At 44.2% G+C, this 72,089-nt stretch overlaps 1 protein-coding gene and 1 long non-coding RNA gene across 8 annotated transcripts; one reads left to right on the top strand and one right to left on the bottom strand.

The window, feature by feature from the left end:
- Nucleotides 1–23,833: 23,833 nt before the first annotated feature.
- On the bottom strand, nt 23,834–26,975 carry LOC123102917 (uncharacterized). Of its 2 annotated transcripts, none has more exons than XR_006449473.1 (5): nt 26,598–26,975; nt 26,222–26,305; nt 25,948–26,140; nt 25,817–25,874; nt 23,834–25,348 (listed from the first exon to the last, which is right to left on the bottom strand). It is a non-coding gene; the product is annotated as an uncharacterized lncRNA (long non-coding RNA). The 2 variants fall into 2 exon arrangements; XR_006449474.1 differs by having other exon boundaries at nt 25,844–25,874.
- Nucleotides 26,976–32,083: 5,108 nt separating this feature from the next.
- Nucleotides 32,084–52,476, top strand: LOC123102916 (uncharacterized protein ycf45). Of its 6 annotated transcripts, XR_006449472.1 has the most exons (10): nt 32,084–32,392; nt 41,207–41,269; nt 41,394–41,471; nt 42,556–42,776; nt 50,053–50,125; nt 50,229–50,513; nt 50,592–50,666; nt 50,869–51,012; nt 51,871–51,921; nt 52,243–52,476. XR_006449472.1 is itself a non-coding variant. In XM_044524382.1 (9 exons), the coding sequence occupies exons 1-9, from the start codon at nt 32,216–32,218 to the stop codon at nt 52,312–52,314; spliced, it is 1,155 nt and encodes a 384-aa protein (XP_044380317.1). In that variant the 5' UTR covers nt 32,086–32,215; the 3' UTR covers nt 52,315–52,476. The 6 variants fall into 6 exon arrangements, 5 of the variants coding, with proteins under 5 accessions (XP_044380317.1, XP_044380314.1, XP_044380316.1 ...); XM_044524382.1 differs by lacking the exon at nt 50,592–50,666 and having other exon boundaries at nt 32,086–32,392; nt 41,404–41,481; nt 42,565–42,776; XM_044524379.1 differs by lacking the exon at nt 50,592–50,666 and having other exon boundaries at nt 32,087–32,392; nt 41,404–41,481.
- Nucleotides 52,477–72,089: the final 19,613 nt, after the last annotated feature.

Raw genomic sequence — 72,089 nt, 5'->3', positions numbered from 1 at the left:
TCGACCTCATCCCTGGAGCACCTCTTCCTAACAAGGCCCCCTACCGCATCAACCCCGAGGAAACCAAGGAGATCCAATGGCAAGTACAACTCATCGACAACGTCCATGTACGTGAAAGTTTGAGCCCTTGTGCCGTCCCGGTAATCCTTGTTACCAAGAAAGATGGTACATATCGTATGTGTTCCTATTTTCGTCCTATCAATGCTATCACCGTGCGTTATCATTGCCCCATTCCATGCCTAGATGATATGCTAGATGAGCTTAGCGGAGCCACCCTTTTCTCTAAGATTGATCTTAAGAGTGGCTATTACCAAATCCACATACAAGAAGGTGATTAATGGAAAACTACATTTAAAACCAAATTTGGCTTATATGAATGGCTTGTTATGCCAATGGGCTTATCCAAATCACCCGGTACTTTCATATGAGTCATGCATTTTGTTCTTAGGCCATACATTGGTGTATTTGTTGTGGTCTACTTTGACGATATTCTTGTATTTAGCAAATCTCTTAAAGATCATGTCACCCATCTTAGAACGGTTTTGCAAACTCTTAGAAAAGAGTGTCTTTATGCTAATATGGACAAATGCCTTTTTGGTGTTGATAAGCTTGCTTTCTTGGGTTTCGTCATATCTTCTAAGGGTGTTCATGTAGATGAATCTAAGATAGATGCTATTAAAACTTGGCCACAACCATCCAATTTGCAACAAGTGTGAAGTTTCCTTGGTTTAGCAGTTTCTATCATCGATTCATTAAGGATTTTAGCACCATTGCATATCCCTTGCATGCCTTGAGTAATAAGAATGCACCTTTTGTTTGGGGACCATCCCAAGATACTGCATTTAACGAACTTAAAAAATTTCTTACTCATGCTCCCGTGCTTGCATTACCCAATTTTGGCAAAACTTCGAAGTTCATTGTGATGCTAGCGGTAATGGCATAAGAGGTGTGTTAATGCAAGAGAAGTGCCCCATAGCTTACTTTAGTGAGAAACTTCCCACGGTGCAACTCAATTATACCATCTATGATAAAGAGCTATATGCTTTAGTGCGAGTTTTGCGTGAGTGGGAACATTATCTTGGCCCACATGAATTTGTTATCCATACCAACAATAAAACACTTAAGTACCTTAACACTACTAAGGAAATGCTTATACACAGGAGCTCACCAGTAGCGCTTTTTATAAAACACGCTACTACTATAATTACCAGACCGTTGCAGGCAGGCTAGGTATACTAGTAGCGCTCATTGTAAAAAGCGCTACTGCTATTGTACATAGCAATAGCGCTTTCCTATAACCATCGCTACTGCTAAATTCAGTCCCCTCCTAAGACCAATGTTTAGTCCCACCTCGCTCCGCGAACAGAATGTTTACCACCTTAAATATGGTGCTCCTCAAACTATCACAACCACTTGGTCTTCATTGTACTCTATGTGTAGGATTTGTAGCAATATGAATCTTCGCAGGTTCCTAAACTGGCAAAGATTCATACTGACAATTTAGATTCTACGCAAAAAAGATCAATGATGACCAATGTTTTTTTAATTTGATGCTTTTTACATGCTAATGATCATAGCCTTAGTAGTAGTGTTGGTTCCACAAAAATGCTACTACTAATGATCATAGCAGTAGCGCTTTTTACATTAAAGCCCTACTACTATGGATCTTAGCAGTAGTGGTGGTTGTGGACCAGTGCTACTACTACGGGTACCTTATCCACACCCCGGCCCACGCACGTCCTCACTCTCCCCCTCACACTCTCACTCGCCCACCCCGTCGCGTGTCGTCGCCCCCAAGGTATCTGCCTCCCTCCCTCCTCCTCTTGCCGCCCTCCTCTCTCCCTCCTCCCACGGCCCTCCTCTCTCCTCCCTCCGCGCACCGGCGTCCCTCGCTCCTCCCTCACCTGCTCCCTGCTCCCTCCTCCCTCCTCCCACTGTCCTCCTCTCTCCTCCCTTCCCCAACCACTCGAACCCCTCACTACTCCCTCCTCCTCCTCCTCCCACTGCCCTCCTCTCTTTGTATAAAAATTTAGGTATAAAATTTTTTAGTAATAGAAATTTTTAGGTACAGAATATATTATGCTATATGAGACTATTTTAGTAAATGTAGGTTTTCTGAATAGAATTGAATAAAATAAGTAAATGTAGGTCTTTTGAATAGAATAGGAATTTTTCTAAGTTATGTGAAATTAGGGCATTTTTCTATGATTCAAGAAGTAGACAGTAGTTAAAAAAACTAGTGCATTTTTCTAGGATTTATGAGGATATATAGATAGATGGATGGATGGACAGATGTTAGGGCTAGAACTAGGGTATCTTTAGTAAATGTATATATGTCTTTTCAATTTTTAGGGTTAGAACAAGGTATTTTGAGTAAATGGTAGGGCTAGAAGTAGGATGTTTTAGACATAGGGTTTGACTAAGTCCTAAGATGAGGATAATAATATTTTTGTATATATTTTGTTTTTGTAGAAATCAAGGAGCCCCTGCATCATCCCTGCCGTCGTCCCCGTCACCGACCACCTCCGATCTCGAGGTGAGAAAGAGCACTATCCCCATGTCGATGATGATGTAGATGTTTTGATAGTTGTAGTAGAGTAGTAGCTACATGAGTGGCCCATGTTTGCAGGGAACACCTCACAGTGCGGCCTATGTTTTGCCAGAGTGTTGATTAATTTCCATTTCGGCAAATTTCAGGCGCTCGATATATGTCCTTTTTAGCAAAGGTCATGCCGGATTTTTCTGTGAATTTTGGCATGACTTGTGCTAGAATATGTAGGAAATATCGAGTCGCACGATTTTGTAGAAAGATAATTAAACGACATTTCAGGTTGACTTTAAGTCTGTCGAGGCTCCTGCTACTTCTTGAGCTTGCGTTGGTTTTTCCATTGAAGAGGAAAGGGTGATGCAGCAAAGTAGAGATAAGTATTTCTCTCAGTTTGAGAACCAAGGTATCAATCCAGTAGGAGACAACGCACAAATCACCGAATACCTGCACAAACAATCAAACAACTTGCACCCAACGCGATAAAGGGGTTGTGAATCCCTTCACAGTTACTTGCAAAAGTGAGATCTGGTAGAGATAGATAAATGGTAAAGTAAATATTTTTGGTATTTTTGGTTTATAGATCGGAAAGTAAAAGATTGCAAAATACTAGATCGGAAACTAATATTGTAGATCGGAAACTTATATGATGGAAACTAAACCCGGGGGGCAAGGCTTCTCTCAAGATAGCAAATAATACGGTGGGTGAACAAATTACTGCCGAGCAATTGATAGAAATGCGTAAAGTTATGGCGATATCTAAGGCAATGATCATGAATATAGGCATCATGTCAGTGTCAAGTAGACCAAAACAATTCTTCATCTACTACTATTACTCCAAACATCGACCACTATCCAAGATGCATCTAGAGTATTAAGTTCATAAAGAATAGAGTAATGCATTAAGAAAGATGACATGATGTAGAGGAATTAACTCAAGCAATATGATGAAAACCCCATCTTTTTATCCTCGATGGCAACAATACAATATGTGCCTTGCTGCCCCTACTGTCACTGGGAAAGGACACCGCAATATTGAACCCAAAGATAAGCACTTCACCCATTACAAGAAAAAGCAATCTAGTTGGCCAAACCAAACCGATAGTTTGAAGAGAATTACAAATATATCAAATCATGCATAAAAGAATTCAGATAAGATTCAAATAATATTCATAGATAAGCTGATCATAAATCCACAATTCATTGGATCTCGGCAAACACACCTCAAAAATGTATTACATCAAATAGATCTCCAAGAACATCGAGGAGAACATTGTATTGAGAATCAAAGAGAGAGAATAAGCCATCTAGCTACTAGCTATGGACCCGTAGGTCTGTAGTAAACTACTCATGTTTCATCGGAAGGGCAATAGAGTTGATGTAGAAGCCTTTCGTGATCGAATCCCCCTCCGACAGGATGCCGGGAAAGGTCCCTAGATGGGATCTCACGGGTACAGAAGGTTGGGGTGGTGGAAAAGTGTTTTCGTGGCTCCCTATGGTGGTTTGGGGATATTTGGAAATATATATAGGAGAAAGAATTAGGTCAGGAGAGTCATGGGGAGCCACAAGGGTGGGGGCGCGCCCTACCCCCTGGGCGCGCCCTCCGTCCTTGTGGCTTCCTCGTGGCTTCTCCGACTTCATCTCCAAGTCTCCTGGTTGTCTTCTGGTCCAAGAAAAATCATCACGAAGGTTTCATTCCATTTCGACTCTCTTTGGTATTCCTATTCCGTGAAACTCAAAAACATGAAGAAAAAAACTGGCACTGGGCTCTAGGTTAATAGGTTAGTCCAAAAAATAATATAAAATAGCATATTAATGCATATAAAACATCCAAAACAGATAATATAATAGCATGGAACAATAAAAAATTATAGATACGTTGGAGACGTATCAAGCATCCCCAAGCTTAATTCCTACTCGTCCTCGAGTAGGTAAATGATAAAAACAGAATTTTTGATGTGGAATGTTACCCAACATATTTATCCGTGTAATTTCATTATTTTGGCATGATTGTTTAGATCCATAATATTCAAAAGAAAAGATTAATATTGACATAAAAACAATAATACTTCAAGCATACTAACAAGGCAATTATGTCTTCTCAAAATAACATGGCCAAATAAAGCTTATCCCTACAAAATCATATAGTCTGGCTATGCTCCATCTTCATCACACAAAATATTTAAATCATGCATAGCCCCGATGACAAGCCAAGCAATTGTTTCATACTTTTGATGTTCTCAAACTTTTTTAACGTTCACGCAATACATGAGCGTGAGCCATGGACATGGCACTATAGGTGGAATAGAATATGGTGGCTGTGGAGAAGACAAAACGAGGGAGCTAGTCTCACATCAACTAGGCGTATCAACGGGATATGGATATGACCATCAATAGATATCAATGTGAGTGAGTAGGGATTGCCATGCAACGGATGCACTAGAGCTATAAGTGTATGAAAGCTCAAAAAGAAACTAAGTGGGTGTGCATCCAACTCGCTTGCTCACAAAGACCTAGGGCAATTTGAGGAAGCCCATCATTGGACTATACAAGCCAAGTTCTATAATGAAAAATTCCAACTAGTATATGAAAGTGACAACATAGGAGACTCTCTATCATGAAGATCATGGTGCTACTCTGAAGCACAAGTGTGGTAAAAAGATAGTAAGATTGTCCCTTCTCTCTTTTCTCTCATTTTTTCATTTGGGCCTTCTCTCATTTTTTGGCCTCTTTTTTTCGTTCGGAGTCTCATCCCGACTTGTGGGGGAATCATAGTCTCCATCATCCTTTCCTCACATGGGACAATGCTCTAATAATGAAGATCATCACACTTTTATTTACTTACAACTCAAGAATTACAACTCGATTCTTAGAACAAAATATGACTCTATATGAAGGCCTCCGGCGGTGTACCGGGATGTGAAATGAATCGAGAGCGACATGTATGAAAGAATTATGAACGGTGGCTTTGCCACAAATACGATGTCAACTACATAATCATGCAAAGCAGTATGACAATGATGGAACGTGTCATAATAAATGGAATGGTGGAAAGTTGCATGGAAATATATATCGGAATGGCTATGGAAATGCCATAATAGGTAGGTATGGTGGCTGTTTTGAGAAAGGTATATGGTGGGTGTATGGTACCAGCGAAAGTTGTGCGGCACTAGAGAGGCTAGCAATGGTGGAAGGGTGAGAGTGCATATAATCCATGGACTCAACATTAGTCATAAAGAACTCACATAATTATTGCAAAAATCTATTAGTTATCGAAAGGAAGTACTACGCGCATGCTCCTAGGGGGATAGATTGGTAGGAAGACCATCGCTCGTCCCCGACCACCACTCATAAGGAAGACAATAAATAAATAAATCATGCTCCGACTTCATCACATAACGGTTCACCATACGTGCATGCTACGGGAATCACAAACTTTAACATGAGTATTTCTCAAATTCAAAATTACTTACTAGCATGACTCTAATATCACCATCTTTATATCTCAAAACAATCATAAGGAATCAAACTTCTCATAGTATTCAATGCACTTTATATGAAAGTTTTTATTATATCCCTCTTGGATGCCTATCATATTAGGACTAAATTTATAACCAAAGAAAGTTACCGTGCTGTTTAAAGACTCTCAAAATAATATAAGTTTTTTGAATTTTCCAAAATAATATAAGTGAAGCATGAGAGTTCGACAATTTCTATAAAATAAAATCATTGTCGTGCTCTAAAAAGATATAAGTGAAGCACTAGAGCAAAATTGCCTAGCTCAAAAGATATAAGTGAAGCACATAGAATATTCTAATAAATCACGATTCATGCGTGTCCCTATCAAAAGGTGTGTACATCAAGGATGATTGTATCAAACTAAAAAGTAAAGACTCAAATCATACAAGACGCTCCAAGCAAAACACATATCATGTGGTGAATAAAAATATAGCCTCAAGTAAAGTTACCGATAGACGTAAACGAAAGAGGGGATGCCTTCCGGGGCATCCCCAAGCTTAGGCTCTTGGTTGTCCTTGAATATTACCTTGGGGTGCCTTGGGCATACCCAAGCCCAAGCTTAGGCTCTTGCCACTCCTTATTCCATAGTCCATCAAATCCTTACCCAAAACTTGAAAACTTCACAGCACAAAACTCAGCACAAAATCTCATAAGCTCCGTTAGTATAAGAAAATAAATCACCACTTTTGGTACTGTTATGAAATCATTCTTTATTTATATTGGTGTAATATCTACTGTATTCCAACATTTCCATGGTTTATACCCCGCCCCCCCCCCCAATACTACCCATAGAATCATCAAAATAAGCAAACAACACATAGAAAATAGAATCTGTTAAAAACAGAATAGTCTGTAATAATCTGGATAGTTCGAATACTTCTGTAACTCAAAAAATTCTGAAAAATTAGGACAACCTAAGAAATTTGTTTATTAATCTTCTACAAAAAGATCAATATTTTATCACGCTTTTGTTAGAAATGAGAATTGTTTTCCTGAGAGCAGAAGTTTCTGTTTTTCAGCAAAATCAAATCAACTATCACCGTAAGCCATCCCAAAGGTCTTACTTGGCACAAACACTAATTAAAACACAAAAACCACATCTAAACAGAGGATAGATGAACTATCTATTACAAAACAGAACCTAAAAAGCAAAAACAAAAATAAAATTGGGTTGCCTCCCAACAAGCGCTATTGTTTCACGCCCCTAGCTAGGAATAAAAACACTAATAGATCTAGGTATTGTCATCTTTGGTATGCAATCCATAAGTTTCTCTCATAATAGATTCATATGGCAATTTAATTTTCTTTCTTGGAAAATGTTCCATGCCCTTCCTTCCCTTCCTTAAGGGAAATTGAAATCTAATGTTTCCTTCTTTCATATCAATAATTGCACCAATCGTTCCAAGGAAAGGTCTACCAAGAATAATAGGACATGTAGGATTGCAATCTATATCAAGAACAATGAAATCTATGGGCACATAATTCCTATTTGCAACAATAAGAACATCATTAATTCTTCCCATAGGTTTCTTAATAGTGGAATCCAAAGATGCAAATTTAAAGAACAACCATCAAATTCACGAAAACCTAGCACATCACATAAAGTTTTTGGAATCGTGGAAACACTAGCACCCAAATCACACAAAGCATGGCACTCATAATACTTAATCTTAATCTTAATAGTAGGTTCCCACTCATCATAAAGTTTTCTAGGATAGAAACTTCCAATTCAAGTTTTTCTTCAAAAGATTGCATCATAGCATCAACGGTATGTTTAGTAAAAGCTTTGTTTAGATTATAAGCATGAGGAGAATTCAACATGGATTGCAACAAGGAAATACAATCTATTAAAGAACAATTATCATAATTAAATTCCTTGGAAACCAAAAGAGTTGGTTCATTACTACTTAAACTTTTGCCCTCTCCAATCCCACTTTTATCAATTTTTGCATCAAGATCTAAAAACTTTGAATCACTGGGACGCCTTTTAACTAAAGTTGACTCATCTCTAGTCCCATCTTTATCAAGATTTATATTGGAAAAGAAAGATTCAATAGGAGTCACATCAATCACTTTAAGATCTTCATCTTTATTTAAAGATTCTGGTTTAGCGGCCATCTTATTTGCTAAGGTATCTTGTTTATCAGAAATTTGGTGTACTAAATTTTCAAGATGAGCAAACTAAGATTTCAACCCATAAAATTTCTTAGACATATCATCAAGCTATTTATTCATGTATTCCATAAAAAATTTCTGCTCCTTGAGCTCGTTTCTAAAGAAATTATTATGCTCAAATTGCAAAGACATGAAGCTCCTAACATTATTTTCAATTTCTTCCAGCCTCCTAAAGTGAGGATCAACGTTTTTTGGTTGAGCCATCGTGACAAAACAAGCAATCCAACACATGATCAGAGAAAAAGCAAACGAAGAAGACAAACGGAAGAGGGGCGAAGAAAAGGCAAATCTTTTCGAAAATCGTTTTTGAAGTGGGGGAGAGGAAAATGAGAGGCGAATGGCGAATAATGTAATGAAAGAGATGGGAGTTTATGATGGGTACTTGGTATGTCTTGACTTGGCATAGATCTCCCCGGCAACGGCACCAGAAATTCATTGTGCTACTTCTTGAGCTTGCATTGGTTTTTCCCTTGAAGAGGAAAGGGTGATGCAGCAAAGTAGAGATAAGTATTTCCCTCAGTTTGAGAACCAAGGTATCAATCCAGTAGGAGACAACGCACAAATCACTGAATACCTGCACAAACAATCAAACAACTTGCAGCCAACGTGATAAAGGGGTTGTCAATCCCTTCACGGTTACTTGCAAAAGTGAGATCTGATTAAGATAGATAAACAGTAAAGTTTGGTATTTTTGGTTTATAGATCGGAAAGTAAAAGATTGCAAAATAGTATATCAAAAACTAATATTGTAGGTCGGAAACTTATATGATGGAAAATAGACCCGGGGGCCATAGGTTTCACTAGAGGCTTCTCTCAAGATAGCAAATAATACGGTGGGTGAACAAATTACTGCCGAGCAATTGATAGAAAAGCGCAAAGTTATGACGATATCTAAGGCAATGATCATGAATATAGGCATCACGTCCGTGTCAAGTAGACCGAAACAATTCTGCATCTACTACTATTACTCCACACATCGACCGCTATAAAGCATGCATCTAGAGTATTGAGTTCATAAAGATCGGAGTAACGCATTAAGAAAGATGGCATGATGTAGAGGAATTAACTCAAACAATATGATGAAAACCCCCATGTTTTTATCCTCGATGTCAACAATACAATACGTGCCTTGCTACCCCTACTATCACTGGGAAAGGACACCGCGAGATTGAACCCAAATCTAAGCACTTCCCCCATTGCAAGAAAAACCAATCTAGTTGGCCAAACCAAACCGATAGTTCGAAGAGAATTACAAAGATATCAAATCATGCATAAAAGAATTCAGAGAAGATTCAAATAATATTCATAGATAAGCTGATCAAAAATCCACAATTCATCGGATCTCGGCAAACACACTGCAAAAAAGTATTACATCGAATAGATCTCCAAGAACATCTAGGAGAACATGGTATTGAGAATCAAAGAGAGAGAAGAAGCCATCTAGCTACTAGCTATAGACCCGTAGGTCTGTGGTAAACTAGTCACGCTTCATTGGAAGGGCAATAGAGTTGATGTAGAAGCCCTCTGTGATCGAATCCCCCTCTGGCGGGGTGCCAGAAAAGGTCCCTAGATGGGATCTCATGGGTACAGAAGGTTGCGGTGGTGGAAATGTGTTTTCGTGGCTCCCTCTGGTGGTTTGGGTATATTTGTGAATATATAGGCGAAAGAATTAGGTCAGGAGAGTCACGAGGGGCACAAGGGTGGGGGCGCGCCCTACCCCCCTGGGCACGCCCTCTGTCCTTGTGGCCACCTCGTGGCTTGTCCGACTTCATCTCCAAGTCTCCTGGTTGTCTTCTGGTCCAAGAAAAATCATCGCGAAGGTTTCATTCCGTTTGGACTCTGTTTGGTATTCCTTTTCTGCGAAACTCAAAAAGAAGGAAAAAACAAAAACTGGTATTGTTAGACCCAGAAATAATATAAAATAGCATATTAATGCATATAAAACATCCAAAACAGATAATATAATAGCATGGAACAATCAAAGATTATAGATACATTGGAGACGTATCAGCTCCATACATGACAGTCAACAAATGAGTGAGGGAGAAAGTCTGCACCATATATGAGAGAAGAAGAATCCCGACTGTTGTCGTGGGGGTCGTTTCGCCTTCTTCTTCTTGTGCCAGACCTTTGTTATGCACTTGGGGAAGGAGGAGTAACGACCATCACCGACCGTAAAAAATCAGTGAGGGAGTGTGTCCAACATATATGAGAAAGGACGAAGAATCCCGACTGTCATTGGGGGGGTTGTTTCTCCTTATTCTCCTTGTGCTAGACCTTTGTTATGCAGTACGGGAAGGAGGAGTAACGACCATCACCGACGGTCACAAATGTTAGAGAGGAATCAGTGAGGGAGAGTGTCCACCATATATGAGAGGATGAAGAATCCCAACTGTTGTCATGGGGGTCGCTTCTCCTTCCTTCCTGTGTGCTAGACATTTTGGTGTAATGCACTTGGGAACGAAAGGAGGAGCGACCATCACCAACGGTCAAATGTATACACCGCGTGAGCTGAGAGTTTTCAGGAAAAGACTCAACAGACCGATAGTCAACTCGTGATGAATAATAATGATCTAATTTAGTTTTCATAGTACATATATTTAATTGTATAAGTTTAGTCTTTGAGTTATGAACCTAGGAAATGTCGTCATCGGACAATGAAAGTCTCCTGGCGGAGTGCGACTGGTGCGACGACGACCGGGGTTTGTGCGATAGGCCTCAACTGGTAGAAGGTTGGCGCTTCAACATTAAGCTCCAGAAGACCTTCGACGTTGAAATGGTACGCAACGATGACAAGTGTTTTTTTCCTAATTAAGCACGACTTCTACTTCTTCAAAGTGTAATTTTCATCTTTTACAATTCGACTAGCTTATCCCATGCCATGCAAGACGTTGTGTCTTGGAGAGGCTGGATTTTGAAGATCATGAAAGTATGGAAACAAAGATAGTTCACCTAAGGACCCATCATGGTATGGATTTTGCTATAAATTTATACAATTCTGAGAGCGTATCCCATTTTGGTTTCCCAAATTGGGAATCACTTTGCAAGATGTATGATTTTCATGAGGGTATGCTTGTCACCTTGGATCTTGGTGATCCTGACATCAAGGAAGATAATATGGACATTTGGGTCCTTGTTGATACGCTTCCAATTCTACCGCTATGTGAGTTTCTCAAACATAGTCATTAAGTAATTTATATTTTTTATTTCAAAATAGTTGACAGCTTGTTTCCATTATAGCTTATTTTCATTCTTCAAAGAATGTACGGAAGACGGTAGACAGAACCTACTACACCGATGGTGCAGAATTAACTTATCAGGAGAAAGATCATCTTATCTCATTTATTATTGATGTTGACAATTACAAAATCAATTATCATATTCCTGCACATTATGGTCAATACGTGCCACTAGTGCATGTGTTGAACTATGGTAACATCTATGGAAATGGCATGGTAAGATTTTTTACTATTATGACATCTGTGCATCTTTTGCATAAATTCTTCTAAAGCTAAACTACATTGCTAACTACGCGTTATTACTATGTTTTTCAACAGAAAATCCCGAAGGATTGTGTGCCTCATCTCATGTTTCCGAAAGGTCACCTTGATGTTATTAGCTTATGGCCAGGTCTGCCTAGGCTTCACTACTGTTCATACCGGATTTCTAAAAACGCTGAAGACATGACATTCAAAGATTGGAAAAATGTATGGACAATCATAGGGAGCTACTTGGAAGCAACATTGTGCGAAGCACAAGAATTGGAGACAAGATAATCTCCATTCTCCAAAATGGAGAGTCGGGGCCTATCTTGTTTTATGCTATTTTACTTTAGAGAGGGTAGTTAGGTCCTAGCTAATACTCATGCTCATGTGCCAAGAACAATTAAGTAGGGTTGGCTAAATGACTATGATGATGATGAGTATGACTTATTATTATGATAATGAGTAGAAGTTGTATGATGATGATGAGTATGACTTGTTATTATGATACCAATGATGAGTTATTTATTATTATTATGATGCATGATGCTAAGTTGTTATATGAGCATGATGAGTTATTATATATATCAGTGGGTGAAACGAACATGGATTAGATTCAAGTGGAGGCAACATGTGGTGCACATCGAAAGTACTACTAATCCAAACTGGATCAAGTTTGGATTAGTAGTATACTTTCGACATGCACCACATGTTGCCTCCAATTGAACATAATCCACATTCATTTCACCCACTGTTGTATATACTAACTAATCATGGTCATAAAATCATGTGATGAAAGTACTGTATATAAAACCTATACCAATACAGCGACAATAAGCTGCATTTTCAAAAATACAGGAAAACTTAGCAGTACCGCTTTTCAAAAGAAACGCTACTGCTACTTACTATTATTAGTAGCGCTTTTCCCTACCAAGTGCGACTGCTAACTAGGTATAGCAGTAGCATTGGAAAAGCAGCGCTACTGCTACCAATTAGCTGTAGTGCCTTACTCATAGTGCTTGTACAAGCGCTACCAGTAGCTATAAAACTAGCGCTACTACTAGAGTTTTCCCTAGTAGTGTAAGGGTCAAACTAAGTTGAACAAGCATCATGCTAAGTGGAGTGAATTCATTGAGTCATTTACTTGTGTCATCAATTACATCAAAGGCAAATAAAATGTTGTGGCAGATGCACTTTCACGCAAATGCATGCTTGTTACTAAACTTGAATTGAATGTCATTGGCTTTGAGCACATAAAAGACTTGTATGCGCATGATCCTACTTTTTCTATTCCATTTGCCAAATGTTTGACACATACATCTTGGGAACGCTATTATATCAAAGATGATTATCTTATGAGGGCTAACAGACTTTGTACCCCCGAGTCTTCTCTTCGTTTGTTACTTTTGCAAGAATCCCATGGAGGACTTATGGGACACTTTGGACATGACAAGACTTTCGCTACGCTCTCAAAGAACTACTATTGGCCCAAGATGTCCCGCGACATCTCACGCTTCACCAATCGATGCTCTACATGTTGCAAAGCTAAGTCTAAAGTTCAATCCCATGGTCTATATATGCCACTTCCTATTCCGTATCACTCATGGGAAGATATTAGTATGGACTTTGTGCTTGGTTTGCCTAGAACTAGAAATGGAAAAGATTCTGTGTTTGTTATTGTGGACCTATTCTCTAAAATGGCTCATTTCATCCCATGTAACAAGATAGACGATGCTTCACATGTTGCAAATATTTTTGTAGGGAAATCTTGCGCCTAGATGGAGTGCCAAAGACTATTGTCTCGGACTGTGACATCAAGTTCTTAAGCTACTTTTGGAAGACCCTATGCACCAAGCTCAGAATCAAGCTCTTGTTCTCTTTGGCATACCACCCACAAACCAACGACCAAATGGAGGTCACGAACCGGACACTCTCCACTCTGCTACGCGTGTTGATCAAGAAGAACATCAAGGAATAGAAGAGTGCCTACCCATCGCTGAGTACGCCTACAATCGCGCAAGACACTCTACTACTGGCAAGTCCCCCTTCGAGGCCGTCTATGGTTTCAACCTGTTGTCCCCATTGGACATTCTACCTCTTCCACTACAAGAGCGCATCAACATGGATGTGACTGCATGAGTGAACTATCTCAAGAAGGTGCATGAAGATACAAGGAACACCATCGAGCGCCAAGTACAACGCCTCACGACCAAGCTCAATATCAACAAGCAACCCATGATATTCAACATTAGAGATCTTGTGTGGCTACACCTTCACAAGGACCGCTTCCCCAACAAATGCAAGTCCAAGCTTCTACCACGAGCCGATGGCCCCTTCAAGGTGCTCGAACGCTAAAACAACAACGCCTACAAGATCGACATCCCATGTGACAAGCACAATGTGAGCGATATCTTCAATGTCAAGGACCTTTCTCCCTACCATGCTGATGAAGATTTCGACCCGAGGTCGGATCTTTCCCAAGGGGGTGGGAAGATGATGCAGAGCATCCCAAGGTCATCCCCATGGACCTATCATCGTCTCACCAAGTGCCTAGTGGACCCATGACACGAGCACGTGCAAGAGCTCTTGAAACCGAGGTGACATCACTCCTCTCGCAACTCCCTTTTGAATCACATGAGACATGGCTACTACCTTAAACAGAGACGCTTTGCATACTCAGGTACCAAGGAGTTAGCCGTGGAGAAGCTAAGGAACAAGGAGGATCAGAAGAGGAGAACATGTGCAAAGATGGAGAAGGATTCGGCCAAGTCCCAGGCTGGCCGGATGATCCAGACAAGGTCCGGACGATCCGGACAGAGCCCGGACGATCCAAACCCCGGTTCGGACGATCTGGCAAATCCACTCGAGAGCACTCGAAGCTGCACCCGAAGCCGGATAATCCAGACGGAGTCCCGGATCATCCGGACCGAGCCGGACGTCCGGACCCTCCTTCGGACATCAGGGCGGTCGCCTGCCTCCTCGCCACGTCCGGACCATCCGGACCATCTCTCGGATCATCCGAGTCCCTAAAGCTCGGATCATCTGGCTCCCCATCCGGATCATCCGAACCCCCTCCTGTGCGTGCGTATTGGGCCAAGGCCCATGCACCCCTTTGTCCCCTTAGCCTATATAAACTCATCCTCCTCCACTTTACTAGGGTTAGCAAAGGATTAGCTCATTTGAGAGATAGAGATTTTCTCATCCACTTGGTTACTTCTCCATTGGAGTCCACGACCTCTTTGGAGAAGATCCCCCAAGCAGATTCAAGACCCCTCATGGGACCCCTCAAGACCTCCTCACGGAGAAGACTTGCTACTTGTATCATCCTTTGTTGAGCGTGGATCGTGTATCTCTTTGTGTTTCAAGAATCTAGACATGTGTAATCGAATCTTGTTGGTTTGAGTGAATCCTCTCGTGTTTCCCCTTGTATTTTCCCCTCGTGTTCGTTGTGCTCGTTGCGGGATACACTCCAATCGTGAAAGATCAAGCATCCAGGGTTCTACCCTACATCATTTACTTTGGATGCAACCTGTCACAATGGACAGTGGAAAAGTGGGGGAACATACATCTGAAATATCCAAACTGTTGACAAATTTAAGGATGTATTCCAAGAACCTAGAGCCCTACCTCCAAAGAGATCTTGTGATCATGCAATCAATCTAGAACATGAGGCACTTGTCATAGACCAAAGATGCTACAGAATGCCTCCTCATCATAAGAATGCAATGGAACAAATCATAAAGGATATCATTCACAAAGGAATAATTAGATTAAGTAGCTGCCCTTATTCTTCCCCAGCAATACTGGTCAAGAAAAAGGATCTCACTTGGAGACTATGTGTGGACTACAGGAAACTGAATGCTTACACTATAAAAACAAATATCCCATCCCTATGATTGAGGACCTCCTTGATGAATTACATGGAGCAACAATCTTCACTAAGATTGATCTAAGGAGTGGATATCATCAAATCAGAATGAAAGTAGAAGATATAGAGAAAACTGCATTCAGCACACACATGGGTATCTATGAATTCCTTGTTGTGCCTTTTGGAGTGACCAATGGTCCACCTTCCTTCCATCAGCTGATGCATTCAGTATTGGGGCCACTCCTCAGGATTTGTGTTCTGGTTTTCTTTGATGACATACTGGTATTCGGCAAATCCTACAAGGAACATCTGAAACATCTGGCAATGGTCTTTAAAGCACTCAGAGAACATCAACTATATGATAAAACTAGTTGACCCGTTGCGCCAAATGGTGCAGAGACCCGCTAAAAACATGTTGTCGATGAAAATAGTTTCATTTTGAAAGTACATATTCGATATTGGTAGTAGAAAGTCCATGTGTTAAACCATGCTATATTGAAAATATGTTTACTTGTTTAGCATGCTATGAAATCCAAGTTTGAAAAAAAATTGTATGACATGTATAGACCAGCTAAGGAAGTTTTTATTGGTTGAAAATATGGTTGTCACGATGAGAAATCTGATTTAAAAAAACATATTTGTATACGATGTATAGCCAGTTAAGGATGTATTTTTTAGCGGTGTTTGTACCAAACTTTTATTTTTCATGTGCATGAAAAAAAACTCTTTGTGTTGTGCACATGGAGGCATAGGTATTTGAAATGCCCATATGCTACCTAGCTCAGTCCACGAACAATACTATGTGTGGCCAGGGACTGAATCCATCGAGCTTGTTTATCCACCTTTCCTCCTCGGTTCCTCAAGTGGGCGAGAGAAGCGCTCCCAGAGAGGCGTACTCAACTGGTGAAACTTCTCCTTTCCTTCGATTTCGGATTTCTCTGCGTGCATGGGTTTAGTTCTCATTTATCCGGATCTTGCATTTCTCCTCTTTATGTGGCTATTTTTTACTGCTCTCGTATCTTTTTTTAGGCATCGTAGATCTTGTGTTGTAATTCTCTCCTAAAACATTTATGGATGTATACGTATGCAAATAAATCCTTGTAGTTATTTCTGTTGCGTCATCGCAGAGAACCATTGAATCCATGTTCACATTAAAAAAAAATCCTTATTTTAGTTGTCGACAAGCACGTATGGTAACAAATTTGTTAGAGTAGAACGAGAGAAGTAATGAAAACTGTGTATCCTTTATTAGATGAGATCTGCTATTTATACAAAGGGAAGAGACACCACTAGGAAGGCGTCTGTTCAGGGAGGTGCCTATTCGGCAGGGAACCGACGCGGCAGATGCAACTGCCTGCGGTTAGTGAAAGCAGGGATTATCCCATAATTAACAATCATTAATTAATCCTAACACTCCCCCTAATCAATGCTTGATTATGAGCAGACTTCATCTTGATAAAGATTCTCCTTGAAAACCCTGTGGAAAAAATGTAAGGAGATACGAGTTTGATATGTTGCTAAAACTCCTTCAAACCCGGTGGGAAAAATAAGGAGAAAATGGTACAACATATATTGGTCATTGTCTCTTTTAACTCAATACGAGAAAACTCATAGAGTTTAGAGGACAATAAATATGTCGTATATACTTTCCCAAAAACCCGGTGGGGAAAACAGAAAGTATGACATATGATCTCATGTTGATATTACCTCATTAAAAACCTTTATGAGAACCTGTATAGTAAACTCATGAAGGGAAAAAGAGTATAATATGATGCATTGAATAGGAACAACTTAGGAAGATACCCCCTTGATTCTTGCAAATTCCAAAGCCGTCACCTACCAATTCCATGAACATGTTTCTGGAATGTAAAAGTTGGTAGAGACTTGGTGAACAAATTAGTTGCATGATTTGACTTGCAAGATATGCAATATAAAGATATTGCTTATTAGTAACATGTTTGCATCCGGGCAACACAAGCAACATTATCATTGAGATAATGGTTGGTGGATGTTGCCATGAGGTATGTTTCGAAGACTCTTCATGAGGGGGCTACCACACCTAGTAGGAACACTAAGCTTGTCTATGATCTGACATAGTGGGGATCTGATCGATGTATCCAATGATATCGGTGTTCACATTTCTGTGAAACTGAAAAACCAGGACAAGATGTTTGATGCCTTTGGAGATATCAAAGATATTCTTGAGTACCAACCAATTGTGTTTGGTGGATCCAATGGCATTATGGAACATTGAGTCCCAATATCTCATTTCCATCATCTCTTGGTCTAAATAGACCTTTCTCTATGTCTAGAGAATGAACTACCATGAGAGTTATGGATGGATAAGATTTGTCCACAATGAATTTCTCCAATATATTATGGATATAGACAACATAGTATACCATAATGTATGAATGAAGATGCTCAAGTTGTAGTAATAACGAGCGTTATTTTGGTTTACCCAAATCCTTCATTTTAAAGTCCGGCACTTAGATGATTACATATGTCGTCATTGCAGACACATAACACATGGATAATCATCATGGTAGGAGTAATCCTTGAGTATAAGGATCTCACTACGTCGGTTGTACCATATTTACCGACAACAATAAGTCGTATGGTGGCTTACCGAATTTACACAATGTATGTTGCATTTTGTATTTCGATTCAGAATTGAGATTCCATCGGAAATCAATCATATATGTCTGAATCTAGTGATCCACATGGATATGTAATCACTACATCTATCAACTGCAGAGATAGATGATTTTGAATCGCCAATGATATAAGTTATCAGAATGAGATTCCACCTCCGGAGAATAGTTGGGTGTCTGCGTGAACCCTTGCGCTACAATACTTGCTCTTTGTTTCACCACCTGGTTGTTTTCAATTCTGTTTCCAGAAGAAAACTGGTGTAGGTATTGCTTATGAATACCTTCCCATTATTGAGCAAGATCATTTCTACCTAGATTATACCCTTTGCTTGAGTTCAGTCCGAGTGTTGATCACACTTTGCCATGGCTATGGTCTTTGGATCTGAATCATTTGTAAGGTTTTGCAATCTAGTTGAGAAATGTATGTCGACAATTGTAGACTTCCGGTTATATGTTTCTCCAGAATCTATATATCAATATATAGTTGATGGAAATATCGTTACCCATAGTGACTTCTCATGATTTCCCAATGCGGTTGAGTCGGGTATTCCGATGTCCCAGTCATTTTGTGCACTATGACCTGGGTTGGTGGAGGTTTCTCGTCCACTGGGTGTATACTACCCATCAGGTGTCTGTCAACTTGAAGTTGACTTGCATTTACTGATTCACAGGCCTTGACATCCTTGCTCGCGAGAAGCTGAATCCTAATGTACTATTGCTGTACTTCTCCCCCTGTTGCTTTGAATGGGGAGTTGAGTGGTTTTAGTTGGTACCTCCACTCTTTCCGGCATATTTTTCAGGATTGTAGGATTGTATGACACCTTTATAGTCAGTAAATGAATCTGGCAGGTTATTTGCAATGTGTTGCAAATCTTCTGAACGCATGGTTCAGATCTTTGAGTACATGGATTTGAGGCAGAAATGTGTTGAACATTCCACTAATTTCCTGGCATTCTTTATGGTAATTGAAATCTCCCCCTAATGCCTGGAAATGTTCCTCATTGAATTAGCATACTGGCCTTGAATAGCTCCCCATGCGAGGGGCTTGAGGTATTGACGGAAATACAGTTATTCCTCACATAGATCCCAACTATATGTTGAGGGGCCAATGATGTATGCCGGGTGGTGATATCGGTATGCAACTTCAAAGTAAAGATAATGAAATGAGCTTTAACTCTTTGGATATGATTCTACCAAACCATTTTGAGTCTAGACATTAGGACAAATTGCTAAACTTCAATCCAAGGGCCATAGAGAAGGCACTCAAGGAGAATTATGCAATGTTATCCATTTTGATTTGCTTGAAATCGATGTCAGGATAATGAGCCAATGGTTTCGTGTGAATAAAGCACACACTTAAGACCATCATGTAGATATGTCTTTTAGAACCATGGAATACCTGAATAGTCTAGTCAATGGATGGGAAGAGCCACTTACCTCAACTTGATGCATTCAAGGAGTCTGAGTGGTTCAGCGTAGACTTTAAGGTGTGCGAGCCTTAAAATTAGCTTCCCTGTGTCACTTGTAGTGCATATAAAATTCAAATGTTGTTAGAATTTAGCATCATAATAATCATAAACTATTGGAATTGCTGATAGTTTCGGTTTCAACCCAATGTCTCGATGACCAAGGCGAGTATGCCAAGTTTTCATGTACAAGACATTTTGGAAAACTATCTTGGGCGCAACATGTGCTACGGGTTTTGTAGTATGTGTAATACAATCCAGATGATACATAGAGAATGTGCTTGCCATATCCGTTGCATATGGTAAAGAGAATGTATTTCCCTTTCTTGTCATCATAAGTTTCACTATGGAAACCATTTTGACGAATATCTCTATAGCTTAGTAGGGTACGAGTTAAACTTGGGAAGCAATGAAGCATCCCTGCATTACTCGAGTACCCACAGGGATAGTAAATATGACTCGAGTTGAGCCAACAAATACCTCATCGCGTCTAGCGATTTTAAAATATCTCATTTATCTCAATGAGAGTGGAAACATTGGACTTCCCTGAGTATAGAGTTTGTGGTGCATATGTCCACAAGGCACATATCATTTTTCATTGGATTGACTCCCGTAGAAATCTATATATAGACATGAAGATTCTCAATATGAAAATCACTGTCAGATATATAGACATACAAATGTATTTGTACCAAAGTGCTGATACAATATATTGTGATATACAATATATGACGATGACAACAATACTTGTGTTGTTGTTACAACATCGTAAATGGACATTAATTATACTGACCACTCAGGAGATTGAAAGACTATTCATAGTCTCCAAACATGTCGGTTGAGGCATATTCAACCATCACATTCTCCATGCTAATAGGGTCCCGTCACAGCCGGTGATGTTGGATTGAAGGTTGAAGTAAGATTCAAACCTTCTCCCTTGAGGTTCATTGTATCACAGGAATTGCTGATACAGAATAACCAGATGCTGATATCTGAATCTAATGCCTTATGATTTATAAGACATCATTTTCTGTTAGCGGTGTGATCCTGACCAGAGGTGAAATCAGGATTGCACACATTATCTCATGAGACACAAGAGCGATCATGATGTCCATGGTCCAGATAGGGCAGTGGTGGCCATTGAGGGCGAATGCCTCAAACTCTATAGCCATATGTTACCTCTATGGGTAAACCAGAGATAATTAATTTACAACCAGTAAATTAAAGACCATCATGGTTGATGTTGTAATGAACTTAGCAAAATCAGTGGGTATTTCAAGAAGTTATCTTGAAACCATTAGTGTGAATTTCAAATTGCTAAATATGACACCTTGAAGATAATCTTCAAAATGGAGTAGATCTCGCAGCACTAGAGAGTATAATCTCATGAAATCAGTAGATACTCACTCGTAATGCCTTATGTCATGACTTAGCAAAATGTGTGGGAGAGCACTTTGTAAAGCAATTATAATGTCAAAATGACAAAATATAGGCTTTAACAGTAGTCATTGATAATCTGCAAACGGCAGTAGATCTATATGACTACCTTGTGATCTCAATACATTAATTTGAAGAAATCACCTTGAATTTTGCATTCTTATTTGCAAGAAATTAAAAATCTCAATTGCAAATAGATGTATTAATCTCGACATGTAGCTAACATGGAGATATATACATTCCGGAATACATCATACTCAACAGAAATACACTACTATTGTAATGAATAGTAATGATGTTGCAAACTTGATGTTCAAGTGAAAAACTTGAATTGTATAGACCTCAAATTAAATGAGATGATCTTGTATCAAGTTGCAAGATAATTCAGCAAAGTGAATTAATATTTTGCAAGAGAAAATTAATCTCAATCGCAATAAGATTGTTTTGCGAGAAAAAAAAATTCTCAATCGCAAACCAGTAGCGTAGAGGTACTGAAATTATCTTTGCAAGAGATGAAAAATCTCAATTGCGAATGAACATAATTAATCTCAACACGTGATAAACGTGGAAATATATTACATCAACTTAAGATCTGAAATACCTTGGTACTCAACAGAAAACAGTACAAAAATATATGTACTGATTTTAACAGGAATGAAATCACTGGTAGGAGTGTGTTGGAACACTAATAATCTGCTACTGTGCTCAATCAGAGAAGCAAGTACTCATGGAGTAGCAAATAAAGCAACGCCTGCCGGTTGCCTAAATTTCCACCGCATGCACATGGCCACGCAAGCGAGAAAGTCCAGTCGATCGAAAAGATAAGGAGAGAGAAAGGGAAAGAAATCCCCAGCGAGTCGATCCCCAATCCTCACAAGACTGAAACAGGCAGAGACTCCCACGGCTGGCCGACCGGCCGTATCATTAGAGAGCGAAGATGTTGTTGTCGTCGGGGCCAAAGGCCAGGGCCGCATCAAGCCCTAAGGCCGATGAATCGCACGGGAGGGAGCCGCGCACCGCATCCATCGCCATTGACAGCCAACAATTAAATAACCACACTGGCTGCTGGTGCCTTATTTCCATCGCATGCACGTGTAGCTGCTAGAGGTTTGATTCCCTCGCTCCCTGCCACACACACACGCGGACATGCCACATATTGCTCCCAGCCTGGTGAAGAGATAAGGAGAACGACCGAGGGGAAAATTCCCCAATCGATTGACCCCATCCCCGCCCGAGACAGGAACAGATAGAGAGGACACGGCTGACGGCCACCACAGCGGCGTTCACCGGTGGCGAGAGGTGCTCCCGCTGCCCTCGTCCTCGTCCGAGGAAACTCCAGGGAGCAGGGTGCTCGGCGCAAGGTCATTCGCGAGCCCGAGCGCCGCTGGACTCCATGTGCCAGCGCGGCCGGAGCGGTTGCTCGAAGGCGGGCTCGTCAGGGGCACGCCGAGGGCCAGAAGACGTCGGCGAGCGTCTATGCGCGGCGAAGGCGGAGGAGTTGCGGACGTCGGGGATGGCAAGTCCGGTGGTGCGACGTCGGCGACGACCATGGTGCTAGTGGAACCTCTCACGCCAGAGCCGAAGGCAGAAGGCGGAGGCTCCGGTCAGCGCGGACACGAAGGCGAGCGTGTCACCGTCATGAACTTGCACTTGATGTGTGGCCGGGATGTGCGCCATCGTCAGCAGCATCGGGAGCGGCGCGCCGCCATCGGCCTCTACAACCGCCGGGGTCGGATGCTGCAGCGGCGCGTCCCCAACTTCTTCATCGTCGATGACGACGGTTCCCTCCTCCTGAGGCGCCGCGACGACCGGATCGGCCACCACAAAGTCGTGGTGATACAGGGGCATACTACCCAGCCATGCGCCGAGCACCAGAACGGAGGCGGCGCGGAGCCGCCAGCGCCGGGTCGATGTTCTCATCGGCCTCGAGCCTTGGTGCAGCCGGACCGGCGGGAGGCCAGGCCGGCACATCGGGCTGTGGCGGCGCTGGCGCAGGTTGCGGCATGGTTGGTTCGACGGCCCCGCGCCGTTCCGATGGTGGCAACGAAGAACGCGGAAGCCGCGATGCGTTCCTGCACCGTGGCATTTTCTTTCTCACCTCTGGCTTGTGGATCTTCTTGTTCCGGCGATCGCCGGAATCGATCGACTCGCTCAACGGCGAGCGTGCTATATTAGATGAGATCTGCTATTTATACAAAGGGAAGAGACACCAATAGGAAGGCGTCTGTTCAGGGAGGGTGCCTATTCGGCAGGGAACCGACGCGGCAGATGCAACTGCCTGCGGTTAGTGAAAGCAGGGATTATCCCATAATTAACAATCATTAATTAATCCTAACAAAATTTAACCCTCCTTTTTGCGAATAAAATCAATCCTCTTTAATAAAGAAATAATGGAGGTTTGTTGTCTACAATGACATGTACCTATAGATTTTAATTTGGTAGAGTATAGAATCTCATTAAAGACCATGCCATGTTGAAAATATGTGTATTTTTTTGTAATCTCCCATTTCGCAAACTGACACAGAGACCCACTAAACACCATTTGTGCTTTGAAAAAAAATCATTTATCAGTAGCACTATTTGTCTACTACATGCTTCATAAAAGTGTTTTATTTGTTTATAAAATGTATATGATTGCTGCCCTTTGATAACCTGATACAACATGTAAGTAGCATCAACCACTGACATGAAAAGGAAAGTAAAATACTTCTGTTACTTTGAAAATGACCTCAGGCTCAACTCACACATGTCGTTAGTTGAGCTCATTGAGACTGAATTTCCTGACTGACCAATTACATCATCTCCACACTTCTGCTTCTATTCTTTCAACATGGACTGTTTACATGTGGCACACATTGTTGGCGCTTTTCAAATAAGCTAGCATGTGAAAAAGTAGCAGCACCAGTAAAGTAGAAAAGACCATCTAGTTACTGAACTGGTCGTGCATGTACAAAGCACATAAACACTGAATGTTCAACACCACAGACGCCCAAAGCTTTTCTCTTGTTCTGCCTCCAATGCGCCATGATCGATCGCTTTATCAAGATAGATACTGCACCCACGAACTACTGCCACAACCTCATCCATCCATGATACCCAGTGTGGTTTGAAAAAAAAACATTTATCAGTAGATGTAGTTTTGAAAGCAAGCACGTAAGGTAACTATTTCTAACCCCTCCGTATAAGAAAATTGAACGGAGGCTTGTGTCAGGGTAACCGAAGTTTAAAAAAAGGTGTTGTATGTGCTGGATTTCATGATTTAGGTCTTGGAAGACCTGAACAGGCAAGCATGGTATTGCAAGTAAGAAAATGTGAAACATTGCTAATAACGTGTCTCATTTACCAATAAGGGCTTTATTTTATACCAAAGTTTTAAGCAGCTACAGTTTACAATTCAAAAATGAAAATGGAAATACATATGGTTAATGTGGATGCAACAAAAGAGTTTTTTCTTAGAAGAAAAGACTGGACATGGAGAAACTTAGCAAGGTTTATGAACACAATACAAAGGCATGCAACACTCCCAAACTATTTGAATCCAGAACAGAGAATTGTACAGAAGGTATAACGATCCCCAGGATCTACAAAAGCTTATCATACAGACCACTTCATCTGAGTTGAAACATTATCAATCAAGCTTCATAAGATCTTTTCAACAACTCATGAAAAAAAGCGAAGACGATGAAACATGTGTTCTGTATAGTGTATACACATGTCTTTAAAAAGAGTTCCCTAAACCTTGTTTCACCGAAACAGAGAAGAGGCATGCCTAAAGCATATTCATGATAATGTAAAAAAAATCAGTTAGTAAGCTCGACAAAACAAATGGCAGTCTGTAACACCATTACATAGGGCAAAGGGACATTAGTTTGCCAGCATTGTTCAGTGATGCAGGGATAAGGGGAACATGACAATAATATACGTACATTCATAGCCAAAGGTAGACCACCCAAACAAGGGGAACATGACAAAGACATAAGATCAGTAGATTTTGCTAACTCTAGCACTAAACTAAATCACGAAGATCAGTAGGTCACTGCAAAAAAAGAATAAAGAATGCATGGATATACCTGTAGATATAAGGCAGACCTGTAGGTAGAACGACCGTCTTTCATAAGTCAGGAACAATGTTATGTATCTTAATTTTGCAATATGTTCCTGTGTAGGAAAGCTATAAAGAGAACCTGAATGCCTTGCGATACCTGGGAGAAAACAATATGGAAGCAGCATATTATAATATATATATGAGTACCAGCAAAAAATGGTATGTTGGTGGAACTATAGATCTTTTGTTGGTTTAAATAGATGCTGATTAAAAGCGCTAAACCCCATTTTCTTTATCATGGGCAGAAGTTAGAAACATAGGTTCAATGTATGGGAATGAATAACCTGACAAAAACATCTTTACCACGATAGTCTATAGAACACAGATTCATTATCTTATATAGTGAGCCTACAATGGATTTATGAGTGTCAGCACCAAGCTTTAGGCAAAGCATGTGAGCTTCAGAAGAGTTAACCAAGTAAAGCAGAAACTTCATATAATAATTTACAGAGAAGAGAATTATAATAAGCATGTTAAACTTTTGACATGCTCACTATGGTTGTCATATAGCATGGGGGTATCCTATAGAAACACAAAGAAGCTATTAAATGGCAAAGAAGATCACCAAGTACAGAAGGAACGATCAAAGCACCTTGTGTTCCACGCATGATTTTGAGGAATTCCTTCAAAAACAAAATCCAGGCGATTCATCAGTTTACATGTAGGAAAAGATTACTGGGAGGCAAGTAGAATTACCTTCTTTTCAACATATAGTGTGTAGATCTGGTTCGTTGGTGTAGTGTCCCGCAAGTATGATCGAAATGGTAGGTAGAACAAAGGTGTATGATCCACCAATCACCGCAGGCAATCGTGTACCAAAGAAACTCTGTAGAAGGGTGTTGATTCCAGTCAAAAACATCATTATCTGCATAACAACTGCCTTGTCGTCCTAACAAATTTAGAACACCATTAGTCACCAATCGATAGATTCAGTGCAAAGCAACAGAACACAGTAAACTTCTGATCTTACACTGTTTCCTCCCATCTGCGGAGCGAGTGCAGAACGTGATGTATAATCCAGCGCCAGATAGTGATGCCTCCGTCAATCAAATTCCTAGGAATTTTCTCCAGAAATAGACCGAGTTAATCACTCTGTTATACAAAAAGACCTAAAACACTATTGCCGAGCATCCACACTCGAACTAAAAACATCAATTCGTAGCTAATCCCGAAATACAAATAGTAATCCAACGAAACCAAGACACCGCATTCACCAAATATGGAGATCTGAAGATCGGAAGGAAGGCGGATGGCTAAACGCACACAACACACACACACACACGCACGCACGCACGCATCAAGCAGGGCAGGAGGACCAGGGAGAGCAGGGACTCGGAGGAAGTTACCTTGCCTGGACGGGATTCCTGACCGCAACGGTGGAGCTGATTCGCGGCGGCGACGGATGTGACTCGAGGCGGCAGCCAGGGTGACTCCAAGCGGCGGCTAGCGAATCCAGCCGGCGGCGGCGGCGAGGCCATGCGGGCGCCCTAGATCCAATCTGTCGCCCTGGTCTTGTCAATCGAGCGAATAGGGTTAGGAGTGGACTGAGCTCCACCGCTACGTAGTGTCGACGGCGTCCCTAACGGCGCATCAAAGGCGGCGGCGTTGGAGAGGAGGGAGCGGAGAGGAGATGAGGTGGAGGGGCGCGGGCTTGAGGGCAGCGACGTGGGAGAGGAGGGAGCAGGGAGGAGACGATGCGGAGAGTTGGCGGAACCCTCACGTTTCGGAGGATGGGCGCGGTGCGCGGGCGGATGGGATTGGTGAATCCCGACAGGAACGAGACGCGCACGCAGCCAGTGCCACCGACGAACGGGACCAGGAGCAGCGCCGGCCCACCCGTCATCGCTATAGAACATACGTGGGTGCATACGCATCGGTCTATCCTGCGCAACTGGTCCCCGTACCGCATGACGCGGGCAGCGCGCGAGGAGTGGGCCCCGGGCGCGTTTGACCCGGGAATGCGACGCGACGGAGGAGGCAAGGCGCACATTCCCAGTGTTTCACGGTGTACAGGTGCTAAAGATGTCACATAGGCAGAAATATGATGTGGCAAAGCATTTAAAAAGGAGAGAGAGTATTATGGTGACCCCAATAAGAACCAATGCTAAGCACGTGGACCTAGGCAAAAAGACTACCAACCAATACATGAAGGAGATTTATTGCTAAACAATTAAATAGAGGAGGCTTAGCTACAAAACCTAAGCACCAATGCATTGGGGACATTAGTTGCTAAGCATTTTAATGCACTTAGCACCCCACTTTAGCACCAATGCATTGCGAGAGGTCTGAAAAAGTTACGCTGGTCACAATGGGCAAGAACATAAGCTAACTTACACACTTTTCTAGACTATGTTACTACGTTCATAGTGGGTAGGAACATCTATGTAGTGTCATGCAACGATGTATTTATTAGGTTATAGACTCATTGTTTCTTGGAGTGTGTGATGTTCCGGTAACTTAGCTAGTTACCACAAGCACCTCTCTCTTTATTAAATATGTGCCATATAAGCAAAATTGTATTGGAGTGTGTGATGTTACTCCTAAGTTCCTCTCCATTGTGACCAGCCTTACAGCCATCAGATCGACATGTGGGACCAAATAGCAAGCAGGCTCATTTACAGCCGCACCAACAGGCGAACCAGAGGTGAGCGAACCAGAAACTGGGCAGTGCCCATGATGCGCGCACGCGGCGCGGCAGGAGAGGCCGCTCGCGCACCCACAAAACTTTCACCCAGCCAATCCGCTTTTGCCCGACCCCACAGGTCATCCCCGTCCAGGTTTCACCGCACAGTCAAAACGGCAACGCACGTTTTCCAGTCAGATCCAACGATCAGCAGTGAAAAAAAGACCGTGTTGACCCTGATCGAACGACCAACGAAAGTTGAAATCAGGGGAGCTCCTTGTGAGCGAGTTGTCTAGCCTCTTTTGCCTTTTAAATGTCCAAATGCACTTTTGCACAACAGAAAGTGGAATATTTGGGCTTTGCCATTTCTGCTGAAGGAGTTTCCGCAGATCCTACTAAAATTGAGGCAATCACCCAATGACCCACACCAGAAAATGTAACTCAGCTCAGGAGTTTTTTGGGCCTGGCAGGATACTACAAAAGGTTCATTAAGAGTTTTGGAATTATCTATAGACCTCTGTTTGATGCATTGAAGAAAGATGCTTTTACTTGGTCTGGTCAACAAACTCAGGCTTTCCAAACTCTCAAAACAAGTACAACACAAGCCCCAGTCCTAGCACTACCTAACTACTCCTTTCCTTTTGTCGTGGAAGCAGATGCCTCTGGTTATGGGATTGGAGCAGTATTAATGCAAAAGGGCAACCCATAGCTTTCCTAAGCAAATATTTGGGCCCACAAGCATCAGGGCGGTTCACTTATGACAAGGAAGCTCTGGCCATCATTGAAGCACTTAAACAATGGAAACATTACTTTGCCTCTTCCTCCATCAGAATAACAACTGATCAGCAGAGCCTTAAACATATCCAAAAGAAGAAGCTTACTGAAGGTATTCAGCACAAACTGCTTATTAAACTCTTAGGCTACAAAATTCACAGTGGAATATAAGAAAGGAAAAGAAAACAAAGTAGCAGATGCATTGTCAAGAGTCAAATATGCTCTGCAAACCTTGTCCAGTACTGCTGCAGTACTAGTTTGGATTAAAGAAGTTGTAAAAAGTTACAACAATGACAAAAAGAATTTTGAACTGCTGGCTGAACTAGCTATTGCTCCTAAGGACACCCCCTACACTCTAACCAGTGGGGTGCTAAGGTATAAAGGGAAAATACTAATTGGAGACAACACTGAATTGAGGGCATCTCTGTTACAAGCCTTTCACACTTTAGAATTGGGAGGACACTCAGGAGAGAGAGAGCTACTAACCATAGACTGAAAATCCTTTTTACCTGGCCTGGCATGAGGCAACAGTGAAATCCTTTGTGAAGCAATGCCCTGTGTGTCAAATCAACAAAGCTCATCACTCTCCTTCTCCTGGGCTATTACAACCTCTCCTTGTTCCTAATTTTGCTTGGACACATATATCCATGGATTTTGTGAAAGGACTGCCTGTGTATGAAAACAAAGATCTCATACTAGTGGTGGTTGATAGGTTCACTAAGTATGCCCATTTTATTGCCCTCAAACACCCAATCACTGTGAGGGTAGTAGCACAGGCCTTCACTGACAACATCTTCAAACTGCATGGACTTTCTACTGTCATTGTGACTGACAGAGACAGGATTTTTACAAGTCGGTTGTGGCAGAAGTTTTTCACGAAAATGGGAGTGAAACTACACCTTAGTACCTCCTATCATCCTCACACTGACGACCAAACAGAATGTGTGAATCAATGCCTTGAAAATTATCTGAGATGCATGGCTTTTGCACATTCAAGGAAGTGGCATAAGCGGATGTCAATGGCTGAGTGGTGGTATAACACCAGCTTCCACACCTCCCTCAACATGACACCCTGCCGGGCACTGTATGCCAAACCAGCTCCTTTCATGACTGAGCGCATGCTGCCTCCACCTAAAGGTGATGACACACAAGCTAAACTGGACAGAGATGAAATTGCTCAGTAGATCAAAAGAGAACTTGTTGAAGGCCCAAGAGAGGATGAAATACTTTGCTGACAGAAAAAGATCTGATAAACAGCTAGAAGTTGGTGATATGGTTTATGCCAAGTTGCAGCCATACAGACACACCAGCCTAAGCATCCACATGCACTTGAAACTAAACTCAAAATACTATGGTCATTTCAAGGTTCTGGAGAAGATTGGATCAGTGGCATACAAGCTACTTCTTCCTCCTGAGTGTAAACTGCACCCCACCATCCACATCAGTCAACTCAAGAAACACCTTGGTTTTGATGCAGTACCCAACCCAAAACTACCACTTTTGGATGAAGAGGGTCATATTCTCATCCAACCTGAAGCTGTTATGCAATGAAAACCGATACCCAAAGTTCAAGGAGATATAAGCATATCGGTGGTACAATGGCTGGTCAAATGGACCAATTGCCAACAAAGCTACTTGCGAAGACGCCGCTTTTATCCAGAAAGTTTTTTCGGGTTTCCAGCCTTGAGGGCAAGTCTGCTCTCAACAGGGGGAATTGTCAGGATAGAAGCTTCTCGACAACGGTTAGAATCATAACAGTACCGTTTCGTGTGTCCAAGCGCACCTCAACCGCCGATCGACGATCCTACGGCAGCTGGAGGGCGTAACGATTCGCGCTCAAGTCGCCCGTCATCAACCGTAGATCTCTAGATGAACGACTCTGGTGGATGTAACCTTACTTTTGAATTTACCGCAACTTTGTAGCTAGCTGAACATGTTGCTGTCTCACTTTTCAACTGCTCAAGCCTTTTTAAACCCTCATCCGGCTTGTGGAGAGGGCATTTTGGATGTAATTGGGCTTGGCCCTTAAAGCCATCGTGTTCCGGCTGGCGAACCCTAGTTTTGTGGCTCAGATCCATCCGCAATTGATCCACAAATTCCCCACCAAATTGAGTGATTTTCCTCTGTTTTCTGAATTTCGGTGACAGTCTATACTCTGGTCCTGTCAGCGCGTCGCGGCTAGTTGTCCTCACGTCGTCAGACGACCGATTTCCCCACTGGTTCGCCCCTGCCGCCGGCTGCTTCCATCGTTCCGCATCTCACCTCTGGCTGCTTTTCGCCACCGGGAACACCTCACCTCTAATCTGTTTCCTGGTCTAGGGATCAGGACGGGACTGGCGTCATGAGCCACGGCTCTTATTTTTTTTCTTCCGATTACGGCGCTCACCTCTCCTCACAGGACTTGTCCCACATATACACCATACACCTCTACCGTATTTGCGGATTTCCTCTTTTACTAATGAACAACAGCCTGACACGGAAATTTAATGCACCGAATCCCTAAGACATGCTGAACCGCCCAGACAGCGAGCACAATGTGCTACATGTGTGCTCAAGTCCAAAAACACCCGTACTAAAAAAAGTCCAAAAACACCGGTACTAAAAAAAGTCCAAAAACACCGTGTACCAGTATTAGTTATTAGTTTTATTAACACTTATATCATCTCGCAACTGAATCACCTTCTCCTCCAAAACAAAGCCAAGGTTCATATGCCTCTCGCTAGCGTCACTGTAGGTCCGCCTCGTCTCCAGTGACCCTAACGCGGTGGATCCTGGCAAGGAGCGGCAGGATGGTTTTGTTGTTAGTCGTTCCTTCGTGTTTTGTTAGGATTTGTGTCCTGCTCAGGAAGAGGAGACGGCGGCAACTCCTTGAAGATGGAATAAAAATCTTCCCGCCTAGCCCTCATTTTCGATGATGCGTCTAGCATTGTTGGTGGGCCGATGGAGGTGTGCCCCCCCGCGGATCTATCCTCGATGGATTTGCTCGGATCTGTTTGTTGTTCGTCTATATTTTTGTGTCTTTGGGTTGGATCCTTTTAATCTACATTCTTTTCATCGGCGATGGTTGTTGTTCTGGTGCGCTGGTCCTATGAAATTTTAGCATGACGATTTTCAGACTGTCTACTAGAATAAGTTATGCCTGACTCCCGCAAGGGAGGGATGATGACGGCGGCGCGCTTTCAGCTCGCTTCAGTGCTTGTAATAGTCGCTAGGTGGTCGACGGATCTGAATATATTTTTTATTATTTCTAGCGTTCGTTATACTGCTATGATCGAAGATAAATAGATCGAAAGTTTTTTTTGAAAAAAATAAAAAATGCTCATCCGGCAAAAACAACAACACTTATATGCTCAGTCTGTAGCTCTACGTGACATTCGTTTTGGGCTAGAAAGATTAACAGACATGTGCTATTAAAATTTTCCCGAAATATAGATAGGAGTACATAATAAGCGACCAAAACCGCGCGAAGCCTCCATTATCCAGCAGAAGTAACGAACACCGCACCTTCCTCGCCTCAGTCACCGCCGCCGCTGCCGGCGCTCTCCGGTTGCCCGTTGTTTGTACAACATGATCCCGTCTCCCGCTCGAATCCTCATCTTCCTCCTACCCACCCCAAGTCTCATACCCCCGCCACCCGTCAGGCGGCCGCACAGAGCCTGGGCCGGAACCGCCCGCTGCGCCCCGGAGGCTGTCGCCGGCGGGGGCTTCGTCGTCATTGAGGACGACCTCTCTGAGCTTCTGCAGGTCCATTTCTCTTTCGATTCTTTACCCCTTTTAACCTGCTAGTTAATTTCCTCTATTCCACTGAAATAATTAAGGCCCTCTTTGTTTGGGTTGGAGCTTTAGCTTTTGGTGCTTCTATGCTCCTAGAAGCACAAGCTTAAACAAACATCAAATTTCTTAAAGGACCGTGGCAACAACCAATATGTTAGGATCTAGATCATGCTCATGGTATTTCTCATACACAGCTTCAGATTTGGGGATACACACGAGTCTCTCTCTCGATTACAGCTTGCAGAGAAAGAAGAAAGGGGAAAGTAGGTGGATGCCGTGTCGTGCCGTGTTCCTGATCCAAGCCCGGATGTCTCCTCCCCTGGCCTTCCCTTCCTTAAGTAGCGTTGGTCCACGCGGGGCCCACATACTTGCGATTGGGCTGCACGATCCGACGTGGACGACCGATGACGCGCCCCTCGCCCTGATTGGTGGATGCAGTTGGGTTGGCTGCCATGGCAGCATTCTGGGCGCTTGGTGTAGTAGCAGCAACTGGGTCGCTGACATCTCCCCCTTCTTGAGTCTCGGCTTGCCCCCAAGCCGGAATATCAGGGTAGCGCTCCTTCAGTGCTACAACATATTCCCAGGTGGCATCAAGGATGGCCGGATCAGACCAGCGGACCAGTAGTTGTTCGCGTCGACCGGAAGGGGTCTTGCGCCAGCGACGTGTGAGGATCTCCACTGGAGTGAGCTCGATGTCGGAGGGTTGTGGCAGAGTCGATGAAGCTGTTGTGCCTGGGGTAAGAGCTAGCCGAAGCCGAGAGACGTGAAATACAAGGTGCACCTTTGAGTCTGCTGGTAGCTCCAGTTTATAGGCAACAGGATTGATGGCCGCCAGCACCTTGAAGGATCCAAAGAACCGGAAGGCCAGTTTGTGATTAGCTCGACGTTGGACCGAGGTTTGCACATACGGTTGAAGTTTGATGAACACTAAGTCACCTGGCTGGAAAGTTCTGTCAGTGCGTTTCCTGTCAGCCTGAACTTTCATGATGTTGCGTGCACGGTGAAGGTGTTGTTTCAGAACCTGCTGGATGATCTTGCGCTCCTCGAGCCATTCCTTGAGTTCAGGAATTTTGCATGTTGAGGCTGCAACAATGCCCCAGTGGCGAGGCTCGTGGCCGTAAAGAGCAGCAAATGGTGATGTTTTTAGGGCGGAATGATAACTCGAAATGTACCAAAATTCTGCAAGTGCTAAGTATTGACTCCACTTGCTTGGACAGGCGTGGATGAAACACCGGAGGTAGATCTCTAAGCATTGATTGACTCGTTCAGTCTGCCCGTCGGTCTGGGGGTGATAAGGTGTACTCATATTTAGTTCAGTTCCAATGACGCGGAAAAGTTCTTTCCAGAATTTGCTGGTGAAGACAGGGTCTCGATCGGAGACAATTGTTGCAGGTAGTCCATGAAGCTTGTAGACATTGTCAAGGTAGGAGTGAGCAACTTTGGCCGCAGTGAAAGGATGGCTGAGAGGAAGAAAATGTGTATATCGGGTGAATTTGTCCACCACCACGAGGATGCAGTTGTATTTGTGGGATTGAGGTAATCCGTGATGAAATCCATAGTTACGACCTCCCAAGCTCCTTCCGGTACTGGTAAAGGCTCCAACAACCCGGGATACTTGACGCGCTCAGGTTTTGCTTGTTGACAAATGCAGCAAGTTTGGACATAGCGGCGGGTTTGCTCCTTCATCTTGGGCCAAGCAAAGAGATGGCGCAAACGGCGGTATGTTGCTGGAAAACCTGAATGGCCGTCCACCGTGCTATCATGAAACGCACGCATGATTTTCTGTTGAAGTTCAGGACCTCCACCAAGCCACAGTCTGTTCCGGAAATAAAGCAAGCCGTTCTGGACAAAGAACCGTTGCTTGGGATCTGGTTGGTTTGCTAATTTGGCAAAGATCTTCTGAACTTGAATGTTGTTGGTGTAACTGGCGACGACATCCTCTAACCAAGCAAGTTTGCATTCAGAAATTGCGGTTAGTTGAACTTCAGGGTGTCCACGGCGTGATAGAGCATCAACAGCACTGTTGGTTGTCCCCGGTCGATAGCAGATTTTGTACCGCAAACCGAGTAGTTTAGTGAATGCCTTTTGCTGCCAAGGAGTAGATAAACGTTGATCATCCAAGTGAACTAAGCTGTGTTGATCTGTTTTGACAGTGAAATCCGTTGTCTGCAGGTATGGTCGCCACTGTTCGACAGCCATCAGTATAGCATGACATTCTTTTTCATAAATCGAGAGGCCACGGTTTTTGGGGCCTAATGGTTTGCTCATGTAAGCTATGGGGTGACCTCCTTGGTGTAAGACCGCCCCTACTCCATAGTCACAGGCATCCGTGTCAATCATGAATGGTTGCGAGAAGTCTGGTAACTGAAGCACCAGAGTAGAAATCAAACTTTGTTGTAACAGATGAAAAGCAGTGTTAGTTTCAGATGTCTAGAGGAAGGGTTGGTTCTTCTTGAGTAGGTTGAATAGTGGGCGAGCTATGATACCAAAATGTTTGACAAATTTGTGGTAATATCCTGCTAGCCCGAGGAAACTCCAGACTTCTTTTGCGGATGTAGGTGTTGGCCACTTTTCGATCGTGCGGATCTTGCTGGGATCAGTTGCGACACCTTTTGCACTGATCATATGTCCGAGGTAAGTGATCTGTTGTTGGCCGAAAGAACACTTGGATTGCTTCACCTTCCACTGATCAGCACGGAGCAATTGCAGAACTTGAGTGAGGTGTTGCTTGTGCTCGCGGAGAGTTTTACTAAAAACCAAGATGTCGTCGAAGAAGTTCACAACACATACTCTGTTCACTGACTTGAGAGTAATGTTCATGGCCCCATTGAAGGTTGCTGGTCCTGCAGCAACCCCAAACGGCATGACACGGTATTCCCAATGGCCCGAGTGTGTTTGGAAAGCTGTTTTATACTCTCCCCCTTCGGCTAAACGGATCTGATGATAGCCAGCACGCAGATCTAATTTTGAGAACCATTGCGCCCCTCGAAGTTCATCAAGGAGCTCTTCTATTACCGGAACTGGGTATTTGCTCACAACCGTCATGGAATTGAGGCAGCGGTAATCCACACAGAGACACCAGGAACCATCCTTCTTCCTAACGAGCAAAGCTGGAGAGTAAAATGTACTGTTGCTTCTCTGAATAGTGCCGGCGTCTAGTAGTTCCTGAACCTGTCGCTCAATCTCCGTTTTGAGCTCTGGTTTGTATCGGTAAGGTCTTAAGTTAACCGGTTGAGCCTCTACGATGAGTGGTATCCGATGGTCGCAAGCCCTTCTTGGAGGTAGTGAAGTTGGTTCCTAGAACACATCTGTGAACTGCTCCAGAACACGGAGAATGTCAGTGGGGATTGGAGTGTCGGCAACACCTTCTTTAGATAAGGTAGCCAAGTGAACCACATAGGCAACTGAACCTTGCTTGCAAGTTTTTAGAAGTTCAGAAGCAGAGATGACTGAACATTGTTGTTGTACAGCAGGAATTCCCTGGATCTCTACAGCTCCTGTGGGTGTTGTTACAGACAGGTGTTGGGCTTCCCAATAAACCTTCATTGGGCTGTGTTTTCTGAGCCAGTCCATGCCAAGGATGGCATCATAAGCCCCCAGGGAAATGATCTTAAAATCAGTACAAAATTCATGGCCCTGTGTAAACCAAGCACAACGAGGAATGTACTGATTGCACTGAATAATTGCCCCATTAGCCACTTTAACTCTGCATGGTTTTGGAAGTGCAATTTGGCCTTGTAACTTAGCCGCAACTTGAGTATCCACAAATGAAGAGGAACTCCTAGAGTCAACTAACAGAAGCATCTCTCTATCCTGGGCCCAGCCTGAATCTGCATCACATTGGGGTCGGAGGATCCATCAATTGCTTGGCGAGACAGTGTACATAAATTGTCTTCATCACTCTCTGGTGAAATTGGGACGGAACTGTCACCACCTTCTGTATTTGTGATCATGTCTAATAGTTCTTCAACCACATGCATTTGAATGGTGTTTAGACAAGTATGATCCTCACCCCACCTTTCTCCACACTTAAAACAAAGGCCACGAGCACGCCTAAAGGCCCTGAGTGTGCTGATCTTACTGTTATCACCCGTTGCTCTGGCTACATCAGTACCCTGTCAATCCTCTGCAATTACTGTGGGTGCGGGTGGACGACTGAAATATGGTTGAGTAGGAATTGGGCTTGGTGTGGCCTTGTATTGAGAACTAAATGACTGCATCTTCCCTTTGCTGCTCTGAACGAGAGCCTCGCCATCGGCCACTTCCTCCTGAAGCAGGGCCAGCGAGCATGCGGTGTCGAGATCGGGAGGGCGTTGGAGCAGCACCACTGCCCGAATATCCGGTCAAAGGCCCTCCACAAATCGCGTCAAAAAGAAGTACATGTGAGTTAGTTCGGAGAATGAAATCAGGTGATGCATCAGAGTCTCAAAACACTCAATGAAATCAGCAACAGAGGCATGTTGTTTAATGGCGTAAAATTTCCTAAGCAGCATCTGGTGCTTGTCTCGGCCAAATCAAGTGGAAATCAGAGTTGTAAATTGCTCCCACACCATGTTACTGATCCGTTTCTGAACGGACTGCAACCAGATGGCTGTAGTGCCGGAGAAGTGCGGAACGACCATTGAAACCCAATAGGATTCATGGACAGCGAACATGGTGAAGTATTGCTCGCAAAGTGTCCGCCACAACTGAGGATTATCGCCGGAAAAAATAGGAAATGACATGGTCGGTGGTTGGTGACCCATGGCTGTGAGGATCGGTGCAGATAAGGTAGGGGGGATGGCGACCGTACCCGTGACCGGAGGGGCCGCCGGTGACTCCCTGGTCACCTACGGGGATCCTTCGGGAAGATGCGTCACGCCGTGGCTAGTTTGCCAGTGGAATTCGCCGGGCGCCGTGAAGAGGGGTGGCGGCGACGGCGTTCCACCAGGAGAGGCCGGGGCCGCAGGTGACGCAGCCTGCAACGCGGCGACGGAGAGCTCCAGCTTAGCGAAGCGGGCTTCAAGCTCTGGTCTCCAGGCGGCCAGAGCGTCGATCCGCTCGGTTTGTGCATCGAGCGCCTTGAGGATGGAGTTGGTCTTGGCGTCTGCGGCGGCGGCGTTCGTTGGACTTGGTCTCGGCGGCGGCCGCGCGTTCGTTGGCGTTGGAGTCCAACCGATCGAGGTATGCGCGCAGTTCGGGATCCATCCTTGAGATGAGCGCGGCGCGAGATTGGTGTTGACGACGGGTCTCCAGATTTGACGTTGATGAACTGTGGTGTGGCGGAGGGACGGCGGGAGGGTGGTGGTTGGTCTCTGATACCACGATGTTAGGATCTAGATCATGCTCATGGTATTTCTCATACACAACTACAGATTTGGGGATACACACGAGTCTCTCTCGATTACAGCTTGCAGAGAAAGAAGAAAGGGGAAAGTAGGTGGATGCCGTGTCGTGCCGTGTTCCTGATCCAAGCCCGGATGTCTCTTCCCTTGGCCTTCCCTTCCTTAAGTAGTGTTGGTCCACGCGGGGCCCACATACTTGCGATTGGGCTGCACGATCCGACGTGGACGACCGATGACGCGCCCCTCGCCCTGATTGGTGGATGCAGTTAGGTTGGCTGCCATGGCAGCGCTGTTAGCTGCTTGGTTGGCTGCCATGGCAGCATTCTGGGCGCTTGGTGTAGTAGCAGCAACTGGGTCGCTGACACAATACATGTTATGAAGTGTCGGTAGAGGTCTAGCAGTAGTAATAAATTGGGACCCTGCCTAAAAATTGTAACAAATTGGGCCTCTACCAGTTATTTAAGAGCTATGTTACTGATGTTTCAAATCTTTTATGCTGCTTGGTTTGTTTCAATTGTCTGTATAATTAAAAGAATCTGCTTTAGTTTGAGGAAATTTCTGAACAGTGGAGGATGACTTCCAGTTGCAGATATTATGATACCTGAGCATTGGGACAAGACCATGCCTAAAAGGGCCAAGGATAAGTGCTATTATTTCTTTAAGAGTAACTAGCGCATATGCCCGTGCGTTGCAACGGGAGATATTTATTACGACAAGCAACGGGAGAGAAATGATGTGTCCTCCGAAAATAGTCTCCGTAGCGGTGGCCGACAGAGCTAGGAGCTGCGGTCTTCTCGTGGGTCATGTTTGGCCGATGAGATCTTGATAGTAGTGGGGTTGGTCGGCGTCTCCTATCACAGCGTAACCAAATGTATTACTAATTGCAGCATATAAATCAAAGACTCGATGACATGCTGCTAGCTAGTTGAACAAACACGTTCTATTGAACAATGGCAAGCGCGGATATGTAAGAACATAATGCAGCATCAGATTTGAAACATATTTTAATTTTTTAAACCTATAATAAAACAAAGAATGAATTTGCGTATATTCTTTGAAACATGAACATTTTTTGAAATTTCAAACAATTTTTTAAACCTATCATAAAAAAAACGAAATTAAACTTTGAAGGGTAAAACGTAAAAATAATTAGGAAAGAAAAAGAAAAAGAAAGGAAAAAAAGACAGAATACAGGATAAAGCGAAAATTGGCGGGCCCAGTATTAGGCGACTTGTGTGAAACTTTGGGTATTTGACGCTCTGTGCGGTAAATAGGGTTCTGCCAGCTGTGTGCGTAGGAAAATAAGTGGGAGCAACTAGTTAACGAGCGCTCCTTCGGGAGCCTCGCAACGATCAGCGCCACTTGGCGCGCTCTCAGCCATTTGCCACGTGTCGCGCTTTGGACGCTCCCTTCGGATTTTGTTTTTTTATTTTTCCGCACGTGTTTTCGGCTTTTTAAACGTTTTTTTCCAGTTTTTTTCGACGTTTTGGTTTTCCCCCGGTCTTTCTTAGCTTTTCGATCAGAAAAAAATTTCGATTTTTTTGCGCGAAAAAACGCGTTTTTTTTTCCTTTCGCGAAAGTCACGGTTTTCTTTCGCGAGAGGCACGGTTGTGCTTTAGCAAGAGTCACGGCTGTGCCTTTCGGAAATGAAAAAAAAACGCGTTTTCTGTTTTTTTTCTTTCTTTCGCGAGAGTCACGGTTTTGCTTCCGCGAGAGGCACGGTTGTACTTTCGCGAGAGTCACGGCCGTGCCTCTCGGAAAGGGAAAAACAAAACGCGTTTTTTTTTTCGGGAGAGTCACGGTTTTGCTTCCGCGAGAGGCACGGTTGTGCTTTCGCGAAAGTCACGGCCGTGCCTCTCGGAAAGGGAAAAAAATACGCATTTTCTGTTTTTTTTTCTTTCACGAGAGTCACGGTTTTGCTTTCGCGAGAGGCACGGTTGTGCTTTCGCGAGAGTCACGGCTGTGCCTCTCGTAAACGAAAAAAAAAACGCGTTTTCTATTTTTTTCCTTCCACGAGAGTCACGGTTTTGCTTCCATGAGAGGCACGGTTGTGATTTCGCGAGAGGCACGGACGTGCCTCTTTCGGAAAGGGAAAAAAAACCATGCTTCCGGTCCGGTTTTTTCGCTCGGTTTTTTTCATCCGGTTTTTTCATGAAAAAAAAGTTCGTCAAAACCTATCAACATCGGATCTAGTTTTGAAGATCTCGACGCGAGGAATCCAACGGTGAAAACGGTTCGAGATTTGGACGCACGGTTGAAGAGATAAAACGTTTTGAATAAACGGATCTATGAAAAAAGGGAAAACTCCCAGGTTGCGACAAGTGGCGCGCTGCATGTGCGCCACTTGTCGTGACCTGGGAAAGTGGAGTGCTCTTTGCAACGAGTACTCCTTAATTAGTGATTTCGAAAATAAGTGGCCTTGCTGCACTGGGCCTCAATGCCCGACCCAAGTACGAAATCTGGACAACCCGGTTTTCTTTTCTAGCACACGAAAGCAAAAAAAATTAGTACCACCTCGGATAAAAGAAAAATCTTTTCGTTGGTGAACGGATGAAAAATGCGGAGAAACACACCTTGCTTTATTAGTAGGTATAGATATAGATATAGATATAGATATAGATATAGATGTTACTGCTCTCGGGGTGGGCCTAGAGCAAAGGTGACAGGGGTGCACCGCCATAGGGATGTGCATCGATGAGCTTGAGCATCAGATGTCACATGCATGTAAACATAGGCCATGTCAAGAGGAAATTAAAAGGTGTACCCGGTGCTCTGTGGACCCTTGTAGGTTGACTGTAGGTCTGCCCCTGACTGCTACGCGCCGAACTTGTTTTAATACAAAACATGATCTTATGTCCATCACAATTCTATGCTGCAAAGTCGTTTACCTTGTGTCCAATGGTAGTAGCCATGTCTCACATATGGAAAGTGATGGTTCGAAGAGGAGCGAGTTCACCTTGTGCCCAATGGTGTATAGTCGAGGTCTCATCTTATGTATCCTTGGGGCTTGGAGAGTAGTCGGAGTGTACATGAGGATGAACGTCGGATGCTCTGCATCACAGACCCCTGGCTACCCGGGCCGTAGCCTGGGACGTGGAGGGAAAAAGCTTCGTTGTCTGTGTAGGTACAAAATGGGGTGATATTAAAGGCTATTAAAGGCTAAATACACAGCTCACCATGCAATACGAGCCGGACAACAATCGGAAAAGAGATATTGGATGGTATCCTATTTATGAAAGAAGCTACGTTGCTTGTCCCCCTTGCCACATATGTTTAATCAGATTGTCCTTAGTAAGGATGACTTTCGGCATAGAAACCAAAGGAACAATTTGATCTTTGAAGGTATTTTAAGACGACGCCACAATCTTTTAGATTTAAACCTGACGCTTAAATTGGTGCATATTTTGTCTAGTTGTGTATAAACTGGGTAACATATGAGATATGAATCGATCCTTTTCAGATTCTACCTAGGGATTTACGAGATAATCTGCAGAATGAACCTAGAAGGGACCAGCTGTTGGAGGTAAAAAGTTGAACTTGTCTCAACCTCTGTCTGCGTCAACCACTCTTGAGACGATCATATTTGAATATTCCTTTGAAATAATTTAATTAGCATAAACTATCGCAACTGATGAGTAGTGAATTAGGTTATTCTAGATTTGGGGAGACGACCCGAGGCACGTTTCCTTGGTAATTCTGGTGGCCAGTATCTACGGGATAACGAGGTATGCAACTGTAAGTTAATTCTTAAAAAACAGTAGGATAATTCTAATTTTGCAATATTATATTTGATTCCTGTTTTTATACTTGTGTTAACAATATTATTAAATGAAATCATACCATGAAATAAAAGAGTTACAATAGAGTCACACATATTCTTTCATCACAGTGTGGTTGGTTTTATTCTCATATCGATTATGTCAGAATTATGTATTAGTAATTACTCTACCCATAATTTTATTAAGTTCGATGCAAGGCAACTAGGCCAAATCATCTACTTGCTAGCAGAGAGATGGCAATGGGTAGGGTATGGGCGGGTACAACCCCCTTCTGCCCAAATCCATACCCGCAGAAACTTTCTGTACCCACCCACTTCAATACCCATGGGCATAAAACTGAAACCCATGCCCATACCCATTGGGTATCCTATGCCCAATGGGTATCTAGTGGGTATAATATGTAATATTTACATTTTGACGAAGTAAAGAAATGAATCTAAAATTAAAGTGATGATGGGAGAGCATTCTAGCACCTACACAACCTCCTCCGGTGGGTGGCCTCTTGGAGGCGGCAAGGGAGTAAGAGCAACGATTGGTGGAAGCCCAGCATAGTGGGAGGCAGCGATTGGAACCTGGAATGGCTGGATCGAGAGTTGGACAAGAGTCTGGTGGCGATGAGTCGAGATCTCGTTGTTTTGAGCAGTCACAAAGGACATAGGAGGACTGGTGAGCTGGTGGTTGCGGGCCTATGAGCTATGGCTGGTTTATGGAATAAGGGATTTGGGATTGGACTATAGGAGTTGGATGTTGACCCTACATGTCATAGGAGCAATTTTCATTTTTTTTATTTTGGGTATCCATTGGGTTACCCATGGGTAAAATTTCATACCCATGCCCTACCCACATATTTTGTGGGTATGGATACCCATACCCATGTGCACAAACTATAAAATCTTCCAAAGTCTCATCCATGTCCGCTGTTTTGTGGTAGGGTACCCATACCCATGGGCAAAACTGCCATCCTAAGCAGAGTACATGTGTTCGCAACAAGCATTTCCTGTTCTTTTGATTTGCCTTGTTAATCTGACAGATTTCACAGCTAGAGTTGGAGGAAGCTCAGAGAGCTGTTGGAGAATTTGGAGGTGACAACCGTGCAGGAATTGAAGGTACATTGCATAGAATATCTGCAATAAGGAGTAGAAAAGGAATGGTTGTTGGTTTGACCTGTCGAGTTGGCCGTGCCGTCAATGGGCATGTTGATATGGTCCGTGATCTTTTAAACTACAAAGAGAGCATTCTGTTTTTGGGAAGGTATGTCTCCTCTATGGATCAACAATTTGGATTTTTTTTATCAATTTGAAGATGTAAAACAAGTTTGTAAATGTTTCATGTTCCATTATTGCTCAGTTCAGTTCATGGAGATGCTAACAGGATTACAACATTAAAATACATTTTATTCAGGAACATGTAGATGGTTTCCTTAACGAAGAGGCAAATGGTTTTTATCTACTAATAATGTCAGATTAATAGAAGCCTAGGTGTTAGGCAAACATACTACCTGTGATTAGTGTCTGTTATCCCTTTCCATACCTAGTATCTGCCGTAATTAGTGAAATCAGGTCATTATGGTTAGGATTTTAATTGGTGATTATTTCCTTGTGTAGATCTCATGTAATCTGCTATATGAGATACGAGGAAGATCACGATTGTGTCCTCAGAATCTCAGATACAAGTGTTTTTTTAGGCTTAAAGAAAACGATTGTGTCCTCAGATACAAAACATCCATAGGGGCATGCTTAGGTTGCTGCCATGTTTTACCACACTTTTTTGCGCCAGGTTTGACTTTTTCATGGCAAGTATTTGGTTATAAATACAGCTATGGCATATGCCCCACTTATATATCCTCTTGTCCCACCTGTCACAGGCTAATATTTTAGGCAACGTTGGCCTTTAGTGTGGCGTGTGACTTTGGCAACCACAATAAGTGTGGTTAGCCAAGTATTGGCCCCTGGGGTTCTACGTGTTCACTTTATTTATTTTCTTAAAAGTTCAAAAGTTCACCTATTCTCAGAACAGATACTAATGGCAGAGCTTTCAGTATTTCAAGAAACTACAGTAATTTAGTTCAAAGGTTCCAGAATGCTCCGGGACTAAATTCATATCATTATCGTTATTAAGTAATGAGGACAGACTTCTCTCTCTGGGTTTTCCGGTTCAAAAAACATGAGGACAGTAACTATGCTAGGCAGTGGCTACACTTCCTCTCCTCTGCAATCCCTTCTAGCTGAATTTGTAACAATACTACTTCCTCCGTCCGAAAAAAGTTGTCACCAGCATAGTTCAATTGTAATTTTGCAAAAAACCCCTTTTTCATTTTAAATCTCGTGCTAATCGGTCCTTCCCAGCCTCCGCCTCCCCCTGTTGCCCACGGGCACGGCGTGCCCCAGCCGCCGTAGGATCAGCCAGGACGAAGTCCCACTTGCGCCGCCGCCCACCTGTCCCGCAGCTGCCATCTTGCGCCGCCCCTGCTTAGCTGCGCTGCGGAGGCGAGCTTCGCCGCCGCCCAGCTGCTCCGCGGCGACACCTCGACAGGTGGCGATTCCACGGCTCACGGTCGGCTCTACTCGTCGTCCTTCTCGCATCCCCGGCCGCAACCCCGGCGCGCCAAGGCCAGCCACTCTGCTGCGGGAGTTGGGCAAGACCCCGGCCGCCGTTGCTCCACCGCCGTGCACCGAGGTGACCAGTGCATCCACCGTAGGGCCCAGTGCCGCCGCCCACCTGCTACAGAGGCGACCACCGCCGCCCACCTGCTCCTCCTCGCTGATTTCTTCTTCTTCTTCGTCCAGGCGACCCAGCTCCTCCTCGCCGCCTCTGCTGCTACTGAAAGGTAGCCAGCGCCCTGAAATCAGTGTCAAATTGATGTTAATTTGTTGTGTAGATCAAATTGATGTCAAAATGAGGTGAATTAGAGTAGCAGCGGATCATCCAGTCTGTAATTTGATGAGCGTGTGCTATACACACACAATATTCAGTCTGCACAAAATTGTACAGTAAACTGAATTAGTGAACAAGCAATGTTACTCATAGGCTTAGACTGAAGGACTTGCAGAATTCAACAGCAAACAACAAACAACAACAACAACAACAACAAAGCCTTTAGTCCCAAGCAAGTTGGGGTAGGCTAGAGGTGAAACCCATAAGATCTCGCAACCAACTCATGGCTCTGGCACATGGATAGCAAGCTTCCACGCACCCCTGTCCATAGCTAGCTCTTTGTCGATACTCCAATCCTTCAGGTCTCTCTTAACGGACTCCTCCCATGTCAAAATCGGTCGACCCCGCCCTCTCTTGACATTCTCCGCACGCTTTAGCCGTCCGCTATGCACTGGAGCTTCTGGAGGCCTGCGCTGAATATGCCCAAACCATCTCAAACGATGTTGGACAAGCTTCTCCTCAATTGGTGCTACCCCAACTCTATCTCGTATATCATCATTCCGGACTCGATCCTTCCTCGTGTGGCCACACATCCATCTCAACATACGCATCTCCGCCACACCTAACTGTTGAACATGTCGCCTTTTAGTCGGCCAACACTCCGCGCCATACAACATTGCGGGTCGAACCGCCGTCCTGTAGAACTTGCCTTTTAGCTTTTGTGGCACTCTCTTGTCACAGAGAATGCCAGAAGCTTGGCGCCACTTCATCCATCCGGCTTTGATTCGATGGTTCACATCTTCATCAATACCCCCATCCTCCTGCAACATTGACCCCAAATACCGAAAGGTGTCCTTCCGAGGTACCACCTGGCCATCAAGGCTAACCTCCTCCTCCTCACAGCTAGTAGTACTGAAACCGCACATCATGTACTCGGTTTTAGTTCTACTAAGCCTAAACCCTTTCGATTCCAAGGTTTGTCTCCATAACTCTAACTTCCTATTTACCCCCGTCCGACTATCGTCAACTAGCACCACATCATCCGCAAAGAGCATACACCATGGGATATCTCCTTGTATACCCCTTGTGACCTCATCCATCACCAATGCAAAAAGATAAGGGCTCAAAGCTGACCCCTGATGCAGTCCTATCTTAATCGGGAAGTCATCGGTGTCGACATCACTTGTTCGAACACTTGTCACAACATTATTGTACATGTCCTTGATGAGGGTAATGTACTTTGCTGGGACTTTGTGTTTCTCCAAGGCCCACCACATGACATTCCGCGGTATCTTATCATAGGCCTTCTCCAAGTCAATGAACACCATATGCAAGTCCTTCTTATGCTCCCTATATCTCTCCATAAGTTGTCGTACCAAGAAAATGGCTTCCATGGTCGACCTCCCAGGCATGAAACCAAACTGATTTTTGGTCACGCTTGTCATTCTTCTTAAGCGGTGCTCAATGACTCTCTCCCATAGCTTCATTGTATGGCTCATCAGCTTAATTCCACGGTAATTAGTACAACTCTGAACATCCCCCTTGTTCTTGAAGATTGGTACTAATATACTCCGTCTCCATTCTTCTGGCATCTTGTTTGCCCGAAAAATGAGGTTGAAAAGCTTGGTTAGCCATACTATCGCTATGTCCCCGAGACCTTTCCACACCTCAATGGGGATACAATCAGGGCCCATCGCCTTGCCTCCTTTCATCCTTTTTAAAGCCTCCTTCACCTCAGACTCCTGGATGCGCCGCACAAAACGCATGCTGGTCTCATCAAAGGAGTCATTCAGTTCAATGGTAGAACTCTCATTCTCCCCATTGAACAGCTTGTCGAAGTACTCCCGCCATCTATGCTTAATCTCTTCGTCCTTCACCAAGAGTTGGCCTGCTCCGTCCTTGATGCATTTGACTTGGCCAATATCCCTCGTCTTCCTCTCCCGGATCTTAGCCATCTTATAGATGTCCCTTTCACCTTCCTTCGTGCCTAACCGTTGGTAGAGGTCCTCATATGCCCGACCCCTTGCTTCACCAACAGCTCGCTTTGCGGCCTTCTTCGCCATCTTGTACTTCTCTATGTTGTCTGCACTCCTATCCAGGTATAGGCGTCTGAAGCAATCTTTCTTCTCTTTAAGCGCCTTCTGGACATCATCATTCCACCACCAGGTATCCTTATCTTCGCTTCTCCTTCCCCTGGACACTCCAAACTCCTCCGAGGCCACCTTACGAATGCAAGTCGCCATCTTCATCCACACATTGTCCGCATCCCCTCCTTCCTCCCAAGGGCCCTCCTTAAATACCCTCTCCTTGAACACCTGAGCTACCTCCCCCTTGAGCTTCCACCACTTCGTTCTAGCGACCTTGGCACGCTTATCCCGCTGGACACGAATCCGAAAGCGGAAGTCAGCAACCACCAGCTTATGCTGGGGTACAACACTCTCCCCAGGTATCACCTTACAGTCTAGGCACGCACGCCTATCTTCTCTTCTCGAGAGGATGAAATCAATCTGGCTAGAGTGTTGGCCACTACTAAAAGTCACCAGATGTGATTCTCTCTTTCTAAAGAGGGTGTTAGCTACAATCATGTTGTAGGCTAGAGCAAAGCTTAAGACATCTTCTCCTTCTTGATTCCTGATGCCATAGCCAAAGCCCCCATGCGCCCCTTCAAAACCTGTGTTAGATGTACCCACGTGGCCATTGAGGTCTCCTCCTATGAAGAGCTTCTCACCAATCGGTACACTCCTAACCATGTCTTCCAAGCCTTCCCAGAACTCCCTCTTGGTGTTCTCATTGTGGCCTACTTGCGGGGCATATGCGCTGATAACATTGAGAACCAAGTCCTCAGCTACCAGCTTGACCAGGATAATCCGGTCCCCACGTCTCCTGACGTCTACCACTCCATACTTGAGGCTCTTGTTGATCAAGATGCCTACGCCATTTCTGTTTGCAGCCGTCCCCGTGTACCACAGCTTGAAGCCGGTATCCTCCACCTCCTTCGCCTTCTGTCCTCTCCATTTGGTTTCTTGGACGCAAAGGATATCAACACCTCTCCTCACTGCTGCATCAACTAGCTCCCGAAGCTTCCCTGTCAGAGACCCTACGTTCCAGCTACCTAAGCGAATCCTCCTAGGCTCGGCTAGCTTCCTTACCCTTCGCACTCGTCGAGTCAAATGCGAAGACCCTTGCTCATTTTCCACTACATCCGGGCGCCGATGTAGCGCGCCACTAAGGATGCGACGACCCGATCCTCGCTCACTTGCCACCGTATCCGGATCAAGATACGGCGCGCCACTTGGGGGGTGACGGCCCGGCCCTTGCCCATTTTCCACCACACCCGGGTTCCGATGTGGCGCGTCGCTGAGAGGGTTACGCCCCAACGAAAATCTTTTGGGTTTCATCTCCATAAGAGTGGCTGAGTTTTTACGTTGGCTCGCCAAGCCTATCACAACCCTCCTCCTTTACCCGGGCTTGGGACCGGCTATGTTGAGACAACATAGGCGGAGTTACTTGCAGAATTCAACAGCAAACAGAGTACCAAATTAATTACTCAAAATGGATCATATATAGAGTTGCTTCCATGTGTTTTGTTTATAAAATGTTAGCGAACAATATAAGTTTTCCACTGATAGAAGCATGTGAAAATTCAGTTAGATAACCACTGATAGAAGCATGTGAAAATTCAATTAGATAACCACTGATAGGAATAGATATTGATGCTTTGCTGAAGAAATCATGGCACACTACAGAAAAAAAGAAGAAGAAAAAAAGAAATCATGCCTTGCCGAAGAAAAAAAAGAAATCCTGGAAACACTTAACTACTTTTAGACACTTTCAGTTAACTGTTTTGAATTGTTCATGTGACAGTATTGTCATGGTGAGCTACAGATTATGCACTAAGGAATTTGTTCTCCAGGTAGAGATGAGTGTAAAATACGAACAAGGGAAGTCAATTTCAAACTGATAGACTGCAGAAAACTGCCACAATCTCTTAACTAAGAGTTGATAAAAGCATGTCCCTAAAACTTATTCAGTCAGTTAGATCCCCTGTAAAGTTAACTGAATTATTCATTCGGTTAGATCTGAACAAAGCCTCTGAAGTAACCTGCCTACTAACCCCTCTCTTCTCAGTAAGATCTGAACAAGACTATATCTACATACTGTTAAAGCTTCAAATTCAGAGCACTACATCATCCAGTTTGCACTACACGCAGCTCTAAATTAAGACTAAATCAAATTTGACACAAATGCAGTACTACCTCTTTGTAGGCTTGGAAGGCACAGACAGACAGCACTAGCATTTTGTCAAAAACTCTACTCCCTCATAAATCAATGCTGACTAAATTTTTTAAGTGCTCCCCTAAAAATCACTAAAGTAGGAAATCTTTAACATAATGTACCCTGCAGCTTTGTTCAATTGGTACAGTCAAATTCAGTTAAGTGTTTGCTTGCTTTAGTTTGACAGAAATGATGTCCTTGTAAACTTGCTGCAAGGTCAACATGTGCTGTTATAAATTGAGATATACTCTAGCTGCAGTACTCTTAGTGATCAAATTGCAAGCATGTCAAGTCAGAGAAGCATGTCAGCTAACTTCAGACTTAACAATAAAGATGAAAATTTCAGACTTGGCAGTACAAATTCAGACTTGGCATGAGATAGATGAGCACGAGGAGGACCTGAAGGAGGAGGAGCCTGGGATGTTGAGGAGGATCCGCCTTCGTTGGGGTCGACTTCCGCAGCTGCCGCCGTCGTCTTCCCCATGCCGTCGTCGCCGGTGATGTTGAGGAGGGCCTGGAGGAGGAAGAGGATCTGGTGGATTAGGAGCTCGAGGACGAGAGCGCCCGCCCCATGCCGTCGCCATGCTCCAGATCGAGCGCCAACTTGTCGTCATCCTCCAGATCGAACGGCGCCTCGTCGAAGAGAACCTCACTGGAAGAAGGGATTTTTAGGGGAGAGGAGGAGCTACGCAGCGAACTGGAGCGGCGCGGCGGCGTGGAGGAGGGAGAGGAGGCGCGGGGGATCTCAGCGGGGCGAGGGAGCTCAGCGGCGCGGGGGAGCTCACCGGCACGGCGCGGCGCGGCGGGGAGGGGAGCAGCGCAACGTCGGGAAGCTGCGGGGAGGGGAGTGACGCTGCGGCAAGACGAGGACTGCGGGTTTGGTCGGACAAAAGTGGAGGGCTTTTTTGCAAAAATGTCATGGAGACAACTTTTCCCGGACGGAGGGAGTACTGTTGTATTTGTCCGACCTCCTTTGAGTGGTAATATATTCAGGTGGGGAAGGCCCCCCCCCCCCCGTGACCGTTCAAAAAAAAATTCATTATTAAGTAATCTCTCAAATTGTAGAGCCAAGATGTTCTAGTAAAGCAGGATGCGGTTTCTTTAAACTTTGAAAACCATTTTGTTCAGAGCTTAATGGGTCCTTGAATCTTTGGTTAGATTAAATAAAATTATGGAATCAATATTGTTTCAGATTAGCTATTCGGATACACCTCTATAGTTTCAGATATGTTCTAGTGCTATGCTTTATTCTGCATAGCACGTATTTTATTGATGTCTGATGTTGTGCGTCCATAATCTTTCAGAGCTCTGGAACAATTTAATTCAGCATTGTATTCCAATTCAGTTTGATATTTTACTAACAGTTTTGTTTGGACAGACCTGGGGTTGGCAAGACTACTGTTATGCGTGAAATTGCACGTGTTTTAGCGGACGAGTTCCAGAAAAGGGTGGTATATTAAACAATGTTACAATCTTGTAGCTTTTTTATTATGGTTCTGTTTCCTTATATATAATTCCTAACACGTTCTATGGGTCCATTGATGTGTAGGGCAGGTAATTGTAGATACAAGTAATGAGATTGGTGGGGATGGGGACATTCCTCATGCTGCAATTGGTGGCGCAAGAAGAATGCAAGTACCTGAACCATCAATGCAACATAGAGTGATGATTGAAGCAGTTGAAAACCATATGCCTGAGGTGGTCATTGTAGATGAGATTGGAACTGAGGCAGAGGCGCAAGCCTGTCGGTCAATTGCAGAAAGGGGTGTAATGCTTATTGGTACTGCCCATGGAGAAAGGCTTGCAAACATCATAAAGAATCCAGTTTTATCTGACTTGGTATGCCATTATTCTCATAAAGTTACATTATTATCCTCGTAACTTTGCTTAGATACACACCACACCCTTTTATTGCAGAAATTTCACATGGTATCAGAAATGCCAAACTTGAGCTTGTTCTCTCATAAGTAGTTCACCTTCTTCTATCTTTAGGTATGATAGCTTATACTTATCCCAGATATTTGTCCAACATTATTGGTCGAAGATGGATAGTGAAGATAACGTCATGCCATTGTCCTACTAAAACTTCTTACAGCCATGCTTTTTAGATGCAAAGTTCAAATATTTTAAAGAAGGAAGAGATTTTCATCCACCTTCAAATAAATATACCAATTGTTATTTGTTGAAAAATCAGGTTGGAGGAGTAGAAACTGTCACTCTTGGCGATGAGGAAGCACGTGCACGACGTACTCAAAAAAGTATACTGGAGCGGAAGGCCCCTCCAACATTTCCTTTTCTTATTGAGATGAGGGAGCGACACTATTGGGTCACTCATCGGGTATGCATATTTCCTGCTTATTTTAAATGGTCAAAGAACATGAATATATGCTTTTTCAGTTTTGTGCAACATAGAATGCAATGCTGTGTCTAGAACTGTAGAGGAAACCATGAACAAGTATCAGACTTGCATGTTGATAAACTATAATATATCTCATCACTTTAAGATCATGATGTATGTGTTAGTGGGATTCTTTTGGAAGAGTAAGAATTAATGGGGGGGGGGGGTACAAGAGCACCAAATTCCATGGCGGTCATACATATCCCAATTCATGGTTTTGCTTCAGCAGTTCTATCTTTAGTCTGTATCACATTGATCATTTGTAATACCTTTGTTGACGTATAAATGTATTGCCTAGTCTCTTCCATTAGATCGGTCTTTTGGTTGCATTGGCTAGAGCATGCACTTCTACGTGGTATCAGAGCCAAGAGGTCTTGTGTTCAAGACCCGGCTGGTGCAATTAAATTGCAACCCACTTTCGGTCCACGTTTAGGCCTGAGGGAGCCACACGTGAGGGGGAGTGTTGACGTATAAATGTATTGTCTAGTCTCTTCCATTAGATTGGTCTTTTAGTTGCATTGGCTAGAGCATGCACTTCTACAACCTTCAACAACGACAACAACAAAGCCTTCAAGTTTGGTGTAAAGTTGCATTACTATATCTTCATTTGTGTGGCCTGAAGGTATTACAAATGATCCTTGCTGAATTTCTACCACTGATTGTTACTGCATTGCTCTTCTTATTTTCTAGCAACTAAGGAAAATCTTAAAACTTAGGAAGCTACCTGAATGAAATCCAATCATATATTTTTCAAGAATAAATGTACTCAATTTGATGTGGTATTCTTTTCTTGTGCAGACTGAGAGGAGTGTCGATATGCTACTTCATGGCAAGAAGCCACTAGTTGAGGTAATATCTATTAACATGCCTGTGCAGTTTTGTTGACGTGATAAATTTCATGGCACGGCAGAAGACTGACAGTTTTCAAGTTTGCTTTTCCTGTGAATTTTATGAACTATGACTTTTATACCGTTGTACAATTTGCAATTTCGAGCTAGAGTGTTCTAATGTTGAGTCTATAGATAGATTAATGAAATTATCTAGATGATTATTTAGTTCAGAGGACCATTCTTTAGTGAAGCAAAACTTTTGTATCTCTAGCACTTCTGTCCATGTAAGAACTTAAGGTAAATGTTGTAAAGCATTAGTTGATGCCTTTTCACATCGCAGGTCAGGAAAAGGGATAACGAGTTTGAGGTTATCATTGAAAGATGGGCAACATATGATGGAGATGGACTCTGAATCCCAAATTTCAAGTTATTATTTCTTCTGCCATGCTTCATTTTCTTCATACTTGCGGTCTTTGTGGATATTTGGTACAAATTCTATGGAGCTTGTTATTCTAACGTACTGTAATGGTGAGATCCTGGTTCCTAAAGTTTGTTGAGCTTATTTAGCAGAGTATAAAATAGTGATATTGTTACTCTTGCAAAGGAACTGATGCTGCCCATTAAGCATAGTACACAGCTCCATACCTTTTCTATATATTCTTCATGATATCAAATGTCATTGTAAATTCCTTTCCCTCTCAAAGTGAGTGGGATTGCTGACCCCTTCTCTTCCCTTTCCACCCCCTCGCCGCTCCCGCGAGGCAACTGGGTCAAACCCTAAATCGGCGCCGCCCTTAGCTGCTCGCCCTTCCCTCCCTCCCTCGCTGCCGCCCTTAGCTCCTCGCCCTTCCCCCCTCCCTCGCTGCCGCCCGAGGGCGCGGTCGGGCCGTCGGCGGCGGTAGGCCCTCTGAGTCCTCCTGCTACGTAAGCGCTGGCGCGGGGCGGCTCCCTGGACCGGAGCGTGGCACTGGCACCGGGCGGCATAGCAGCGCGACGGGTAGAGGCAGTGCCTAGCCGCCTTTGCCTCCCCGCGGCAGGCGGCAAGGTGGTGCGGTACGTCAGTGGACCATGTTGAGGGGGTTGGGTTGGTCTTGGATACTAGGGTGCCAAGTCTCGTGGTGGGAGCGCGGGTCTCGTGGGTGGAGCTCGTTGCTCAGGTGCTGCCTGGTGGCCATGGCCGTGTAGTGGCGTGGTGCCGGGGTGTGACGTTCGATGGCGGTGGTGCGGCGGTCATACCAATGTCGGAGGCGATGTGTGTGGGCCGGCATGAAAATTTGTTCTGCCTTCAGGCAGGCCGACAACGATGATTTTTGTGCCCTTTTGGAAGCCACAACGACGACCCTCATTGCCCATCGTGTTGCTCCAGGGAAACCCTGATCCTCAGATCGGGCGATGACGACACTCTAATGTCGTACCCTTCCTGAGGGCGCCGCTTACGAGCTCACGGTTCTGTCATATGCGGCTTCGTCTCTTCGCGCTGGCATGTTCACCGTTAGATAAAACGAGAATCAAACGAGACACGAGACTCAGATTTAACGTGGAAAACTCTTATGGGAAAAGAACCACGGATGCACGAAGGCGCAATTCACTATGATGGAGGAGTATTACAAGCACGAGACGATATACCGTCTTTAGATGCGACTACATGGGGTATAGATGAGGGCAGTACATAAGAGTCCTTGGAGGACTCATACGCATCGACATCAGCGCAACGCCCCCACACCGTTTGTACTACGTCTAGTCCAACACGATAGAATTTGGATCACAATTTAACAATCTCATCCTTGAGCCAAATTCCCTCCAGTAGTTGAAAAAAGTAAATAACTCCACTCAAATCAGCATAAACACTTTGTGCGTCAAAGTCCATAGGACTAGTGAGAAATACCAACTAGGCCTGAGCAAAGCTCAAACTTATTCGTAGGAACTGGCTTCGTCATCATATCTGCAGGATTATCATGAGTACTTATCTTGCATACCTTGAAATAACCTTCAGCAATAACGTATTGAATATAGTGAAATTTGACATCAATGTGCTTCGTTCTCTCATGATACATTGGATTTTTGTAAGACATATGGCACTTTGACTGTCAGAAAATATGGTAGGGCAAGATGAATCTTCACAAAACTCAACATACAAACCTCTCAATCGGATAGCTTCTTTGCATGCCTCAAAAATAGCCATATACTCGGCATCCGTAGTGGAACAAGCCATAATAGACCGCAAAGTTGATCTCCAACTCACAACACAACCACTAATGGTGAAAACATAACCTGTGAGTGATCTTCTCTTATCCAAATCACCAGCAAAATCAGAATCGACAAAACTAACAAGTCCATCTCTAGTTTTTCTAAACTGTAAATAAGCATTAGAAGTATCTCGTAGGTATCTAAAAATCCACTCAACTGCTTTCCAATGCTCCTTTTCAGGATTAGCCATGTATCTACTGACAACACTCAATGCATATGATAAATCCTTTCGAGAACAAACCACGACATACATAAGTGAATGTAGGACCGAAAGTATGTCTAGAGGGGGGTGATTAGGCTACTTGACCAAATAAAAGTTATCCTTTTCCCAATTTAAGTTGTAGGCAAGTTTTAGCAATTCTACCAAGTCAAATACACCCTACACATGCAAGTCTAATAGTTGTGCAGCGGAAATTAAAGACTTTGCATATCAACATAATAGTTGTGCAGGGATAGGAGATTTGAAACGCAATGAAGACACGATGATTTTTGGCGTGGTTCCCATATGCGGTGTCATTGTATGTCCATGTTGATAGAGACTTCAACCCATGGAGGGTAATGGTCGAGTCCAGAGAGGGCTCCACCTACGAAGTATCCACGAAGAAGCAACCTTGCCTATTTCATCATGGCTTACGTCCACGAAGGACTAGCTTCACTTGGGTAGATCTTCATGAAGTAGGCGATGTCCTTGCCCTTACAAACTCCTTGGTTCAACTCCACATCTTGGAGGCTCCCAAGTGACACCTAACCAGTCTAGGAGACACCACTCTCCAAAAGGTAATAGACGGTGTTGTTGATGATGAACTCCTTCCTCTTGTGCTTCAAATGATAGTCTCCCCAACACTCAAACACTCTCTCACAGATTTGACTTTGGTAAGATAGGGGATTGAATGGAAAGCAACTCGGGGAAGGCTAGAAATCAAGGTTCAAATGGTTGGATTGGAATCTATTGATCTCAACACATGAGTAGGTGGTTCTCTTGTCAGAAAATGACTAGTGGAAGTTATGTTTCGTTCTAATGGTTCTCCTAGAGAGTAGGTGGTGGTGAAGCGGTATAAATAGGCAGCACCAAAAATCCAACTATTACAAGTCTTTTACCCAACTCGGTGACACCGACATGAAAATCTCGGTGAGACCGACTAGTGCAAAAGACTTGACCATTAGTCATACGGGGCTAGACCCGGTTTTGGCCGATATTTCACGATTGGAGTGGATTCCCTCGAAGAACACGGGGAAGAACATAGAGAAATCACAAGGGAAAACACTCAAGAACAAGTCCAATCACACATCCACTAGACAATCAAACACACAAGATCCACAAGGTACATGAACAACAAAGGGAAAGATACATGGTAAAGTTCATCCCAAATCCAAAGGAGATGGGGTCTTGATGATCTAGGTAGATCCTTGCCACACGGGGGTCTTGAATCCCTCGGGATCTTCTCACATGCTCACATGGAGGTCTTGAACTCCATGGGAGTGGTCTCTCTCTCTCTCTCTCTCTCTCTCTCTCTCTCAAGAGGAGACGGTAGGAGCAAAGCTCACATACAAATGAGCTATCATATTTGCTACCCTAACTAGAGGAAGGGGAAGGCGTATATATAGGCTAGTCCACGAAGGGGTAAGTGAGGAGGGGATACATGGGCCTCTGGCCCGGCTGTGCGCGCGCAGGTGCCGGTCATCTGGAGGCTCGCGGGGGTCCAGACGTCTGGAGGGCGTTGGACTTCCGACGTTTTTGGCTCTAGACAGGTGGCATCGGATTTCCGATGGGCGTCGGTCGTCTGGTCGCTGGGACTCGTCGGACGTCCGGTGGTCGTCGGTTGTCCGGCCACTATAGGGCTCGTCGGATGTAGCTCTTCTAGCGTTTGGGCTGCATCAGGTACTGGATGTCCGGTGGCGTCCGAACGTCCGGTGGCTGTAGCTTGTAGCAGCTCCGTTTCTTCCGTCTTCGCTTCCACGCTTCCCTCGCGAATGGTGTAGGTGATCCTTGGCGCTTGCACTCCTCGTCCGTGAAGCTCTGATAATACCTATGCATGCACACGAGTGGAGTGTCAAGTACTATACCATCGTCGAAGGGGTCAAGTGAACACGCGTAAAGGAGATGATTCACCTTTGTGTAGGTGAAGTAGATGTCGAACGTGTCACTTGCCAAACAAACTCTTGACATGGTGATGTCCGTAGGTTGCTCCGCATCACCCCCCCTAGGAAAGATTCAACGTCGGATTGAATACCAAATCACCATGGGAAAGAGATGGCTTCGTCGTGTAGAAATGGACGATCACTAAGTACTCATCATCTTCAAGGTCGGAATGGGCACTCTCCAATGTTGCACCGTCTTGTGGTTCCTTCAAAAGGAGCAAGGATAACAAACACTTGGAAAAACAAATGTGGTTAGCATTAGTGAAAAACCAACATTCAGGAGGTGATTCCCCAACAAGTGTCGTCATCGAGCATAGCATATGGCGTGACAAAGGATTGTGACATGACATATAAGCACATCAATCAAGCACAAACAAATATATCATGGGGACAAGTATGCAATTGTGAGGTATAGATGCAAATATGTTTGACAAGTGAACAAGCATCTACCTCAAGGTCGTATCAGACATGCATCAAACACTCATTGAAAGGTCTATGGTAGGCATAGGAAGCATTCACGACACCAAATAAAATGAAATGTCTAAACACATGGGTCAAGTGCAAGACAATCTGAGCATAACATGCATAGGGTGTATAAAGATAGTATGGCACTCAACATGATAGAAAGAGCAATTGTTCATCATGTGTGAGGCAACCAAGGAAAGCATGGCAATCAATGGGACATATGGCATATGTGAAGAAATGACATTGTTGCAACCAAACATATGATAGCAACAAGCAAGCCAAGAATTGGATGCAACACACAAGGTATATATGTCATGAGGCATGGCAATGTGGCAATGATAAGTCGAAGCAAGATCTCTAGCAATGTGTGCAATATGTCAAGGTGCAAGCAACACATGAAGTATGATCCACAATATTCATGCTCATAGTTTGGGGTTCTCAAAAGAGAAGGATATCACCTTGAAAGCATGTCCTTGTGCGTCCTTCATAACGCCGAAGCACAAGCAAGTACGATGTAGAAGCATCGTGATCGAAGGTGGTTCGCTCTCAAGAGCTCGAATGGTCAACTCATGGGAATTGGAAGTTGACACCAAGTCGAAGTATCCTACACATGCACAAAAGAAAGCAAAGAATGTATGCACATGATAGATAAACACATCATCCATCATGATGGTTCTCTTCTCCTGCACATAACCATTAGTAGCAAAAGTGCATGAATAATATGATGCAACAATGTGTATATTCATGTCACTAGGCATATGGTGCAAAGAAGGAAGGCAAGCATGCTTTACAAGGAGTATGTCAAAATCTCCAAATATATGCGAGAATGCTACGGGTGCAATCTCATGAGCAAGAGTATAATCATTGTTGCATTCAATACATGGCAAATCATCTAGCATGAGAGAGGTAACATATGGAGACATATGACAAGAACCAATAGCAATCATGTGTAAAGCAAGGCAATGGTTATCATCAACCGATGAAACGAGCAAGTATGAATCATCGTGATGCAACAAGGCAAGCAATCTTAGTAACCAAGTCATGCAAGCTAGTAGTGCGAAGATGCAACATACTAGAAGAAATCATGGCAATCATGTCATGTGAACAAATAGTATGCATAGACAATGCACATGACATATCGCAAGCACGAACACAAAGCAAGATCATAGTATCATCATAGGAATGGGTCATAAATGGAACATGGCAATAACAAGCAATATCTCCACCAAACTTGCAAATACATATACAAGTACGAGAATCAATCATCATGTGTAATGCAAAGCATGGGTCACAAATGCATGTCAAAGGCATAGGAAGGGGCATATCATGCAAAGTGAACATGACAAGATGGGCATATAACATGTATTGGACACTAACCCATAACCATGTGAGGGCCATGTAGAGGAAATGCGTGAAGTCTTTGTGCGAAAGGAGCGATGGTAAGGACAATTCACGGGATCCCAGGTCATCGTTGCTCTCACAGGAAGAAGCCTTCACGGTATTGAAAGATAAGTTGACACATGCTCCTTTACTCCAACTTCCTGATTTTAATAAGACTTTTGAGCTTGAATGTGATGCTAGTGGAATTGGATTAGGAGGTGTGTTGTTACAAGATGGCAAACCTGTTGCATACTTTTTTGACAAATTGTGTGGGCCTAGTCTGAACTATTCTACTTATGATAAAGAATTATATGCTCTTGTTCGAACCTTAGAAACATATCAACATTACTTATGGCCCAAGGAATTTGTTATACATTCTAATCATGAATCTTTGAAACACATTAAAAGTCAAGCAAAACTGAACCGTAGACATGCTAAATGGGTTGAATTCATTGAGACTTTCCCTTATGTCATTAAACACAAGAAGGGTAAAGAAAATGTTATTGCTAATGCATTGTCTCATCGTTATACTATGCTTTCACAACTTGACTTTAAAATATTTGGTTTGGAGACCATCAAAGATCAATATGTGCATGATGCTGAATTTAAAGATGTATGGCAGAATTGTAAGGAAGGGAGAACTTGGAACAAGTTCGTTCTTAACGATGGATTTGTGTTTCGTGCTAACAAGGTATGCATTCTAGCTAGCTCCGTTCGTCTTTTGTTGTTGCAGGAGGTGCATGGAGGAGGATTAATGGGACACTTTGGCGTCAAGAAGATGGAGAATATACTTGCTACACATTTCTTTTGGCCAAAGATGAGACAAGATGTTGAGCGTTTTGTTGCTCGCTGCACAACATGTCAAAAAGGACATCAATACCATTGTTACACCCACAGCCCCTGCTACTATACATACTGGACCAATTACTAGAGCTCGCGCACGCCAATTGAATTATCAGGTACTTCCGTTTCTTGGTAATGATTCTAATGTTCATGAGAATATTATGCTGCCTAAATTTGATACATTAGTTTTGCTTACAAATGAAGGGCCTAGCTTGGACAAGAAAGATGAAGCTTGGAGCAAGTTCAAGCATGGAGATGATGGCATGCGCAAGGGGATCAAGAACGGAGTTACAAGTGATGATTTCAGGACTTTGAAGCCACCATAAGGAGTGCATGAAGCCTTGGACGAAATATACAAGATGCCACTTCATAAATTTCGTCCAGAGGCTATTCTAGGTGCTGCGTCACCTTATTATTGGGCCATGCCCATGTATTTTCGAAATACTTAAGTATAGGCTGTTTTTAGTCCGTATGTGTGGGGAAACAAGAGTTAGGGTTGGTTTCGGACCCCTCCTCCAAGGGCCACGAAATCCCCCCTCTTCCTCCATATATACAGCCCTTAGGGCGTCGTTTAGACTTTGGGTTTTGTTTAGATTAAAAGTTTGCCATAGCTGCAACCTCGTGTACTTCGTCTGTGTCCAACGACCAGACCAAGATGTCACAGAACCCCACCTTGATCAATAAAGCTTTCCTCTTATATTCGCAATATCCAGATTGCAATCTTAGTTTCTTGCTTGTTCTTTGTTTGCCTGCAGGAAACAGACCTTCGTGGTCAGGTTGATCGTGCTCCGGCGTGGTCAATAACCTCTCGGAGTTGGTTTAGCGATTGCTCAGGCGCGACGTCCTCGCACGCTCGTAGTCGGATCGACAAAGTCGACTTCCTCCAAAACTATAGCCACCATCTCATCGAAAGATCGGGACCCTCGCCTCTATCAATTGATGATCACTCCAATGTAGGACAAGGAAATAACACAATTGGTACTAGCTCTTGTCGGTTTCTCACACCTACACAAGTAAAAGCTTATGGTGGAGCTTGGTGAGGATGGTGGCACAATATTTGATGCAATTGTAAGTGAGCTTCAATAATGTTGGAAAATATTCGCAAGATGCAATGTAACAAGTAGACCAAGCATATAAGGTACACGGAAACACACACGCAAAAAGATAGGTGGAGTCGTGCAACCAAGGGTGAGCCAAAATGTGGAATCCACAAAAATTCTCTTGTGGCACAACACTAGAGAGACGCTAGCATGATTGCACAATAGGCGGATACAAAGAACTATTGCACAACCTACTTAGCAAAAATGCAACGACTTCTATCCCAAGTATGCTCTATGCAAGGTGTTTCTATGATATGATCCAAGATGATCTAGTATGACAATCTTAATGTTGTATGATGCTATGGTTCTTGCTTAAAAGCTCTTTGCTTATCTTTCCTCTTTGCTTAAAAGCTTGTTTGGCTCTTTGATGTTTGAGCTCTTTTCTCATGCAATGCTTGACGAACCAAGGTAGCAATTGTGTATGCGATGACAACTTTGTGACACAAGAGATGATACCAATATATGAAACAATGATGTATGTATGCTATGGGAAGTATGATCACTAATGTGCACAAGTCTCATTGCCAGCAATACTCAATGGCTAGTCTTGATGGGTAAGTAACGCAAAGGAGTAAGGCTATGATGGCTATCAATGTAATGGAAAGAGTGATATGTCCAATACTAAGATGAGGTTACCGTTCTTGCTTACGGTATGGTGTCAAAATGGTAGCACGAATACCAAGATGTAGTCGATGTTGTTGTTGATGACGCGTCCGTGGCGAAGATGAGCGGCGGTGATGTTGATGTCGAACCGAACCTAGATACCCGAAACACAAAAGGATACGGAACCGCAACTCAAATTCTCAAAACTCGAAGTGGCAACACGTGTCGTAGTGCAAGACGGGTAAGCAATGGTGGTGGTATGCGGAAGTGGTGATGGTGTATAGGTGGTAGGAGTGCGTATGCGAAATTGTGGGGTGGTGGTGGTGCAAAACTAAAAGAAATTCAGTCTCGTCAGGGTTCGTCGGACGTCCGGGCTGGGTCAGTCATCCGGTCATCGAACGTCCAGGCTGGGTCGGATGTTCGGTGCCTGGGCAAATTTCGGGCACAGGATGAACTTCACGTGTTCGTGATGGGGATGACGAAAATAGTCAAAACCGGAGGATTTTGTGGATGGAAAGGGGAGGAAAGGGGGAAAAAGCTAGATCCACTCAAAACAAAGCAAATCCACAGATCCAAACGAACAAAATCTCAGCACACGAACATATCACAACAAAAAATTGGGGCTATTTTTGTGGGGAATTTTTCGAATTAGGAGGAAAAACAACAAAACAAGGATAGAAACACAACGGGGAGGCTCCGAAATCGTGATCAACGTGGCTCTGATAACAAGATGATGTAGGGTAGAACCCTAATCGCCCGATCTTTCACGAATGGAGTAGATCCCGCGAAGAACACGAGGAACATGAGAGGGAAAAGAGGGAAAACACAAGAGGAAACACTAAACCAACACAAATAAGTCACACATGTGCTAGATCCTCGAGTACATAAGGAAAGATCCACGATCCACGGACAACTAAGGACGATACAAGGGTAGCCGGTCTTCTCCGTGAGGAGGTCTTGAGTTCTTACCTAAAAGGGGTCTTGAATCCACTTGGGGGATCTTCTCCAGTGGAGGCTCGAATCTCCGTGGAGAAGCTAACCAGGTGGATGAGCAAAGCTCTCACACAAACATGAGCTAATCCTTTGCTGATGTAGGGTAGGAACCCTATGGGCCGATCTTTCACGAAAGGAGTGGATCCCGCGATGAACATGAAGAACACGAGGAGGGAAACGAGGGGAAAATATAGGGGGAACACAAGAGAACAGTCAAACCAACAAGTATGATCACACATGCGCTAGATCCATGAACACAAAGGAAGATACAAGATCCAAAGTCGACAACGGACGATACAAGAGGTAACCGGTCTTCGCCGTGAGGAGGTCTTGATGTTCTTCTCCGTGAGGAGGTCTTGAATCCAACATGGATCTTCTCCGTAGAGGGGCCGCGGTCTCTCTCGTGGAGTAGATCCGATGTGGATGAGCAATGCTCTATCTCTAATATGAGCTAAACCAATGCTAACCCTAACTAGGAGGTGGTGGAGGAGTATATATAGTCTAGGGACACGAAGGGGTAAGTGAGGGGTACATGGGCTTCGGCCCGCAACACTGGACACAGCCAGGGGCCGGTCGTCCGACAGGTACCGGACGTCCGGTGGCTCGCGAGGGTCCGGTCGTCCGGTACTTGTCGGACGTCCGGTGTTTTGGCTCGGATGAGGTGGCGCCGGATTTCTGGGGGCGGTGGGACGTCTGGACGCTGGAGCGTGTCGGATATCCGGGACTTGTCGGACGTCCGCTCATTTTGGCTCGGGTGCGGGATCGCCGGTCGTCCGGTCCGGGCCGGTCGTCCAGTGGGTCTTCAGGCGTCGGACGTCCGGTCCCGGCCGGTCGTCCGGTGGCTGGAGCTTCTTCTGTAGCCCTTCTTCTTGTTCCTCGCGCTTGGTGTCCTCGCCTTCTGGCCCATGGGCTTCCTCTTGGTTCCTGGACATGCATACCAGACAAGTTTGAGGTAGTAGCCATGTCTCACATGTGTAAAGTGAAAGTTCAGAGAGGAGCGAGTTCACCTTGTGTCCAATGGTGTATAGTCGAGGTCTCATCTTATGTATCCTTGGGGCTTGGAGAGTAGTCGGAGTGTACATGGGGATGAACGTGGGATGCTCCGCATCATCTCCCCCCCTTGGGAAAGATCCGACCTCGGATCATGATCCTCATCACCATGGAAACGGTTGTCGTTGACGGACTTGTAGTTGGACGAAGTGGAAGTCATGGTACAATCCAAGTACTCCAAGGTGTCGCCGGAGGAGTATACATGCAAAAAGAGCCAACACAAACAACACTCGAAATACAACGGTTAGCGCACACAAAGTGTCCATCATAGAAGAATGAGTCCGTGAGGCAAGATTGTTCGTGACAAAGCACATGAAGCTTAGCAAGATGATCTAGAATGATATGCAAAGCATTCATGGGAGAAAAAGCATTCATTGTGCACACAAATGTGTCGTGAATATGATCACTGCAACCACGGTGCAAAATGATGTCTTAGAGAGACGGTTTTTCAATAGCATGAATATGGCAATGGATGCTCAAGATGAGTATGTGATCATGCAATTGATGATGGGCAATATAATCATGATGTATGAATATGCCATCAAGGTATATCACAACAAATTTGCTACGGAAATGCACAAGCTCATATATCATGGATGACATAGAAAGACAAGATGCAACAAGGCAATCATAATATGAGTCAATCCATGCATAAGGTGCAAATTTATCATGAGCGTGAGATGTCCAAAGAGCATGACATGTGTGAGCACAATCAACAAATATGGAGGTGTTGGTGTACCAATGCTCGATGTCGTGGCATGAGTGGAGGCTCGAAGGTGCTTCCAATAAGTCCGAGCGCTCCTCAATTTGAAGGTCCATAGAGCCAATCTCCCATGTCGCTCCTCCGTTCGCGAGATGTATCATGTAGACAACAAAAAGGAGACAACAATGAAAGAATGACCCATCCAATATGCGTATGTGAGGATGGCTCAAGGGGAAGGAGTTCAACTTTAGGAGATTCTCGCAAATGTTGTTGTTGCACATCGTGTATGCCTTCGCATGACCAAGTTGTCGCATAACGGCACCGCTTTGCGAATCCTCCAAAATGAAAGAACATGACAAACACTTGGAAAGAAAAATAAGGTTAGCGGAAATGCAAAACCTATCATTTGTGTGGTAAGATACCCAACAAGTGTATGCATCATGCTCATCATAGGAAAGGACAAGGGAGCATTTCATAGTATGGAGGCATATGATGCGAGAACAACCAAATACAATAGGCTCAAGTAAACAATCATGCATCACAAGTAATATGTCCAAGTCTCCGAGATCAATAAGCATGGATGCAACAATTGGAGGCAAGCGACAATGAACAAGATGTATCATGTGAGAGGCATGAACACATATGTCATCAACCCAAGAAAGCAAGTAAGAGTGTAACATGGGTGATGCGACAAAGCAAGCAATCATATGAATCAAGGAAAGCAAGCTAGTAGTGCGAAGATGCAACGTACTAGAAGGAATCATGTCAAGTATGTCATGTGTGCAAATAGTGTTCATGAATAATGCACAAGACATATCACAAGCATGAAAGGAGGATATGAGCAAAATAGCATCAATAGCATGAGGCACATGATAAACATGGAAATAGCAACAAGGTTCTCCACCAAGTATGCAAATACACATAGGAGAAGCATAATGGTGAATCATGAGTAGATGCAAGCAAGGGTCACAATTGCATGGCAAAGGCATAGAAGCAAGCATGGCATGCAAAGTGAACACGGGAAAATGAGCATGAAGCGACAAGTGGTATATAGCCCATAGCGGTGTGAGATCCAAGTGAGAGAGATGCGCGTAGTCGTTGCGCGAAGATATCGGTGGGAAGGATAGTTCACGGGATCCCATGTCACCTTTGCTCTCAAGAGCTCGTTTCATCAACTCTTGGGATTGAGAGGTTGACGAGTATACGTGAGTACCTACACAAAACAAAGACAAAGGGAAAATTGTGTGTGCGTGGTAGATGTACACATCATCCATCATGATGCGCACGTGCAATTGTTGGTTAGCACAAAATAGCGAATTCTCAAATAAATGAGATGCGTGATATAGAAACATGTCATCCATCATGATAGGTTTGTTGTTACGTATAGCATAATGGAGACTCAAATTATGTAATGCATCATGGGAAATATCTAGAGCATTGTTATGTGTGGAATGCATATAGTGCAAGCAATTATGGGAATCATGCAATGTATGGAATGCATCAAAATCTCCTAATATGTATGAGGAAACTATGGGGGTCTCCTCATGAGTATTAATGGAAACATCACACAGCGAATATTGACAACATCCAAAACAATGCATATTTGGTACAATGTGATCATGGCATGGCATAGTAGATGAATTCTGCAGATCATGTAAAGGAAACATGGCCATATCATCACATGAAAAACAAAAGCCAATGACCATCATCTCGTCATCTATGCCATAAGTTGATGCGGAGCATCCCAAGATCATCCCCATGGACGCACCCACACCTCCAACGGCACTGTTTGGACCAATGACACGAGCCCGAGCCAAGGCTATCGAAGATAAGGTGAACTCACTCCTCTCCGAACTTCCACTTTCTATGCATGGGACATGGCTACTACCTAAGTCCGAGATGTTGTGCATGATTAGGTACCAAGAGGGTCCTCCCGAAGATATGCATGAAGACGGACAAGTCCCCAAGTCCACGGATGAGGAGAACCAACGGAAGGAGCCAAGAACATCTCCCAGGCCCCGGACATCCGGCCAAGGGCCCGGACATCCGGCCCCTGGAACGCCTTCCTCTATAGCTGCTCAACCACCAAGTACCTACAGGCCCCGGACATCCGGCCCCGCAAGCCCGGACATCCGGCACTTTTCGAGGTCCCGGATATCCGCCCCCTGCCCAGAAATCCGGACCCCACCGAACCTGAGAGCAACATGGCCAGCTTCACCAGCCCAGACATCCGGCCTCCACAACCCAGACATCCGGCCCTCCGCGAACGCCCGGACATCTGGCCCGACGCCCGGACGTCCGGCCTCCCTGTCTGCGAACAGTAAAGGGCCGAGGCCCGTGTACCCCTTCTACCCCTCTAGACTATATATACTCTATCCCGTACAACTTTCTAGGGTCAGCAAATGTTTAGCTCATATTTGTGAGAGAGCTTTGCTCATCCACTTGGTTACCTTCTCCTCGGAGATTCGAGCCTCCACCGGAGAAGATCCCCCAAGCGGATTCAAGACCCCTCTTTAGGGAAGAACATCAAGACCTCCTCACGGAGAAGAACCGGTTACCCTTTTGTATCGTCCTTAGTTGTCCGTGGATTCGTGAATCGTTCTATGTATCCGAGGATCTAGCACATGTGTGACTTGTTCTTGTTAGTTTGAGTGTTCCTCTTGTGTTTCCCCTTGTGATTTCCCTCGTTTTCCCCCCGTTTCCCTCTTCGTGTTCCTCGTGTTCTTCGCGGGATCCGCTCCTTTCGTGAAAGATCGGGCGATTAGGGTTCTACCCTACATCATCTTGGTATCAGAGCAAGGTTGATCACGATTTCAGAGCCTCCCCGTTGTGTTTCTAGCCTAATTTTGTTGTTTTTTGTCCTAATTCGAAAATTCCCCACCAAAAATAGCCCCAAATTTTTTTTGTGATTTGTTCGTGTGTTGAGATTTTGTTGGTTTGGATCCGTGGATTTGCTTTGTTTTCAGTGGATCTAGCTTCCCATCCTTTTTCCCCCAATTTCCATTCACAAATTCCTCCGAATTTCGCCCGGATTTCACCTCCCCACGCGGTGTTCATCCCGTTCATCCCCGGATCTAGAGCCCGGACATCCGGCCCGTAGAGCCCGGACATCCGGCCTTCCTCCCGGACATCTGGCCCCTGGCAGCAACTTCTCCATCCACCTCCCCATTTCCCCCCAATTTCCATCAAATTTTGTTCCGGTGCCCACCATAAACCACATATACTTCCGCATACCTCCACCACTTCCGCATAACCCAACCATTTTTGAAACGTTTCGCTCTCCGACACAATTGCTACTTCGAGGTTTGAGAATTTGAGTTGCGGTACCGTATCCTTTTGTGTTTCAGCTATCTAGGTACGGTTCGACATCGACATCACCGCCGCTCATCTTCGCCACGAACGCGTCATCAACAACGACCACCTCGACTATGACTTGGTATTCGTGCCACCATTTTGACACCATACCGGAAGCAAGACCGGTAACCTCATCTTGGTATTGGACATATCACTCTTGCCATTACATTTATAGCCATCATAGCCTTACTCCTTTGCGTTGCTTACCCATCGAGACTAGCCTTTGAGTATTGCCGGCAACGAGATTTGTGCACATTAGTGATCATACTTCCCATAGCATACATAAATCATTGTTGCATATCTTGGTATCATCTCTTGTGTCACAAAGTTGTCATCGCATACTCATTTGCTATTTTGGTTCGTCAAGCATTGCATGAGAAAAGAGCTCAAACATCAAAGAGCCAAACAAGCTTTTAAGCAAAGAGAAAAGATAAGCAAAGAGCTTTTAAGCAAGAACCATAGCATCTTACAACATTAAGATTGTCATACTCGATCATCTTGGATCATATCATAGCAACAACTTGCACAGAAAATATTTGGGATAGAAGTCGTTGCATTTTTGCTAAGTAGGTTGTGCACAAGTTCTTGTATCCGCCTATTGTGCAATCGTGCTAGCGTCTCTCTAGAGTTGTGCAACAAGAGCATTTTTGTGGACTCCACATTTTGGCTCACCCTTGGTTGCACAACCCCACTTATCTTTTTGCGCGTGTGTTTCCGTGTACCTTATATGCTTGGTCTACTCGTTACATTGCATCTTGCGAATCTTTTCCAACATTATTGAAGCTCACTTAAAATTGCATCAAATTTTGTGCCACCATCCTAGCCAAGCTCCACCAAAAGCTTTTACTTGTGTAGGTGTGAGAAACCGACAAGAACTCGTACCAATTGTGCTATTTCCTTGTCCTACATTGGAGTGATCCTCGATCCACTTTCAACTTCGGTCAAGGTACATTTGGTACTCATTCTTCTCTTTCTACCACTCACATTTGTCTTGGAATGATGGATAGGCCAAGTACTTCTACCAACCCACTCTTCATGGAGCAAGACGACGACATGAACTCCTTCGTCACCAAGAGTTACCTCTTTGGTGCACAACGTGCTTTGCATCAAGATCAACAAGCTTTGAGTGAACGCATCAACAACCTTGCCGCCGACTTGCGACTTTCCGAGCAACGTACAAGGGACTACTTTGACCACAAGCTCGACGATCACAAGCAAGAGAATGACACAAGGATGGACGAAATTCGTGCTTTGTTGCTCAACCGCTCATCTTCCACTTCAAGAAGGAGCCGTTCAAGGCACCACTCCGACTTCACCCTCTCCGGCTCAAGTAAGCCACAATCCCCTATGAGACATCGACTCTCAAGAGCGCCGACAACGTCAAACTCAAGAGGCTTTTGTGCTAGCACGAGAACGACAACGACAATGCCAACATGAAGAGGAAGAGCGAGCGTGTCTACACCAAAATGCTCAAGATGCCGAGGCACAACGTCAAGAACAACAACTTCATGACGATCAAGCACTTGCGGCGCAACAAGCTTTACGCGATTTGAGTCGAGCCGTTCCCGACCGAAGCCGACAAGTCCGTCAACAAGAGGAAGCATTTTGCGAAGAAATTCAAGAACGAATATTTCAAGCTCGCGTGCATCGGCAAGTTCCTCCTCGCGCTTGACATGCTCCTCCACAAGCTCGCAAGAACAACAAGTCAATCAAGAGCATGACGACATTGGAGATCCTCCACGACAAGAGCAACATGACGATAACAACCCCCCACGCCAAGAGCACCACGAGTTGAACAATCATCTACAACAAGGGCGTCATCATCCCCGACCCCAACACAATGAAGAGCAACGCTACGGCAAGCTCAAGTTCACCATGCCCAAGTTCAACGGAAGCAATGATCCTGAATACCTTTCATGGGCATTGAAGGTTGACAAGATCTTCCGTTTGCACAATTTTGAAGAAGAGAAGAAGATCGCGATGGCATCCCTTGAGTTCCAAGATTATGTCCTCATTTGGTGGGAACAAATCATAGAGCGCTGAGAGGCAAGAGGTGAACCACCCATCACTACTTGGGCGCAAATAAAGGATGTCATGAGAGCACGCTTCGTACCTACCTACTACAACCGCGACCTCTTCAAGAAACTCCAACAACTCAAGCAAGGAACAAAGAGCATTGAGGAATACTACAAGGAGATGGAGATTGCAATGATACGAGCCAATGTCACGGAAGATGATGAGCAAACGATGGCATGTTTCTTGAACGGACTCAATCACCCTATCAAGAAGATCGCCGACTTCCAACCATACTCAAATCTCATCGAGCTAGTGCACCAAGCTACCAAAGAGGAACGCCAAGTGCAAGATGATTTCAAGTATGCCAAGTTCTCATCCAAGTCCTACGGCTTCTCCAATAACCAAGCTTCAACGACTCCAGCATCGACTACAAGACCTTCTACTTCCAACATCGACAAGTCGACTTCCAAGAAAGCTTCGTCAACTACAAGCCATCCTCCTACGAGCAACTTCAAGCCGAGAGCTTCATCATCGTCAACCCCAACCGATGAGACCGTCAAGACGAGTTCCTTCAAGTGTTTCACTTGCGGAGGCCGAGGCCACAAGTCCTACGAGTGCACCAACAAGCGAACCATGGTCTTCAACGACGATGGCACTTATGACTCCATGAGCGAAGGCGAAATGGAAGCCCTCGAGCAAGTCGCCATGCACCGCCAAGTGAACAATGAAGAAGAACAAGTCTTTTGTGACGAAGACTCAAGCCCCGCACTTGTTGTCTCCAAAGTCTTGACTCTCCAACATCACCAAGAAGAAGACCAACGATGCCACATATTGCACACCAAGGCTGACATCAATGGACGATCCATCAAGGTCATCATCGATGGAGGGAGTTGTCATAATCTCGCAAGTGAAGAACTTTGCTCCAAGCTCCAATTGCCCAAGACGAAGCATCCACATCCATACAAAGTGCAATGGCTTAGTGACTCCGGCACTATCCAAGTCGAGCACCGAGTGAAAGTCTCCTTCAAGATCGGCGCCTACGAAGACACCTTGGAGTGCGACGTCGTTCCTATGACCGTTTGTCATCTTCTCCTTGGACGGCCATGGCAATTCGATAGAGGAGTCGTACACAATGGCCGAATGAACCACTACATCTTCAAGATGAAGGGCAAGGAGTACGTCCTTCGTCCAATGTCGCGAAGTCAAGTGATCGCCGACAAGCAACCCACCCATCGTGGAGATCATAGTGAGAGAGTGAGCCACCAAAACGAGAGTGAGCGCCACAAGCCAAAATTGAGTGCCTCCACGATGAGCGAAAACAAGAACCTAGTTCTATTTGCCACCAAACGTGAGATGAGAGAAGTGTGTGAGCACCCATCTAGTGTCCTACACTATGTCCTCGTGTGCAAGGACAATGCACCACAAACTAACACTTCTCACACTCTTCCTCTAGTGTTGTCTTCTCTTTTGTAGGAATTTCAAGATGTTTTTCCCGATGAGCTACCTTCGGGTCTACCTCCTCTACGAGGCATTGAGCACCTAATCGACCTCATCCCCGGAGCACCTCTTCCGAACAAAGCTCCATATCGTGTCAACCCCGACGAAACAAAATAAATACAAAGGCAAGTAAAGCATCTCATAGACCATGGACATGTGCGTGAAAGTTTGAGCCCTTGTGCCGTTCCGATCATTCTTGCGCCAAAACGTGATGGTAGTTTTCACATGTGCTCTGATTGTAGACCTATCAATGCTATCACCGTTCGCTATAGGTATCCCATTCCACGCCTAGATGATATGCTTGATGAGGTTAGCGGTGCCACTATATTTTCCAAAATTGATCTTAAGAGTGGTTACTATCAAATGCGCACACAAGAGGGTGATGAATGGAAAACCGCCTTCAAAACCAAGTTTGGTTTGTATGAGTGGTTAGTCATGCCTATGGGTCTTTCGGAAGCACCGGGCACTTTTATGCGCCTCATGAATCATGTCTTTCGCCATTACATTGGTATATTTGTTGTGGTCTACTTTGATGATTCTTGTGTTTAGCAAATCTATTAAAGAGCATGTCACCCATGTCCGCACCGTTTTGCAAACTCTTAGAAAAGAGTGCCTTTATGCTAATATGGAGAAATGCCTTTTTGGTGTTGACAAGCTCATTTTCTTGGGTTTTGTTGTTTCTTCTAAGGGTGTTCATGTTGATGAGTCCAAGATTAATGCTATTAAGACCTGGCTGCAACCAACCAACTTGCATCAAGTGCGTAGTTTTCTTGGCCTTGCGGGTTTCTATCGTCACTTTGTGAAGGATTTTAGCACCATTGCTTCGCCTTTGCATGCTTTGAGCAAGAAGAATGCGCCTTTTGTTTGGGGACCATCCCAAGATACCGCATTCAATGAGCTTAAGAATTTGCTTACTCATGCTCCCGTGCTTGCTTTACCAAACTTCGACAAGCCTTTTGAAATTCATTGCGATGCTAGTGGTAATGGCATAGGAGGTGTGTTAACACAAGAGAAGCGCCCCATAGCTTACTTTAGTGAGAAACTTTCTGGAGCGCAACTCAATTATCCCATCTATGACAAAGAGCTATATGCTTTAGTCCACTTTTTGCGTGAATGGGAACATTACCTTCGTCCCCATGAGTTTATCATTCATACCAATCATGAGACTCTCAAGTTTCTTAAGGGACAAACTAAGTTGAACAAGCGTCATGCTAAATGGAGTGAATTTATTGAGCCTTTTCCCTATGTCATCAAGTACATCAAGGGTAAAGAAAACATAGTCGCGGATGCTCTTTCCCGCATATGCATGCTTGTCACGCAACTTGAGTTAGATGTCACTGGCTTTGAGCATATCAAGGACTTGTATGAGCATGATGCAACTTTTGCTACTCCTTATGCCAAGTGTTTGTCGAATACATCTTGGGAACGCTATTACATCAAAGACGGCTATCTTATGAGAGCTAACAAACTTTGCATCCCCGAGTCGTCTCTTCATTTGTTGCTTTTGCAGGAATCGCATGGAGGAGGCTTAATGGGACACTTTGGACGCGACAAGAAGTTCACCACGCTCTCGAAGAGCTACTTTTGGCCAAAGATGTTTCGGGACGTCAATCGCTTCACCAACCGGTGTTCTACATGTCGCAAATCTAAGTCCAAAGCTCAATCTCATGGTCTCTATATGCCTTTACCAATTCCATACCAACCATGGGAAGACATTAGCATGGACTTTGTACTTGGTTTGCCTAGAACTCGAAATGGGAAAGATTCCATATTTGTCGTTGTGGACCGCTTCTCAAA

The sequence above is a fragment of the Triticum aestivum genome, chromosome 5A, assembly GCF_018294505.1.
Source record: "Triticum aestivum cultivar Chinese Spring chromosome 5A, IWGSC CS RefSeq v2.1, whole genome shotgun sequence".
NCBI lineage: Eukaryota > Viridiplantae > Streptophyta > Magnoliopsida > Poales > Poaceae > Triticum > Triticum aestivum.
Note: the sequence above shows the minus strand (reverse complement) of the source record. Positions and strands in the feature narration are given on the sequence as shown.

Bases quoted from the DNA above. Each gene is read 5' to 3' on its own strand.
- LOC123102916 (XM_044524379.1), top strand. From the start codon at position 32,216: ATGATCCCGTCTCCCGCTCGAATCCTCATCTTCCTCCTACCCACCCCA. The intron at 50,126-50,228 runs GTATATTAAACA...TGTGTAGGGCAG, and splicing joins ACGAGTTCCAGAAAAGGGTG to GTAATTGTAGATACAAGTAA. The intron at 50,514-50,868 runs GTATGCCATTAT...TTGAAAAATCAG, and splicing joins ATCCAGTTTTATCTGACTTG to GTTGGAGGAGTAGAAACTGT.